Genomic DNA, 60,989 nt, shown 5'->3' with positions numbered 1-60,989 from the left:
ATCCATGTTTCTCCCTCCCTCCATTCCACTCTCTCTGAAAAGCAATGGAAAAATATCCTCCAGTGAGGATTAAAAAAAAAGAAATGGGAACAGACTGGTGGCCTTTGTAACAGCTGCAGGTGTCCCAGGAGCGGGCAGGATCCTGGCAGGGAAGTGCTGGCTAGTCTGGAATTGAGGCAGACTCCTCGCCACTTTTTGTCCAGCATGACAAGGGGAGCAAGGAAAAAGGAAGCCCATGGAACAGCAGGCATCCAGAGGAGGCCACTGACTAGTTTGGGTCAAGGTGCCAGCTTTCCACTTACCATTCTTCCTGCCAGCCTGCTCTGGAGGTCACCTGTGAAGGGGGGAGGTGCAGAGGCTGGACAAAAAAAACACAAGATCATGGGGTGGGAGAAGTTAACAGACAATGAGCACTGGGGATGAACGAGTGAATGAATACCAGGACTTCCGGTTTACATTTATTTTCACACCGGTCTCAGGGTAATTCCAGAAAGATAAAAGGGAGAGGAACCGCCATGGAGGGCACCTGGAGAGGCTGTGGGGAAAATGAATTTCATCACTCTACTGAGAATCTCTGGCTGCGAGTCCACCTGATTCCGCATCTGTCCAGAGGCGGGTGGGCTCAGTGGGCTGCTTTTCTCTCAGGGCCAGAGGTCCATGTGTGCATGTGTGGTGCTTGGAGTGGGAGGCATCGCCTGGCTGGCCCCATTTCACACACCACCCACTCTCTATGCCACGGACTTGCTGGAAGGCCCTGAACAAGGATGTCACCTGTCCAAGATTTAATGCCAACATCTATAAAATGTAGGGATTTGCCCTCCCCATCAAGCAACAGGCCTGTTTCTAGGATTTTGTTCTCCAGAAATACTATCCCAGGGGCCCTGAGATGTACATACAAGATGTTCATTGTTTGTTCACAGCAAAGCACTGGGAACAAACTAAGTGTTCATTAGTAAGGGACCGAGTTGAACATGTTTCAGCATAGCTAGACAACAGAAACACACACGGCCATTAAAAAGAATGTCATGGAAATACACCATTAAAAGAAGTGAAAGAGCAAGCTGCAGAATAACAGGCATTAAAGGATCCCATTTTTGCAAAACAATATTATGTATCTATATATTATATATTTTTGTATCTAAACATTTACATGTGCATGTATATGGCATTTTAGTTTAAATATGTCTTCATTGATTTCAGAGAAAGGAAGGGAGAGGGAGAGGAGAGAGATAGAAACATCAGTGATGAGAGAGAGTCATTGATTGGCTGCCTCCTGCACGCCCCCTATTAGAGATTGAGCCCGCAACCCTGGGCTCAATTAGAGATTGAGCATGTGCCCTGACTGGGAATCGAACTGCGATCTCCTGGATCACAGGTTGATGCTCAACCGCTGAGCCATGCCAGCTGGGCTGTATATGGCATTTTATTTTTTATTTTTTTATTTTTTAAAAATATATCTTTATTGATTTCCGAGAGAGGAAAGGAGAGGGAGAGAGAGGGCTAGAAACATCAATGATGAGAGAGTCACTGATCAGCTGCAGCCCGCAACCTGGGCATGTGCCCTGACCGGGAATTGAACCCTGATTGCCTGGATCCTAGGTCGATGCTCAACCGCTGAGCCACGCCTGGCCAGGCTGTATATGGCATTTTAAATCGTCAGGAAGAAAGGATACCTGCCCAAATGCTGGCAGTAGTTAACTTTGGGGCTGAGACTGGTGGGTACGGCAGACTCACTTTTTACAAGTCACTACAGTCTGAATTTATAAAAACAGATAACTTCTAAAAATAATTCACATACCATAAAATTCACTCTTTTAAAATATACAGTTCAGTGGTTTTTAGTATATTCGCAGAGTTGTGCAACCATTACCACACTTTCATTTAGAACATTTTCATTGCCCCCAAAACTCTATACCCATTAGCACTCATTCCTAATTTCCCTCCCCCCGATCCTGACAATTCTACTTTCTGCTCTGCGTATTTTACTCTAGGTGCCAAAAAGAAGTGGAAACACAGTATCTGTTACTAATTCATCTTTAATCTCTTGCTCTGTCATTCTGTTAACCAGTCACTTGAAAAAAAAAGTCATTTTCACTTTCTCATACCAATACACATTGTTTGTGGTTCAATGTTGCTAGAAGCAAATCAGGCTCTAGGGTTTTTTTGTTGTCTTTTGAGAGAGAGAGAAAAGGAAAGAGAGAGAGAAAAAAATCGACCAGCTGCCTCAGCCCCCTCAAGGGATTGAACCTGCAACCTAGGTATGTGCCCTGACCAGGAATCAAAACCACAACCTTTGGTACACGGGATGATGCTCCACCAACTAAGCAACCCAGCCAGGGCCAGGCTCCAGTCTTAAAATAAACCAGTCCCAATGAACAAGAGGAAATTTGTCCACACAGCACCAGGGCCACGGGCAGTTCATTGCAAGATGAGAATGAGACAGGTGGAGCGAGTATAACTTTATAATGAAATAAAAGACGAGGGAGCAGGACTTTGTGAACTGGGCCATCTGTCCAGTTCAGGCCACCTGGAGCCTCAGGTGCTGAGGTTGTCTAATTCTAGGATTTTGGTTTTTTAAGCTTTCCTGACTGCCAGATTCTAGGATTCTCCAGGTTCCATTTCCATGTGGGTCTGACCACTGTGCCCCAGGATTCGGAGCCTTGTTCAGGCCCTGGCTCTGAGCTGCTCCCTGGGGGGCAGCCTGGCAGAGCTGTGGACAAGAGGAGCATTGTGGGACCTTGGGAGCTGGTGCCTAGGAGCAGCAGGAGGCCTGTGGGAGGCTTGAGTGGCAGAAGTCGCAGCTGCTTTGCCGCTCTCCTCTGTCCTCGCTGGGCCAGAGGCACACCCTGAGCGTGCTAGGACGCCCTGAGCCTCAGCCTGCCTAGATGAGGCCTGGTCCCCTGGAACCCCAGCTATGTCTGAGGATAGTTCAGCTATCCCAAGCCTTTCTCTACAGACCATGCTGCTGCCCACATATACATAGACACATTCTGGAAAATCCATCCGGGACTGGGCAAGTGGGCTTGCTTACCCCAAACCAAACAACCCTTCCACTAACTCCTCCAGAATAGAAAAGACCACATGCTACCCAGGAGGGGAGACTGGAGACCAAGAAGGGGATGTGCTTATCTGAGGTGGTAGAGGCACTTAGAGGGGAAGCTGGGACTAAACCCCATCCCCCTGACCCTCAGTCTCTGTGCTACAGGTTAGGTCTCACTGTCCCTTGCCCCTGAAATGCTTATCGCTACTGTTCCAAATCCTACACAGGCTTCAAGGCCCAGCTCAGCCATCACCTCCTCCCTGAAGCCTTCCCTGATAAGCCAGACAGAAGCCACAATTGCAGGTCTTCTCACAGAATCCCATCCTTAGAATTAGATGGAACCCAGAGGGTGTATCCTCATTGACTTCAGACAGGAATTTCCAGATGCCCACTGTGGAGGAAATGGTAGACCAGTGTGGGAGACAAATATGGAAACAATTGCAACAAACAGTCACAGAAAGATAAGTGATGTGACAGAGAGATGAGCAAAGTACAACAGGGCTTCCAGAAGGAGTCTCGCATCTCCTGCCTGAGGGAACATCCCTGAAGGTGGCACAGAGACAGTGGCACTTGCCCACATTTTGTGGCATTTATTTGTACATGTATGTCTCTCCCCATTGGACTGTGAGATCCTTAATAATACGGACAGCTCACCTTTATGAGCACTAATCATACAGTAGACATCATGTGTGTGTGTGTATGCTATTAATTACACCAACTCCTTGAGTCCTCACAACAACTCCATGAGCTAGGGACTATCACAGTACCCCCATTTACTGATGACGATAAGGCTCTGAGAGGTCAAAGCCTGCTTGAAGCCACACAGCTGTCAAAACATGCAGTCAGGACTCTGTCTGTCTGACTTCACAAAGAACTTCCACTGCTAAGATGTCACTGGTGTGTTGAGGCAGGCACCGTGTCCAGTTCACTGAAACTTAGTTTTCATTGTAAATTCATTCACGGTTATGCACCAAGGAGTCTGGTGAGCAAGAACCCTCCCAGGAACCCCAGCTCCACAGCCCCCAGAGGCCCTGCCCACAATGCTCCCATCACACTTCTAACTGCAATCAACATGCTGGGTTCTGGATTATTCCAGCAGGTTAGCAGGGCTGGTGCTGGGGTGCTAACAGTATTCCAGGCACTAACAGTTGAGCTCCTGCTGCTCCACAGGAGAGGAGACTGGAGAGCCCGACTTGGGGTTGGGTCTGCAAAGCCAGCCCATTATGCTTTGACTCTTTGGGGGTGACTGGGGATAATGGTAGAGATCATGGGGGCTAGAGCCCTCCCACTACCCCTCAGTATCAAGCTGGCCAGTTCCACAAGTCAAGGTGGGCAGAGTAGGACGTGGTTCCTGAGCCTCCCTGACACACCTCTCCTTGGATGACCACAAGGAAGGGCTGTTGGCTGGAGAGATTTCAGGTAGCCAGGTCAGACTACCCGACAGGCTGCCAGACACTAGAAACGGACTGTTTGTGTCCCACTTACCTGCGTGTGCACACGGAACCGTGGGTGAGGCAGCTCTTCCTGTCTGAAACAGAAAGTAAGACTTGTCTAAGCTCTAAGCTTGAGTTGCTTTTTCCTCTAAATAGAACAGAGCTTAGCCCTAGCCAGTTTGGCTCAGTGATCAGAGCACTGGTCCACAGACAGAAGGGTCCCAGGTTTGATTCTGGGCACGGACCTCGGTTTCAGGCTCCATCCCCAGCACCAGTTGGGGAGAGTGCAGGAGGCAGCGAATTGATGTGTCTGTCTCACATCCATGTTTCTCTGTCTCCCCCTTCCACTCTCTCTGAAAAGCAGCGGGAAAAATATCCTCGGGTGATGATTAAAAAAAAAAAGAACAGAGATTAGAGAAGGCACACCTCATCTCCAGGAACAAATACAACCAGGAACAAATACAACCAGATGGGTATGAGTAACATCAAACACTTATATCACGCCCTACAGCTTTATATGCTGAGACTCAGAAGGCCCAGGCACTTGGGGAAAGTTACTGTTGAGGAAGCAGAGGCTCAGGGAAGTTAAGCATCAGGTTGAACCTAAGCTCCCTGCCACTTTCCAACCGAGTCCAGAGCGCAAAGTCCACACACATTCCTCCACTGGCCCCAGGGAAAGGGGTGGGGGTGGGGGCAGAAGGGAGGTACCTTGACTCCGATCAAGTGGCTGGAGAGGAACAGGGTGGGGCCAAAAGTAAAAAAAAAGCTGGGATTTTTCAGGTGCAGGCTTGACAAAAATGTGGAGTCACAGGAACCAGGATGATTTGCTGCTTCCCATACACTCCTCTCTCCGGAAATCTTCAGGAAACTGCCGGTCAGGCTTTGATCTTCACATTGCCACCCCAGCCTCCCTGTCAGCCTCTTCCTGGTGCCCCTCCCCCACACTGGAGGCCGACTGGGGGGGTGCCCACAGCACACCCAGGCCCCTCTTGGGTCTGCAGGGCAGGCTGGGCGCGGGGGGGGGGGGGGGGGGGGGGGGAGATGAAAGGCCACTGTTAGAAAGACCCAGTGACAGCATAGCCGGTTTTCATTTGCCAAAAGCCTGAATTGGACAGTGCATGCATTCATCACCTATTCATTCTCCGCCTCTATGTTCTAGAAAGGATTTAAGGCACACTTCATCACTTATTCATACAATAAGTCCTCACTTAGCCTGTAGAGAGGTTCCAGGAAATGACGACTTGAAGTGAAATGAGGTATAATGAAACCAGTTTTACATACCATCAGGTAACTGACAGAAACTAGAGTTTAGTTCCTACAGCCTATTCCAGGTGACAAAAACATCACCAGACTTCTAAATAAGTCCCCCAAATGCCTCTAATATTAAACATTGAAATAAATGAAAGCTATGCATACATTTAAGAAAGGTTCATAAAAAACAACTAAGAGAATTACTTTCCAACCCACTTATTCCAATTCAGGGTCAGGGGGGCCTCTCCGGGCAGCGCAGGGACCCACCGACCCTGAACAAGACGCCTTCCATCGCAGGGGCACTCACACGCCTCCACTCGCTCAGACTGGGACAACGTAGGCACGCCAGGTCCCCTAACGTGCACATCTTTGGGATGTGGGAGGAAACTCGAGTCCCCTGCACAGACGACCTGCACAGACATGGGAGAATGTGGGAACTCCACAAAGGCAGCGGCCCGCTGGGAATTGATTTTTTTTTCTCATCAACTTTGTAACAAAATAACAGTGAGCAAAACAATGTTATTTAGGACCTGCCGAACACGGATACTGCTTCAGTCAATCCTCGTTCACTCACTTCCTCATCATCAAGTCTTTCTACTGCAAAAACCATCGATCGCCAAGTGCTGCCTCTTTTCTCAGGTGCTCCTGGGGCTCCCGGCCCAGTTCGGGATGTAACCCAGAATTCTAGAACTGCAGGGCTCAGTCCGTGGGCAACAGCTGCCTGATTCTGCAGATGAGAAGGTGGTCAGTAGCCACCTAAGGTCAAGGCCATACTGGAAAGAAAAGCCCCATCTTGGGCTTGTAGTCCAGTGGTATGAGGAAGCCAGAGAGAGACACTGCGAAAGGAAGCCTAGGCCACCAGAGGCTGGTCTTTGTGGCGAGGAACCCGCTCTTAGCTTTGGGATCTGAAGATCAGGGTTCCAGCCCCAGCTGTTCACTGCGTCTGCCCAAATTCTTACGCCTTGGGCATCACCGCCGAGTCGGCCCATGAGCGTCTCAAACTCAGGTGCAAGCCCAGTTCTCTACCCACCTGTACATGCCTCCTGTTCCAAATCTGCTCCCCACCCCATCTCAGACTGGCTCCTCTCTCCAGCTGCAAATGCCAGAGGCTGGGGCATCTCCCCCCCTATCCCCCACTTGGCCAACAGCCAAGTCCTGTCCTCTGTAACCTCCCCATGCCTGCTGCCCCACTGTGAGGCCCAGCTCCTCTGCAGCCGGACTACTGTAGACAAGTGCCTCAGCCTCTCCATGAACAGGCTCTACACTGTCGCTACACGGGCCTGCCTTTGGTCCCTAGAGGAATGGGGTGGGGAAAGCCCCTGGGTGAATCTGGAGGCCGAGTCCCAGCTCCACCACAAAGTAGCCCTGCTGATCCACACATGACCTTTCTGTCTCTATAATCTATGACTGATTTCCAAGGTCGAAGACAACTAATAATGACCTTCACTCCCTAATCACACCCTAAGGCCAGGTGCTGTGCTCATACTTTATGTAACTTACACAGAACAATCCTGAGGCAGGTGCTACCCCAATTTTATAGATGACGAAAGTTAGGCATTGAGAAGCTACATAACTTGACCCCTGCTTACACAGCTAGTATGTGGAGAGTTGGGATTCAAACCCAGGTCTGCCCAAGCCCAACTCCACACTCTGCTATACAACCGTCTCTTGCTGGTGCAGGAACTTTCCTTAATTGACCAAACCCTCACTCCTTTTATGCATGGGAGGGTCATGAACCTACTTCCTCCACTCTGGGCAGCAAGAATAAAAATCCTGCGAGTTGGCTGCAGCTGCTGAATGCCCTGCATTCCTAGAGCAGTACGTACCAGGCGGAGTTCAGCTGTGCCTGTCCCCTCACAAGGGCTGCTGGCTGGCCAGCACTGCCACTGGACCTGGACCAAGCCACTGGGAAATGGCCCCAAACTGGGCACGTAGCACTGTCTGTGACCTTGGGCTCCTGAAATGGCTCACCTTCCAGCAAGGTGAGAGGAGTGCTGAGAGGCTGTGTCAGATGCAGCACACTTTAACCTGGCACAATATTTAAGATGGGGACAGGAGACTCTGATATGAACTAGGAGGCTCTAGTGTTGAATTCAAAACATTAACCCTGGGGACTGCTCAGGTGGGTCTGAATTCCTATGAGCCACTATTGCCCAATGTCAGGACTGGTAGTGGGGACAGCAAGAGATGGTGCTGGGTAGGCCGTCCTTTAGGGGGCCAGGGAACCAGGGAGTAAGGCACTGTGGAGGGTAAGGAGGCCTGGCTGGCACTGGCCTGGCAGGATCCCAACTGTGCACTCATTAGGATCCAGCAAGGTAACGACTAAAGTGCTTGGAGAGCTACCAAGAGCACTCTGAATGTTTGACTTCCTTTTTATTCAGAGGCTGCTTGTGTTTGTCCTTCCTTGGGGACGGGGGCTGAGTTGTAGGATGGTGTCCCAGAGACAGCACAGGCTCTAGAACTGCAGACGCGGTATGGTCCTGGCCCCTCTTTAGCTCTGGGAACTCAGACAAGTTCTGTAGCCTCCCTGGTGAAGAATGGCTCACACCCCCCTCCCCCCGCCCCCCATCAGACTCAGTCTGGTCCTTATAGCCATCTACAGGGCCCTGTATCTAACCAGGAGCGTCACAGGCCTCTGGCCTCTCACTCTCCCTTCCCCTTTGTTCACTCTGCTCCAACTGACCTTTTCACATTTTCTCAACACACAGAACATGGGCCTTTCCACTTGGTTTTCCCAGGTATATGCAATGCTGTCCCCTTGCCCACCGCAGGTCTCCACCCAATCAGTGTGCTGTTCTCTGACTACCCTAGTCAAAATGGTAACTCCTACCCTTGATTTTTCTCTAGTACATGTATCTCCATTCAACATACAAAATATGGTTTATCACCTGTCTCCACCCACTAAAATGTAAGCCCAAGAGGACAGGGACTTTGTTTCTTTTTGTTTTTTAATCCTCACTCGAGAATATGTTTTGATTTTAGAGAGAGGAAGGGGTGGGAAGAGAAAGAAACATCAATCGGCTGCCTCCTGTATGCACCCCAATCGGGATCAAACCCAAGCCTGGGTATGTGCCCTGACCAGTAATTGAACTTGCCACCTTTCGGTGTACGGGATGACATTCCTACCAACTGAGCCACACTGGCCAGAGCTTTTTTTAATTAAAAAAATTTTTTAATTGTCATTTTTAGAGATTTTGTCTTTTGTGCACTTCCATTTTCCCCCTTGCTTCACAGTGCCATGCAGGCTTACTTGGAAGGCAAGGATCCAGCCTCTGCATAAAATACCAAAACATGCCTGATACACAGTGGGCGCTGTTTTAGATTCCTAGGGCTGCTGAAACAATTTACATGAACTTGGTGGCTTAAAACAGGAACTTATTCTCACAGTCCTGTGGGCCAAAGCCTTTTAGTTTTGGTGGTTGCAGGCTGCATAACTCTAATCTCTGCCTCTGTCTTCATGCGGCCTTCTCCTTGTGTTTCTCTAGTGTCTCTTATAATGACACTCGTCACTAGACTGAGGGGCCACCTGGCTAATCCAGGATGATCTTGAGATCCTTAACCTACACCTGTGAAGACCTTTTTCCAAATGTTACTTTGACAGGATCCAGGGGTTAGAATATGGACATATCTTTTCAGGGACAGCACTCAACCCACTGCAGCACTCGATAGTAATTATCACATGAATGGGGAAAAACAGAAAAGCTTACAGGTTCTAGTTGTGGAGTAAATAACTGAGCACGCATTACAGGCCAGGCACCTGTAATTATATGCGGCACCTGAATGGCAGCTCATTTATTCCTCGCAACTAGCCAGTAAGGCAGATTCCACTATTCACGTTTTACATACAAGGGAGAGGACTCACGGCAGGGCTTCCACCCAAAAGCCATATGGGTGCCCACCTCAGGGTGACAGGTACAGCACTAACCCACAGGGTAAGAGGAAGCCATTTTGCCCAGCTCCAGCCACGGCCTGCCATCGAGCTCCCAGGACAAGCACCTGGAGCAGGCCCAGCTCTGGCTGGCAGCAGGCACTAAGAACACTCAGGTAAACTGCACACCAGTGGGCACTAAGGCACATGCACAACCTGGGGAGACATCTTTCATTTTCGGACAAGGCTACCAGCCCAGAGAGGTCACAGAGCAAATCAGTGATACAATTCAGACTTGAATCCAGGTGTCAACCCTTCAAGTCGATGGCTTTCCATGCTCTCAAGCTCCCTCATTACCAGAAAACTCGAGAGAGACCAACCCACACCAGGTAAGCACAAAGCCTAGCTCAGGAATTCACAGCAACCCTGTCACTGGGAGGCAGGGACAGCCTCACCAGCCCAGTCCTTCCAAGTTACAGGAAATACCTTTTCTCTTTAGGGCTAATATACACACCACATAGATTTTTATGGGTTATCTGTTGCCATTTCACCTCTTGTGCAAGCCTTAACATAGAACTTTCTTAAGTAAAAACAAAATTTGAGTAACAAAAGACCTATCTTCACTACCTACTACTTTGACCAAGCTATTTAATTACTCCAAGCCTCACTTTCCTCAACAAAATAAGGATACCAAGTCTGTCTCCAGAGTGAAATAATGCTTAACCTGTGCAGACCTGAGGGCCTGTTCCTGAATACAAAGTTTCTCCAGCTCCAGGAACCTTTCATCTTTGCTGGGCAGGTCAGGTGACATGCCTGGGACAACCAGCTTCAGTCAAGTTTTCAACTGTCTTAGATCTGAAACATCTGTGCCTTGTTAGAAAAGCTTAGAAATTGGCTCTAATAATCGTGTGGGCTGCTAGGTTTTGAGGTGCAGAAGATGCCATCTAGACAAGTCCCAAGATGGCAGATTCCAGACGGGTGCTTAAGCGAGGGATGGCAGTGAGACTGAAAACAGACAAACTTCAGCTATGACTGTCTGTGACGGTGACGGCAGGTAAGTAGTAGTATCAAGCTCACTGAGGGTGCAAGAGGCTGCACACAACATAAATCAGGGTTTCCAGTGTGAGGAATCATGAGACCTGGCTAGAAGACAGTAGAGAAATGTAGTCATTTGGAGCTAACTCTTGGCTTTAGTACAATTACGTGACCTTGATCAAGTCACCTCCATGAGTCTGTTTCCTCAACAAAATGGGGTTACTATTGCTAAACCGGATTTGTAAGGTGTAAGCAATGTACGTGGATTCCTCTTAGCACAGTTCCCGGCAGTAGGAGGTGTTCAGTGGCACTTCCACTAACATGCATGCAAATTATGGCAGGTCATTTAATGCTTACAGGAATCCTGTGAGGTACAGATAAGATACTGAAAGTCAAAACGTCCCGTAAACTGTACGGTGCTTTAAGAATACAGGGATTAAAGAATTCAATTTAAACACCAACAACTGATGTATCAGGAGAAAGCACTGTGACACATGGGAAGTTACCTACTGTTGCCCTCATCCACAGATGCTCCCCATCAATAATGAGATGACAAATCTGGCTTCAAAGATCCTTTACTGAGACCTATTGAAAACATTTCAGTCCTTGATTCAAATAAACTTCAACTTGTTTGACAGGTGATGGCTGAGCTAGGTAAAGGCTTCACAGTGGCAAAAACACTCCCCACTGATGACAATATCAAAATAGGTTCCTGACTAATGCGAGTGTGAATGTACTCAGGGTCTCTGTCCCATCTTCTTCAGGGTTCGATTGAGCTAGAAGAGAAAGAAAAGGAAAGTTAAACCTTTTCCTATGGAGTGTGTGATCATCAGGTCAGACTTCTAGGCCATCCTCTAAGTCAGGGGGGGAGTGTGTGAGCACTTGATGTGAGCATGGGTTACTCTGTTAAATACCCTACATTGCTCTGCCCATTTTATACACAGGAAAGGGATTGAGAGTGGCTAGACTTGCCAGGGCTGTATTACTACCCTGCAGAAGGAGCCTGGCGGCATTTACCACAGCAGAGCAGTGACCTCTGCTGGAGGACTCAAAGCACCAGGATGCAGTGGCTCCAACTATGGCACAAAAAGAGACTCAAATACCCTTGTAGTGTTTGGCCTGACCTACAAGACCTCTCCTAGGGCAAGACACGGAATGTACCAAGTCTGTCAAAACAGAGCTGCACCCTGTCCTCTGCCTGCAGGAACTGGCCAGACCTGTCTAAGTTGTAGAATAACTGCCAGATGGGGAGGGATGGGTGAGAGCAGGCAGTGAATCCACCCATATTAGGAAATACTAGGGAGAGAGAGAAGGATTGCTGGCCACCCGCAGAGGAAGATCTTGGAAAGAGATGCTCCAGAGAAGGCTGACACAGCAACTTCTACAGGCCCAACCCCACTTCCCAAACCCCAAGCAGCCAGCCAGTCTAGCTCAGAAACTTAAGAGTCAGTTTTGGGCTTTCTTGGAAATAAAAATGAATAAAAAGATTTAAAACTCCCACCCAGTTCCTAACCTCTGTTCCCAGTCCACATACCCCCTTCTCTCAGACCTCTCACCTCCTCAAATTTATGAATCTGTCGGATGAAAAAATCCCCATAGCGCCTGGCGACTTTGGTGTCTGCGATGTGGATCATGTCCTGTGGGAAAGGCAGTCAGATAAAAGCAGTGAGGTGGAGCCACTTATAGACTTGCAGATAATCATGATGCTAATTGCTAGGTAAACCCGGAAAGTGCTTTTCCAGTTAATAGCAGCTCTTTCTTGTTAGATGACTGGTTTTTATTTTCTTGTTACCTCATTATTTTTATTTTCTAGTCTTTTTCAATAAACATGAATCTTTGCAATAAAACATTTAAAACAGCATTTTATTCTCATACACAGATTGTAAATTAGCCCAGATTTTACATTTTGTTCTTTAGCTCAAAATATTTTGTTGAACATCACTTTACTTGTAAAATGCCTCATAATCCAGGTTAAGACCCAAGAACTTTCTGAATCTTTGACAGGGTTTTTTTTTCAAGTCAAGGATTAAAACACACACACACACACCTGCCAGGGGGGAAAAAGCAACATTTTGCCAAAGACAAACCTGAACCAGGACGAGAAACAATAATAAAAACAAAAAACGCAATTAAAACCTTTTCCATGTAGGGACTTTGACTCATATTATAGTTATTAATTTAACCTAAATATAATTTCATAGCAAAATTTTATTAATTATAACCAAGTTGCTAATTCTTGGGAGAAGTGTTTTATTAAAAACCATCCAGATATCTAGGACTAGTTCATCTGGGTCACTAAGATATTATAGAGGTATGTAGCAGGTTACTGATATCACCAAAGAATGTGTATATGTAAGCCACTGGGAATAAACTAAAAAGAACTTTAGGTAGTTGAAGTGACAACACAGGGGACAATTTTGATTTTTAAAAGTATGATTTAAAGCACATTGAAAAACTCTGACTACTGATGTGTTTCTTCTGGTGAGTCTGTTCATGTCAAGGACAGATAAATTCTGACAAACACCAAGTCTTCCAAAAGCCATAAACTCTAAACAAGAAGATTAGGGTTAACAAGATGAGCTTTCAAAAACAAACTACCCAAACTGACCTGACAACCAGGTGTGTACCCAAGAGAATATGTTCACACAATAACATGGAAGCAAATATTCATAGTAGCATTATCCACAACAGCCAAAAAGTGAAAACTCAATTAATTATTCATTAAATGAAAAAAAAAAAAGTGATGTAGTCATACATGGATTATTCAGCCATAGAAAGGAATACAGTACTGATACATGCTACAACCTGGATGAAACTTGAAAATATGCTTGATGAAGGAAGTCAAACCCAAAAGGTCATGATTTACAATTCCATTTATATCAAATATCAGGAGTAGACAAATCCACAGAGACAGAAAGCAGATTACTCATCTGCCACAGATTAAGGGAAATCAGGAATTGGGAATGACTGCAGAGTGTTTCTTTTAGGGGTGATGGAAATATTGTGGAATTAGATAGTGGAGATGGTTACACAACCTGTGAATATACTAACAGTAAAAATACTGTCAAAAAAGTAATGATGTTTACATCGACACACTTTCTGGAAACAACCAAAAATGCAGGATAAAAATTTTTAAATTGCCCTATAGCATCAAAGAGTTGAAAAGAAAATAAAGAACTATTGCTAAAAGTAAACCAAAAAGAGAGCTGCCATCCCACTCTTGACACCAAGGAACGCTTGCCAAGTGCAGGGAGGGGAAGAAAAGAAAAGAGGAAGTCCTATCCCTGAGGCATTAGAAATGCAAGGTGATTCTCCTGACAGTCAGTGTGCAGCCTGCTCTTGTCGCCTGGCTGGTCCAGGGAGCTACAGGCTGTAAGCTCAGTCTGTGTTGGTCCCAGACCAATAACATCCCCAGGCACTGAAGAGGAAAAAGCAAATATCCTCTAGAGAAATGAATATCATCCTAGCCTTCAAAGAATGCCAACAAATAGTTTTCAAGGACAATGAACCCTCCGTAACCAAGCACCAAGCACGTAAAGACACACTGCACCATGAATAAATGAAAAATATTAGAGAAAGCAAGAGATAGAGGTGAAGAGATTAATTAGGAATAGAATGATCGATCAAAAGAAAATTAGCCAGAATAAAGGAAACGAAAAGATGAAAGAAGAGTTTAAGAGACATGGAGAACAGAGCAAGGTCTATATACATTAAATAAAAACTCCAAAAAGAGGAAAACAGCAGAAACAGCATCAAAGGAATACTGGCTAAGAATATTTTAGAAGAGATGAAAGACACCAGTCCGCTGATTTTAACGGAGAGTTATAAGTCCTTATCAGGGTTCCTAATATGTCTGAATAGAACATTTTCTTTACAAAAGAAAAAAAAAAACAGACAAAAAGGAAAAATAGGGGGAAAAAGAACATTTTCTTTACTTGTGAGTGTATGTATATGGGGGAAACAAAGGCAGGAGGTGATATTTCACAGAAAAAACAATTCTAGGTGTTTAGCATATTTTAAGTCTTAAAAAAAAACTCAATAAAACAAAAGAACTTACTTTTAAAAAAAAAAACCTCACTAGGACATTAAAATGTCCAACTTGAACTTAAAATACCAACAGTGAAAACCAATACTGTTCCTCAACCCTCCTTTCCTCCAGAGAGGAAACCACCACTATATTGATTGTTCACAAGCATATATATGGCTTAAAAAAAAAATTAAATGGAACATCCATTGATAGCTACCCCATAAAGCCATATGTGTACTTTTTGTAAGAGCAAAACCCACCCAAATATCCATTAGCAGCAAGAATGAAAAAATGGCAGTCAATAATTGCAATAGGCATTGGACTATCACAGAGCAGTGAGCATGAATGAATTTCTGCTACACACAACACTGGATGTGATTCTCTCAAACATAATGTTGAGCAAAAAAGGCTAGACACAAAAAGAGCACATACTGTACAGTTCCATGGTAAGTAGTTCAAAACCAGGCAGCACTAATCTAGGATGGTACAAGCTAGGACAATGGCTTCCCACTTGCTAAGTACTTCCAACAGCCAGTCTACAACAACCCCCCCCCTTTCTTCTTTAACTTCACCTCAGCCACACTGCAGCTGTCCCTCAAACACACTGGGCTCACTCCTGCCCCAGGGCCTTTGCTCTAATTGCTCCCTCTGGAATGCTCTTCAACAAAATACTTGCTTGGCTCATTTCCTCACCTGCTTCAACTCTTACCTTCAATTTCACTTTCTCAACAAAGCCTATACTGAGCCCCTTATTTAATACTGTAACTCATGCTTTTTTTTCTTTTTTAAGAATTTACTTTTTTTATTGATTTGGGGGAGGGGTAAGGGGGAGAGAGGGAGGGAAGGACAGAGAAACATTATTTGTTGTTCCACTTACTTACACATTCATTGGTTGATTCTTATATGTGCCCTGACAGGGGACTGAACCCACAACCTTGGTGGGACGACTCTCTAACTGAACTACGCAAACAGGGCTGCAACCTATGCTTTCCACCACCACTACCCTGACTCCACAGCACTTGGCAACTCCTAACCTGCTACATGGTTTGCTTAATTACAACATTTACTATTTTTTAAAACTAGAATGCCAGCAAAAGGGCAGAAATCTTTGTTGATTTTGTTCACCAATATATCCCAAATGCCCAGAACAGTGACTATAAGACAGTGGGAGCTTAACAAATGTTTATTGCTATGGATGAACAGAGAGTGCCCCAGAGAACCTAGCCCAGGGGGCGGCCATACCTTATCAATGTAGAAGTCAACCTCAGAGGCTGACTGAAATTCGCCGTCTAGAGCGGAGATGCCGCTGGTCCACACCAGGTTCTTCATTTTGTGCTTAAAAACAAGAAGCTGGATACGGAACTCCTGTTCTGTGAGGTCCAGGAAGCCGGCCAGCTTGGCCACAGGCATAGTGGTGTAGAGCTTGAGGAAGCTGCGAATGGTTGAGAGCTGGGCCTGCTGCTGTACTTCATCAGAAAACACCTTCAGCTGCTGCAAGAAGGGTTCCTTGTGGTAGTTGGGGTGCACATTATCATAGTTGGGGACTACAGGAGACAGGAATTTGGGGCAGGAATAGCTGAAAAGTTCCTCGTAGACCTGTGGGTCACCCTTCTGCATGCGTAGCATCTTATCCCCATATTTCTCCCGCAGCTGGAGATGAATGCTCTCGTCGATACGCATGGGGTACATGGTGAGAGCGATGGCCAGCAGTGCATGCATCTGCTCATTCTGCTTGTTAATCTGGGGGTTGGGGGTGAGATTGGAGTAGGGTCAAATGAAATGGACTTTCTGAGGTCCCCACTGCCAACATGGCCCCACAATTCTCCCAAGAACACTGCACAGAAGTCTGACTTCTCCCCTTGTCTTGCACCAGTCATTTAACTTTCCCAATGTCTCTCCCAAGACACCCTCTAACTCTATTCAAGTTCAGCCTAATTCTGGGTCCTCCTTAGTTGTCTCCTGGATTCTTTACTGGTAACTCTTAGTCGCTCCAGTCTGCCACACTCACCACTGGCAGGTCAGGCCTCCCACACTAGTTATAATCAAGTCACCCAGAAACTTTTGATGGCACCTCAATGCCTGCAGAATAAAGACTAAATACTTCAGCTGGGAAATGAAGGTTACCACAGAACCTAATACCCAACTGGACTAATCTCCTGCTCTTCAGCCAAAATGGTTTATTTACTGCTGCATCACCATACACTTCCAAGTCCCCACAGCTTTGCTCTGCCTAAAAGCTCCTCAAATTCTATGCATGTCTTGGACCCATCCTCCCCCATGGAAAACTGCCTAAGCACAATATCCACATCTAACTCATTTTTAAACACCCACAGCCCAGAGAACACTCAGCAAATTGTTGCTGAATAAGTGTAGGCACTGATGGGAAATAAATTGGTATTAAAAGATACAGTCCTTATCATCAAGGTGTTAAGGATCTGAATTAATAGATACAACAAAAAACTCCTAGAGTAGGCTGGCCGTAAAGAAATCATTGTGTTGAAAAAGTATACTAAAAGAGCAAAAACTTGGATGATGTTTACCAAAAACGGTTGAAGCCAAAGGGTCAGGTGGTTAGAGACCCCCTTACCATCTCATACTTGTATGTGGTCCGTTGGAACATGCTCTTGGTTCTCTGGATGTAAAGGAGGATGTTGGCAAAGACTCGGATGGCATCCTGGTAGCGACGCATCATCAGATATGCAAAACCAACATAATAGTATGTGGTGACCTGGCACTCGGGCACACGGGAATACATGCTCTGTGGAAGGAGATGGAAGAAGCATCCATGAGGCCCAAGGCCAATTCACCCCAGAAAGGATCTGAAAGTTGGTGGGGCCTAGTGTTAGCTGGAGTCAGAGGCTCTGAGCACAGATTGTACCATTCACCACTTAAGTTATATGACCTGTGGCCTCCATTTTCTTAGTTGTAACAAAGGGACTAGACCAGGTAACCCTAAAGTCTTTCTGCTCTAAACTCTCTAAAGGAAAAAATAGATAAGAAAACAGGCACATAAGTCAAACAAAAAGGTACCGATTTTTATGTGGCTAGGCAAAACAACCACAGTTAATTACACCACTATTTATACCACCTTAAAACTAAATCTTACCTTAATTAAGACTAGTAAAAATTGCCCTAGCCGGTTTTACTCAGTGGTTAGGGCTTTGGCCCGAGGACTGACGGGTCCTGGGTTCGATTCTGACCAAGGGCACATACCTTGGTTGCAGGCTCCATCCCCGCACATGCAGGAGGCAACCAATCAATGTGTCTCTCTCACATTGATGCACACACCCCCCCCCCCGAAAAAGCAATGGGAAAAATATCCTTGGGTGAGGATTAGAAAGAGAAAAAAAAAAAGACTAGTGAAACCTCAATAGTAAAAATCTGCCATTATCATTCCGTTTTGGAAACAGAATCAAAAGACTACTGAATATTTTAAGTAAGCACCAAAGAGAAACCACCTTGCCCAGGTTCAGATTTTCATTGCAGTTGTTTCCTGGTTCTCAATTTTCAACTGGCCTGGGGAAGGAGTCCTTTTTCACCTCCCTATTTGTCCTAATAGATGCAGACAGACTTTCTGGCTCTGGGAAGATGGGCAGAGGAAACAGGTAATTACCTTCTTATTCAGCTCGATATTCTCCAACACCTTGATGGCCTGGTAGTAATCCCCCAAAAGGGAGTGCAGACGCAGAAGCCCCACCAGGCTGAAGTAGCCAAGCATCTTGTAGAGTGAGTGCCGTCCATACTCCCCAGCCACACTCTCGGGGTCCCCTGTGAGAAAGACATTAACACTGCAGCAGGGAGAGGTGAAGGAAGGCAAGCTTGAGCCTTGAATGTCACTCTGTAAACTCTTCACTCACTGCCAGCCTCTCCAGCTTCTTACCACAGGGAACTCGGCCTTCGGAGGACTACCAAGAAATAGCATGCCTGGCCTTATGCTAATCTCAAATTTACCTACAGTTGGGTGGAGGGTAGCAATTCTTTTATTTCTTGGTCCCAACACACCTGAGAATGAGAGGGTCCCTCTCATCAATAAGTTACTCATCAAGGTCCCTCTTTTCAGGAAGCTCCAGAGGTCAAAGCTACTTTCTTAATAACACTAAGATGTTATTTGCCTTTCCCAATGAGTTGAAATTTGCATCAATGATGCAAAAATAATGCCAGGTAAAATTACTGACAACTTGGCATAAATCAGGCAGGGTCTCCAAGCTATACAAATAGTCACTGGATTCTTTACCAACACACACTTACGGTAAAAGAAACTAGCCACTTTTCCACAAAACACAGTTTTTACTTGAAAAAATAATGGGCACACAAATTATGGTTATTTAGATTTGGGCATTTAGCAGCCACTTTCTCAAAATGAATGAAGCCAGCCTGTCGCACTTCACTGTAAGCAACTGACAGTGTTTGCTGCCAAAGAAAAAACTAAGCTTTTAAGCAAAAATTAGATTTTTACAAAACTTGTATGTGCCACTATGAGCTCAACAGCTTCCAAATAATGACTAATCTGATGAGGTTGACAGCAAAAATAACAAAATGATTTTAAAGAATTGGATAACAAAAAAAAATTATGTAACAAAGTGTGTCAACATTTAAAAAGTCTTTACAACTCAGTGAACCAGTATTTTACAAAATCATGCATGTGTAAAAGACTCATTCAAGCTGCAGGAGAAACCAATAGATTTTAGTACCAAAGTGAAAGTTCAATGATAGGGCTTCAGATTCCTCACTGCAACTAACCTATAAAACACTACCATTTGTCAAGTTTCATTGTGGTACCAAAGAACATCCACACCACCTGAAAAGGCTGTTAAAAACTTCTCCCTTTCCCAACTAAGTATTGTGAGGCCAGACTCCCCTCATATACTTCAACCAAAACAGAGTATTGCAACAAATTGAAAACAGGAATGGAAATGAGAATCCACTCTCTTCTAAAAGCCAGACACTAAAGAGATTTGCAAAAATGCCACTCTTCTCAGTTAAAAAAAAGTGGTTTTGACACCAAAAAGTTAGAAAAGTGCTTAATCTTTTAAGGCCCTGGAGAAACAGGAGTGTTTACAAATGCACATCTCAGAAGTGCTGGTTCAGTCTGTCAGCCCCCAGCTCCGGCACTCGGCAACTGTTTGCGTCCAAACACCAAAGAGGAACAGCCCATTGCCTAGGTGGTGGTGACTCCTCCACACTTCCTGCGGCCTCTATTCACGTGGAACAGATGGTAAGCAGCACTCACCTCCGCTTGTGTACACCTCCAACTGCCGGTTGATGTTGGACTTGTCTACCAAGGAGTGAAGGACATTGAGGACACTGTGAACATTCCAGATTTTGGGATTGGAACGAAGGAACTCAATCTCCTCCTCCGACTTCTTGGCAGTCTTACAGCGGTACTGGCTAAATGACTGAAACTGTTGCAAAAGAAGGGAAAGATGCAGCAGTGGCATAAAATCCAAGGTGAGCGCAAAGTGCACAATGCTGAAGACAAGGCAATGCCCAGGACTCCGGACAGGGGAAAGGTGAGGGTGAGACTACTACTACTCATGCTAAACCTCTCTGTGCACGACTTGCTTTTTCAGAGCCATTTTTTAGTAAGCTGTGAATTTTGTTCATTACTGAGCATTAGTTTTTCCACAGTTAAGTAAAAATCTCTAAGATTAGAGGTAGTTTGTGGAAAAAAACATTCATTTTGGAGTTAAACACAACCTAAAGCCATTTAATGCCTCTGAGCTTCACAATTCAGTTAATCTGGCAACCAGAATCTAGTGGTCTGTAACCACTTCTACTTATGTGGCTCTGCATATGAATGATGATGTGGTCATGAGGTAGGTATCTATGTGTCTTCCCTATCAGAGTTAACCATCAATTCACCTGGAACAGGAATCCAATCTGAGTCCTCTCTGTACCAACCACAGAGCCAAATGTAAGGGACACATAGGGGACATGCCACATATATTTGAGGCAGTGGTTCTATCGGACCAGCATGGGGCTGGCTCCAGCAGTCACCCAGAGAATAGCATAAGAGACCACCTGCTCAATCATAATTTTTAAAAAGCACCCTGGGTTGATGATTCTGATATACACTTAGGTTTGCAAACCAGTGATCTAGAAAGGCTATAAGTCCTAGATGACCTAAGATTGTTCTTTTCTTTTTCAATCATCACCCAAGGATATTTTTTCCATTGCTTTTCAGAGAAAGTGGAAGAGAAAGAGAGATCGATCGATGTGGGAGAGACACATCGGTGCGTTGCCTCCCACATGCGCCCTGACCCGTCGAGACTGCAACCAAGGTATGTGCCCTTGACCGAAATCAAACCTGAGGCCCTTCCGTCCTCGGGCCGACGCTCTCTAACCACTGAGCAAAACCAGCCAGGGCCACCTAAGATTATTCTTCAACTCTAAAGTATTACCTTCCTCTAAGAGTGTAAAAGATTGTCGCCCAGCCGGGCGTGGCTCAGTGGTTGAGCATCGACCTAGGATCCAGGCGACTGGGGTTTGATTTCCGGTCAGGGCACATGACCGGGTTGTGGGCTCGATCCCCAGTCGGGGGCCTGCAGGAGGCGGCCAATCAATGACTCTCATCATTGATGTTTCTATCTCTCTCCCTCTCCTTTCCTCTCTCTGAAATCAATAAAGATATATTTAAAAAAAAAAAAAAGATTGTCAAACTTACAATAAATAGTATCCAGAATATATAAGAAATTCTCATAAATAAAAACAAGGTAATCTAATAGAAAAATAGGCAAAGGATACTGATGATCACTTCAAAGAAAAACAGGATTGGTCTATTAACATGGAAAATACTTAAATCTCTTTAGTTATCAGAGAAATGTAAATTAAAATGAGATTACTATTTCTTTTCCATCAACTTGACAAAAATTAGGCAGATCAATATCATCCAGTATAGAAAGCATGCTCCCAAAAGCTGCTTTGGTAGTATAATTTGATACAGCCTTTTGGGAGGGCAATATTACCATTTACTAAAAAACAGAGTGATTGAAATGTTCTATATCTTGATTGTGGTTGTGTATACTCGTCACGTTTCAATTATATACTTAAAATTTGTACAGCTATTGTATGTAAATTATGCCTCTATAAAGTTGATTTTTAAAAATTTAAAAAACACCCTGGCTGGTGTGGCTCAGTTGGTAGGAGCACTGTCTTGTGCACCAAAAGGCAACCAACCAATGTTTCTCTCTCATATCGATGTTTCTCATGTTTCTCTCTCTCTCTAAAAATCAATGAAAATGTCCTTGGGTGAGGATTTTTTTTAAAATTTAAAAAGCAAATATTTCAACCAACAATTTTACTTCTAGTGATCCCTAGAGATATACCTAACGTATGGCACACACAAGGATACTCACTGACTCACTGTTTATAAGAGCGAAAACCAAAAACCCAGATGTTCCCCATTGGGACTGATATGTTCATGTCTGTACACTCACGAATAACAAGGCAAATCTCTATACAGGCATGTAAAGTGTTCCAAGTCAGCAAAATATACAATATAGGATATCATTTTTTAAAATGACGTATTTTCACATATACACATTTACATAAATGTCTGAGAAACATTACGGTGGGGCCTACCTTGCCAGACAATAATTGATGCCCTTGCAAAAACAAGGAAGACACTTTCATTTTATGTGCAGTTTGGAGGAAAAAAAATAAAAAGATTTTTTTAAATGCAGTATTAACATATTTGTATACTACTTGTAGCAATAAAAATAAAAGAGGGTGGCAGGGAAGAGCCACCCATCCTGTGTGGCATCTACCTGGCTGGCATCTACCTACCAGGCCTTCACTGGCCAGTCTTTGTTAGAAATGAGAGCACCTTAAGCCCCTTAGGAAGAGAACACCAGCTAAATCGAGGGAATTATGATTGTCTTAAGGGGGATGAAGAACTTTAGCACAGATGATCCTGCTTGACTTGCTGCAAGTCAACAGGGCTGCCAACCTTCTAAAAGCATGCCAAATTTAAAAAATACATACGTATATATACACGTGTTTTATATATATATGTGCCAAATTAAAGGCTGACACAAGCCAAGGAGCTAGAGAGGACAAATAAGGCTGGTGTGGTTTGTGGCCTAAAATGCACAAAGGCACCAAAGCCTCACCTTGAGCAGGAAGCCTCTTTCTCGAAGAGCCCTAGAAAGATTTCCTCAGCTCACCAATCACCACTTAGCAGCACTTTGTACTCACAAAGTCTCTTTGGTCCATGGAACTCAAATGACATCTTTATCAAGAAACTGATTCCCCCGATATACCCAGTGTGAGCTATACTATCCCAATAAAACACATGAAAAACAGATATTTTTCCAAATTCAATTATTTTGTTTTTAAATTTATGTTATATGTTAATGAATAGAACTGGGCTAAAAGAAGGTAAAAAATAATGATGATACTGACCACAACCAGACAACATATACTGAGTAATTATTCTGTGACAGGCACCACACTCAGCACTTATACACACATACCCCCACCCACCAGTAATCTTCCCAACAATCCCTGTTTTAGAGAAACCAAGGCATAGTGTGGCTAGTAATTTGCCCAAGGTCCAGGGCTACTGAACAGCGAAGTTGAACTTTTATCCCTGGGCCTCACTGCTACAGTACTTTACATCAGACACAGTTCTCAGGGGAACCTCAACAATAGCACTCAGAGGTGGGTAAGACTTCCGCTTTGATGATAATATTCTATTTTATTCTGATCTAGCATACACTTAAGTAACCACTACCATAATCAGAATACAGAACATTTCTGTTTTGTAGGAAAGGAAAGTGAGGCTTGGAAAGCTTAAATACCATGTCACTGTTACAAAGATACCAGGTGGCACCCTGGAATAGAACCCATTTTTACCTAGCCACAAAGCCTGTAAGATCTGCGTTCTTCCTGCCACACCACCTCTCAAGGTCAGGTTAGAACTTGGTAAAAGCTCAACTCTCTTGACTTTCAAGTTCCTACCTGGAGCTCTTAGGCCTCAGTGACTCTTCAGAAAACCATGACATGCCCTGGCCGGGTGGCTCAGTTGACTGCAGCATTGTTCCATACACCAAAAGGTTCCAAGTTCAATCCCTGGTCGGGGCAAGTACGGGAGGCAACTGATCAATGTTTCTCTCTCTCTCTCTCTAAAATCAATAAAAACAAATCCTCCGGTGAAGATTAAAAAAAAAAAAGAGAAAACCACACAGAGGAGTCCACCACCACTATGATGGGCCTATTTTTATACTATGTACCTTTTAAACACAAGCAATGGTAATAGCTACTTCTTGCTTGGACAAGTTATTTCAAACTAGGCCAAGGACTGACCAGATACCTGGTAGATGAACTCATCAATGATATCCCAGAGCCACTGGTTGGGTAGTTCAAGGGGAGCAGGACCATCAGCATCTGCAGAAGATCACAGAAAAGTCAGACTAGAAGCAAGGACTATCCCACTCGGTAAGGCTGCAGAACACATTTTGCAAATTCTCTCTTAAAAAGATTAAACTGTGCCCTGACCATGTGGCTTAGTTGGTTGGGCGTCATTCCATATACCAAAAGGTTTTGGCCTTCATCCCCAGTAGGAGGAGTGCAGGAGGCAGCCGATCAATGTTTCCCTCTCACACAGATATTTCACCCCCTTCCTTCCTCTGTCCAAAAATCAATAAAAATATTTTTTTTAAAAAAGGACTGTAAATCACACGGCATAACTTCCTTCCCACCTACACATTAAATCCTGTTAAAAAGAGCTGAAGGCCAATACTAGGCCTCATCATACCCACCTCTGCTTGGCCAAACCCCATACTCACTAAGGATGTAGTTGAAGAGATTGCAGTAGTTATAATAGGATTCAAACCTCTGCTCCAAGGAAGGTCCCCCCTGTAAAAGAAAGCAGAGACATCAGGACATAGATAATCAATTTAAGTATGTTACTTACTCATGGCCTATTATGACAGCTGAAAACAAGTACAGGAGAACTGATGTCTGCTCTCTCCTTCTTAGTATGCAAAGAGCACGCAAGCAAGAGGGAAGACTGTAAGTGCTACAGCAGTTCAAAGGGGCACTGAGTATCAGACTATAACAGTCAGGTTTCATGGCAACCGCCTTAACCAAATGTCAGGGAACAGGCATACACATCTGGCAAAGCAGAGGAGGAAAGGTGTTTCTGCAAACACATACTAACAAAGGCAGAGGTAAAACTGTGGGGATTGAAGGTAAGAACAGACTGGGCTACACTGGACTACACTGGACTACACTGAGTCAGGAACGAAGAGGTCTTTAAGATCCAAACAAGAATCTAGGCCAGAAGGTCAGCAAATCCACCATCACCTGTTTTCATAAATAAAAAGTTTTATTGGAACACAGCCATGACCACTGATTGTCTATGGCTGCTAGAAAGGAAGAGTTGAATAAATTCGACAGAGCCCATTGTGGCCCTTAAAGTCTAAAATATACTATCTGGTGCTTTACACAGAGGGCTGTTGACCCTCAATCTAGACTTTCTGTTGCAGGCATCTGAGAACCAATGAAGGTTTCTGAGCCGAGGAAAAGCACAATGAATGATGTATTTATAACAGAGTAGAATGAACACGGTCTTGCAGTCTTGGCCCTACCATTTATTAACTGCTGCGTTCTAACAAGGTGTTTCATCTTTGTAAAATGAGATTATGTAGTGCCCAATATAGTAAATGCTCTTTCCATGAAAAACTTCCGTTTGAAACTGGTCATGTACGTGAAAGTGTCCCATTTGGTACTTAGCAAAGAGGTTATGCGGTCAATAAACTTCTGCTGAATCTTCATCTACAGACCAGAGGGAAGGTTAGAGATGGTAAAACCAGCTATACTATGTGATCTGATGCCATGGTCTTCCCAAAACAGCCATATTATACAGGCTGGCTAGATTCTCAGCCAAGCCCAAAGAGGACCTGACCCACGACATCAATGGTAGAAAGGACTCCACTTTTTCTCAGATAAGGTACTCAGAAATCTCATTGGGATGCCACAAACACGAGGCACCCAGTATTACTTTGGAAACAGGAACTCCTCCAGCTACCACCGCTGATGGCAGCTCCCGTCAGGTCAAGTGGTCCTCGGTGGATGAGAAGTTGAGTAGCTGGGACATCCTTGGGTGGAAACTTTCTAAGGAGAGATTGTGGTACCAGTTTCCTTCATTTACATACCCATACATGTACTCCAACTTAACGTGTCACCCTCAAGGATTGGGCACCGGATTAGATCAGTGAACAAGACAAAGTCCATGCCCTGGTGGAGCTTACCCTTTAGTGTTGGAAGCAAACAAAAACCAAATAAACAAATTAAACAGCGTCAGCTAGTGAGTGATATGTGCTCTGAAGTGCCAGAGTATGGCTACCCTGGGGAAAGTTGCAGGAAATGAGACTAGCAAGTGAGTCAGGGGTGAGTACAAGCAGGTCCCTGACTAAGACTTGGAATTTTAAGTATGATAGGAAGTCATGGTAGGACTGAGGAATGGAGTGTCTGATGACACTATGACTCAAAAGGATCCTGCTGGTTACTAGGCTGAAAATAAACTTAAGTGGGCAAGAGTGGAAACTGACACCAGCTGAGCGGCTACTCAGTAGTTCAGGTATGAGATGATAATTAATGCCTTGAACTAGGATCCTAGCAGTGGTGACAGGGGTTGGTTTCAAGAAGTATGCTGAAGGTACAGCTGAACAGGATTTGCTGCAAGGTTAATGTCAAATGAGAGAAAAGTCAAGAACAATACCAAGATGTTCAGTCCAAGTAACTGCGTGCCTGGTGGTATCATTTACTGAGATAATGAACATGAGATAAACAAGTTTAGAGAGAAAATAAAAAGTCAATTTGGGGCATGTTAAATTTGGGATAACTATCAGATAGCCAAGTGGAGGTGTTGAGCAGCTGAATAAACAAGTCTGGATCTAAAGAGACTGGGGCTTAAGATATTTTTAAGTTACTGGTGTATGCAAATAGTGCAGATGGTATTTTAAGAGGCTTCAGGCACTCTAAAATTTAGAAATTAGGAAGAAAGAATTAAACAAGTGCCCAAAGTTGAAGAAGTGTGGTAAAAAGAAAACTGGTGTCACAGTAAGATAGGGCTGGAGCCCAGCCGGGCGTAGCTCAGCGGTTAAGCATCGACCTAGGATCCAGGAGATCTTGGTTCGATTCCCGGTCAGGGCCCATGCCCAGGTTTTGGGCTCAATCCCCAGTAGGGAGCATGCAGGAGGCAGCCGACCAAGGACGACTTTCTCATCATTGACGTTTCTATCTCTCTCTCCCTCTCCCTTCCTCTCTCTAAAATCAATAAAGACGTATTAAAAGCAAACAAACAAAAAACTTTGTAAAAAAAAAAAAAAGATAGGGCTGGATTCAAGTTTTATCACTTAACTGTGGGAATCTGAGAAAAAGCAACCTCTTTAAAAGCCTACTTTGCAGGATCACTGTGAGGACTAGAGATGTATGGATGTGTGCCAGGGCCCAGCATTGTGCCTGGCAAACAGTGACAGTTTTATCTATCTTTCAGAGAGAAGGAGGCTCAGTGGCAATGCACTGAGGGGAAAGGGCATCCCAAGCAGAGGCAGCACAAGGTGCTTGGAACACACTATTAGGACGGTGGCCTATAACCCAGTGCACAGTGATGAGTGCCCAGCCAAGGAGAACCGGGGATGGAAAAGTTAAAAATGATGTATAGGCCATGCAGTGTCATAGTTGGTCTGAAACAGATGCCTGGCTTTCTAGGCTCAATCATCCTACTGCCCCTTCTTAAAAAAACATGCCAACCACTCTTGGACACTGAACCATATATAAACTAGTGGCTGTGTTCCGGGGACAAAATGGCAGAGAGTTTAAAAAACTGCCAGCAACGTTTAGATACTCACACTGACTTTGGCATATATGTGCCTGTAGTATAATTCTTTGTACAAAATCAGGAAGACAGCATCTGAAAGAGATGACAGAGGGGTACTTTAGTAAGCCACAAAACAACTAGGGAATTTTGGCAGTTTTAGTCCCTTGGGGGCAGTAAAGGGACAAACGTGATTTCAAAGACTAAACAGTTAAACTCTAACACACCTAAAAATACATACAACAAGAAAATTTGTTTCTCGAGGGAAAGAGACTAGCCTTCAGGTGGTGCCCACACAATAGACTATACAGGTGTCATATTATAAAGCCATACACCTGAAATTTATGTTACTAACCAATGTTACCCCAATAAATTTAATTAAAAAAAAATTCATTTCTCATTTTACTCTTTCAACCTCATCTTAATCTAATTCAGGCCCATTTCCGTTCATCATTTACAGACTTTTACCATACAGTTGCTTTAATGAACAAGCATATAAATAAATGGTAACAACTCCATGAAAAGCAGTATGATGCTACCTACCAAAATGCAAATACATGATTGGGTATCACTGACTTAGTTGAAGCTTAGCTGGCATCTGGAAACCTACATTTCAGGAGAGCTCCCATCACCCTGATAAGGGTGCTCTCTCTGCTGTGCCTAAACTGTGCCAACAATATGATTTATTCTGAACACCTACTTTTCCTTCTGGGAGTCTGGAATTTTGGTACATGCTAGGCAGAGTGTTTGCCTATATGGCCAGCCCCGATAAAATCCCTGGTCACCAAGTCTGTAATAAGTTTCTCTGGTTAGACAACTTTTTACACGTCATTACAATTCTTCGCTTGGGGAATTAAGTGCTCCTGTGTGACTACATGGGAGTGGACTGTTGGAAGCTTGCGCCTGGTTTCCTTTGGACTTCAGCATATGCACCTCCTCCCTTCACTGATTTTGGCTCTGTATCCTTTTGCTGTAAATCCTGATAGCTGTGGGGACAACTACAGACCGTGAGTCCTCCCAGCAAATCATCAACTATACTGAGTCTTCCTAGAAGTGGTCTTAGGAATGCTGAAGATGCAGAATACTCTCCAAAAATATCATAAATTTTTTTAAAAATGGAAAGGGACATTTAGTCTATGTAAAAAAGGAACAAAGAGCTACAGTTAAGCTTTGAACAACAGGTTTGAACTGTGCAAGTCCACTTATACATGGAACTTTTTCAGTAAATACCTGTACTGTTTTTTACTGCAGTTGGAAGTCCACAAATTCAAAGGATTGACTATATGCATTGACTTATGCCATTTGATATATAGGGGACTTGAGCATCCATGGACTTTAGTATTTGCAAGGGGTCCTAGAACCAACCCCCTGCAGATACTGAGGGACAACTTAAGTTTCTGGGGAATCAAGTTATATGCAGATTTGACTGGGGGGGGTCAACACCCCTAAACCCGACATTGTTCAAAGGTTAACTATATTCCTATTTGCATGTATACGTATAGGGTATCATGGGAAGGATAAACAAAAAAATGATACACTAGATGGCACCAGAGAGAGAAACCGAAGACTTGAGGACACAAGTAGGAGGGGGATTTTTATACCAAATCTCCTTTTGTACTCTAGAGTACTGTGAATCCTTACCACCTATTTAAAAATACAATGAGACTCCCAATGTTCGTAATATACATATTACATTCTTTATAGGCAAACAGGCTATATAATATAGGCTCTATATTAAATAGAAGATAAGGTCTGAACAACACAGAAATAACATTTCTTTCAGAGTGAGTGCTAAACTGGCGTAATGATGATGACACTAATAGTAAGTGTTCCAAAAAAAAAGGTTAGGTATAAAAAAAATGCAAGATGTGTACACTGAAAACTACAAAACATTGCTAAAAAGAAATTAAAGTGTCCACAGACTAGAGGCCTTAGTATTAAAATGGAAATACTCTAAAGAGAGAAAAAATAAAAATAAAAAATAGAAATAAAATTTAAAAAGCAATACTCTCTCAAATTGGTCTTCAAACTCAATGCAATCCCAGCAAAATCCCAGCTGGCTCTTTTGAAGACATTGATAAGTTGATCCTAAAATTCATACAGAAATACAAGAACCAAAACAATCTTAAAAAAGAATGCCTTTTGATTTCAAAACTAACTACAAAGCTACAGTAATCAAGACAGTGTAGTACAAGTACAAGCCTAAGGCTAGGTATATAATGTACATCAATGGAATCAAATTCAAAGTCCAGAAATAAACCTTTACATTTACACAATAACCAATTTCGACAATTGTGCCAAGACAATTCAGTGGTGAAAGATTGGTCTTTTCTAAACTGATGCTGAAACAGCAGGATAGCCACAAGCAAAAGAATGAAGCTGAAACCGCCTACTTCACACTGCATATAAAAGACACTATCAGAAAGTGAAATGTGGGAGGCTGGAGAGTCCATCCCAAAGTCACTGTAGTGACGCCCAAAATTACAAAGGGAAATGGAAACAAGTCAAGACAAAAGATCTCAATTTCAGCTTTTCATCACTTTGTGAGAGATCTCTGCCCTCTTCATTTATTCAGCCTTCATTCAACAAGTTGTTTACTAAGGGTCTACTATGTACCAAGCTCTGAGGAAATAAAATGGTGAGCAAAATAGACACAGATCATCCTGAGCTTCTAATGAGCCCCCGTCACAGGATCCCATCCAGCACACAGGACAAAGAGCTCACACCTACCGTTGCCAACCTGTGGAGCAATGGCTTCAGCCTCAGGCCAAGGTGTATTCTTGAAGAATCTTTCTGTCAGCTTTGTCCAGCTGAAAACCAAGCAGAATAATTCTAGAACTCGAAAACAAAAAGGACCTAAGAGGTAGCCCTCACATTTTATAGATAAGGACCTTGGCTGGCACCTTAGGAAGTATATTTTGCGGGAGGGCAAAGAAAGAGGAAACAGCAAAGAAGACAGCAGGAAGAAAACTAGATAGTAAGTGAGCAGAGAAGTGTCGGGAAAGTAGGTAGTAAATCAGAAAGAAGTACAACAGAAATAGAGCCAGGGCCACAGCCTTCCAAGTCTACAACTTTCCTCAACTCAACTCTGTACCTCAATCTTTCTTTCTTTTTTTTTGCCCTCAATCTTTCTTAATTAACTTGCTGACTGGTTATTTTCAGCCAGAACTTGCCCGAGCGGTCAGCTACTTTTCCATCGTGACCAGTCAGCAAGGTGTTTAAAATTACTTAAATTAACGTAAGTGCAGACATGAGTTATCTCGTGACCAGTCAGCAGGTGTTTTAGTACAGTAAAACACTCCTTTTATGTCAGTTAGGCGCCCACCAAGCTCTTCAGGATCATCTCCTGCTTCTGTATCATGAACTCTAGCTGCTTGCAATTCCCTGATTTGAGAACTACTTTTCAGATTCTCCCACCCCTCTCCCTTAGCAGTACTATTTTCACTTCCTAGAGCACTATCCCTCCTCCCTCTCTCCAAATGTGGAAGCAAATCAGTTGAAGTCTGATGCCACAACTGACCTAGAGCATCCAACCCACACATTGCTGTCCAAGATGCTTCACAGCCCTACAAGAGGTTTCTGTTCATTTTCTTTCTCCTGATCACTTCAGCAGCTGCTTCAACTTTCCCTGACTCTTTTTCTCCACTCTCAGTTCAGCACAGAAACATGCTCAAGTAGCCCTTCAAAACACACAACAAAACAGAAAAGTGTCTCCATAACCCTATTAAGTCCTCTATACTTACAAATTCCCTTTCTCAATCCCCATTTCTCACCCCACTGTTATCTGGCTTCTGCTTCCACTGAAACTGACTTTGCTAAGATTACCAAGTACCTTCTAAGTTGTCAAATTCAACTGGCTCCTTTCTCATTTCAATCTTGCCGGAGCACTTAACATCTGTTAATCATGCCTGCTTCAAAATCTCTTCTCTCCTTGGTTCCTCTGACACTTCTGATTTACAACCTACTTTTCTGACACTTCTCTGCTCACTTACTATCTAGTTTTCTTTCTGCTGTCTCCTTTGCTGTTTTCTCTTTCTTTGCCCTCCCCTCAAAACATATTTCCCAAGATGCCAGCCATTATTCTCACTACACATTCTCCTAGGGGAATATCGACCAGTAGCTTGGCTAAACTACTGTCTATATCTGCCTGTACTGTCCAGTAGAGTAGCCATTGGCCACATGTGACTAAAGAACTGAATTTTTTAGTTCATTTTAATTATTTTTCTTAAAAAAACACAACACTTATCTCAATTATTGGAAAACTCATTTTTGGAATATATTTTATATTTGAAACAACCTGGGTATGTGAATTTGTTTTTCTAATTGTGAATATTATGAAATCTAAACAGAGATCAAGTATTTCCATTGCACACAAATTGAAATGTGCTATAAGTGTAAAATATGGGATATAAAAGACTTAGCACAAAGAAAAATATATCTTAATAGTTTAATACTGATTATATGTTGAAATATTTTAGCTATGTTAAATTACTAAGATTAATTTCATCTAATTTTTTTTAATTTTTTTAATGTAGCTGATAAAAAAGTTTCAAATTACACATGTGGTGAGCATTGTATTTCTATTGGACAGCACTGGTCTATACATTTCTACCAGAAAAACCCAGGGGATGAAGGAAAGACAGGTCAGGAGATGACCCCTATTCACTGACCCAATAGGCCTTTGGCTACTTGCTTTCTACCCATCCTTACAGAAACTGCTTAAATTCTATTCCCTTGGTGAAGCTTTCACTGACTATCCCAACCCTGACTGACCTGTCTCATCTCTAATGCCCATTACATAAGAGCAGTCCCCTCAAAACCAGAAACCACCAACCACTCCAACTCGGCTAACCCTGTTATGCACTAAGAAGATACATAGCACAGTTTAGAAATTTGGCTCTGGAGCCAGATGGTGCAGGTTCAAATCTCAGTACATCCACTTAACTCTGCAACTTACCTTTTCTGTGTTTTATTTCCTCATCTGTAAAATGAAGAAAGCAATAGTACCTACTTCATGGAGTTACTGTGAACGGTATATGAGTAAATACTGGAAAAGCACTCTGAACATTGCTTGATCTATATAATGATCATACATACTATAGCTATTATAATTATTGATAGTTATGTTATTTTTGGCCTAGTACAAATTCTAGGGTGCCTGGCCGGGCATGGCTCAGCGGTTGAGTCCAACAAAATAACATGTCCCTAGACCTAAGGAGTCACAGATAGTATTCTCTTTATAGAAAAATGACTAAACTGCACCCCCTTTTTGGGGATTGCAACACTAAGCCAGTCCCACCCAGAAAGAGATCATTTTGGCCAGCAGCCCATACCTGTTCTCATAGATGTCCTGGATCTCATACACTTTCTGGTCAATGACATCGCTGGAGACACGACTTGCCTGTAGCTCATACACCTTCTGGTCAATCAAATCTGAGACGGTTTTGTGGAAATACTGGATGAAGTTTTTGATCACTTCGGGGATCACCTGATAGGTCTGCTGCTCATACTGACGTTCATAAGCCAGGTCCTGTTTTGGATCTCCTAGAGGTCGGATACAATACTTACTTTACAAAGTGATTCCAAACACACATATATAACAAAAGAGCAAGACTATCCCCCAAACTAAACTATAACTTATAAAATAGGATACAATTCCCCTTTTAAAAACTGATATAATCCTCCCGAAGGCACTACCAATCCCACTGCTCGTTTCTTCAAAACATTTACCACTAAAGTTATTTATTATCTGTTTCTCCCACTAGAACCTAATGCTTACAAGGGAAAGAACCTTGTCTGTCTTGTACCCAGATGTACCCTCAGCACCTAGAAGAGTTCTATGTGTTGCAGGAGGGAAGACTGTGGAAAGGGAGAATAAGTAGTAAGAACTTAACATTATTTGAATGAATAAATTACTGCCACTTTCTACCTATACAACTTGGTTTAAAACTAAATTTCTCTGTGCTCAGTTTTCTCATCTGTAAAATAGAGACATTAATTTACATGCTTTACAGAACTGTTGTTAGGTCTAAATGAAATACTTCACACAAAGTACCCACAATAAGCATGGCACTTATTAAGTCAAACCAAGTCACTATGACACTTAGAAACCTCAAAAACCTTCCAAAAAGGTTTCATTTGGGCCTGGTTTGAATCACTTTAATTTTTAATAACAAGATTTTCTTTAGCTAATAGTTTAAACAACACCGCCCCCCCCCCGGAGGGGGGGGAATTACAGCCAGGATAGTAATTCTTCCCTTCTGAGATTTTTAGGTGGACCATGCAAAAGGCTTGGTTTATTAGGCTCTACACCACCCTCCTACTGAAAGCTAATAACTGACTCCAACCCTAGACCATCAAAAAGCAGTTTTAAACAGGTTCCCCGACAGCCGTGTTCTAAGACACTAATAAAGGGGCCAATCACTATAAGTACCCGGGTAACCAAACTCGTAGTCTCACCTGTGTGCATATCATAGTCACCTGGATACGCATACGGATCATATGCAGTCTGTTAACGAAAAAGACAGCACCAGTCAACCAATTCGTGAATCGAAAATGTTCATTCTAGGGCTTATGTGCCAAGCAGGGTACTAAGGATACAAAGTTGGATAAAACCCAGTCCCTGTCTTTGAGAAACTCGCGTGCTTGTGACAAAAGAGACTAAACAGACAATGACAACACAACGTTACGGTGTTGTGAGGTAGAGCGAAGCACAGAGACCGTGGGAATCAGCGGGGTTTGACAAGACTGAGCCCCGTGGCAGAAACACAGAACCCAAGGGGAGCACGAGGGGACCGGACACGGGAAATGGGCGGACAGCCACAGGGCCGATGAGGAGCCGGGAGGGGTGGGCCGCGCAGGCCGGGCGGCAGCCTGGAACTGGTGGCGATCCGCCGAGGCTCCCAGATACGGCCGAACACCGTTTCACCGCGGGGCCCACCACCCAGAAAACCCACCCCGCGTCGCGGAGCCCAGCACCCGCTTAGGGCCAGGTTACCTCAGACTCGTAATCATCCGCGGGGTAAGACATGCCTGCGAGGCTCGCGAGCACTGCCGGAGAGGGCTAAAAGAGGGCCCGCGCCTGCGCGTGCGCCTGCGTCGTGAGACCGGAAGTCCAGCCCTGCTCGGGCGCGCAGGGAAACCGGAAGCCTTGCTCGGACCACCGGCAACCGGAAACAGCCACGTTAGGAAGGGCGGAAGTGGCAAACACCTAAACTTTCTTTAAATGGAGGCCTTACAAGGAAGGTGACTCTGAAGTACTTGCGTAAATTCATAAATAAGGACATGAAATAGTTCGGCATAATAAACTGGGCAAAGAAACCCAAAGTAATGCCACACAAAAGATGGCTGACAGCCTCGTCGGCCGATTTCTCGCGTGAACGGAGATCCCGATACCAGAGGACTTGATGTTGGATTTAGGAGTGAACGGTTTGCCTGCGGCGACAATTCTCTTCAAACGTTCCGGCCTGAAAAGATTCAACTTCCTGGGTGTAAAAGCTGAGCCTTGGTCCCATGCAGTGGGAGGATGTGGAGAGAAGGCGTCTCCCAATGTTGGGCGGTAAGGCTGCAGCAGGCAGCGAAGAGGCCAGCCCCGGTGTGAGGGCCCCGAGCGAGTCCCGGGACTCGTGCTGCCGTGAACCTCGGCGGTTCCTTTTCCCTCTCTCCCTCTCTCTAAAAATCAATAAGAATATTTTTTTTAAAGAAGCTATCCAAGCGTATTCGTCTTAAAATAGAAAAAATACTACGGAGGTGTTTAATAAAATTAACTTAATAGTTTTCTAGATTGTGTGATGTTTACACTACTCGTCAGTTTTTTAAAGTTGCAGCTTGTGGGGGCCAGGAGGCCCGTGGCTGCGCCCCCAGCCCACGCCAGACCTGAGACCTCCCTCACGGGAAGCTGGGAGTCCCACCCCACCCTGAAAATAAGAACAATAAAGCAAAATAAAACTGCAATTTGTAATTGCATGATTTCTCCCATGACTTGTGTTGTAATTCCTTGTTCTAAATATTCTCTTTCCTACCAAGTTTTGATTTTAAATTTTTCTGTTCTTTATTTTTCATGAAAGCTTCAGTCACCAGAAAGTTGAATCCCTTCTTTATAACAGACATTTTATTTATTTATGACTTTCTACCTCTCCCAGGATGTACACTAACTTAGAGAATAGTGAAGGCTCTGAGAAGACCTTCCTCACTGGCTGCTCCTCGCTTTCCTCTGTTGATTCCTCCTGATCCCTCCAATCACTGAGTAGCGGGCTCCCTCTTCACCTGGGCTTGGGCTCTTCTCCATCTACCTTCACTCCGAGGGTGGCTTATCCAGTCCACTAGGTTTCAATATCATCCATATGCTGTTGACTCCCCACATATCTCCATCCCAGACTCTATCCCAGAAGTGGGCTCAGTGGCCCAAGCGAATAGCTGGATGCCTAATAGGGATCCCAAACTTAACGTCCAAATGGAGCTTGTGATTTTCTGCCTCAGCCTTGTTCCTCCCACAGGTTTCCCTATCTTAGTTAAGGGCAACTTCATCCTTTCAGTTGCTCAGGCCAAAGCCTTCAGAACCACCCTTGACTTGACTCTCTTACACCACATATTTATTTGATGCATCTGCATTTTGTTGGCTCTACCTTCAAAATCTTCCCAGGCTCAATTCTCACCACCATGTCTCTATCATTGTTGTCCCAACCTCCATTATCTCATTTGCATTGTAATAGCTCCCTCACATTACTGCTTTCAATTTTCAATCCATAGTTGTAGAATTACAATTGAATTGAAACGCACCATTGCTTGGCAGCACATGAAGTCTGCTTAGAAATGCAACTTTGATCTGAAAACAGCTGGAACTCCATGACAGACTATGAAATTTCTGATCACAGGGTGATTTTGCAAGGTTCCCTGGCTAATGGAAAAACAATACTTCAAAGAGAAACTGCAGACAAACCAAAGCTCCTGGAATTTTACCTGGGAGAGTTGTTGAGAGAATTTAGCAGCTGAAAAACTGCCTGATTCTCTTCTTTTGCCTGGGATTTGAGGCAGGAACTTCTCTGACTCAGAAAAGCCTTTAGTTATAATTTACAGTTGGCCTGGGCTCTTCAGCTGGATTCCTTTCAAGCTTCACTTCCAAGAACCTCCTATTTGTTTTTCACTTACTGTCCTGTTTGTTTCACCCTCCTGAGCATGATCTATCTCACAAGCCCCTGCACACACCCCTTTACTGCAATAATATGTAGGCCCTGGGAGAGCAGTAGCTCAGTCTTTATAAATCAGAACTAGAAGCATCCTTAAGGATCTTCTGGTATAGGAGTCCATTAGATTGGGGGGGAAAAAAGTGAACTAGCAGGCTTTTTGCTGACCACATGTTAGGTTGTATTCTTTCTTTTCTTTTTTAAATCCTCACCCAAGGATATGCTTACTGATTTTAAAGAGTGGGGGGAGAGAGAGAGAGAAACATTGATTGGCTGACGCCCACACTCACCCCGACCAGGAATCTAACCCACAATCCAGGTATGTGCCCTGATGGGGAATTGAACCCTCAACCATACCGTGCACAGGGGACACCAACCAACCAAGGCCTGCCTCCAGCACGCCCCCTACTGGGGGTCCAGAGCACATGTACCTCATACTGTTGGATCCCTTCTTTCACCATACACATTGAAGACTATTGTGCTTGCCCACAAATAAATATTCACTTACTTTTCTGAAAACAGGGCTGGCTCTCTGTAGCCTAAAATAACAATTCTCAAATTGTTAAAAATATAGTTGTCATGTTTGTATCTTGATTGGGTCGGTTGTTACTGTTAGGGGGATTTGCCTAACAGCTACATGAGTAACAGCTACATGAGTGTATACATTTGTCAAAAATCATCATCCTTGCCCTGGCCGGTGTGGCTCGGTTGACCAGCGTCACATGCACCAAAAGGTGGCTAGTTTGATTCCTCTTCAGAGCACATGCCTGGGATCCCCAATATGGGGTGTGTATGTGCCCTGGATCCCCAGTAGAGGGCGTGCTGGAGGCAGCCCATGATGTATTCTATCCCTCTCCTCTCAAATCAATTTAAAAAAACATATATTTTTAAAAACATGGTTTTTAAAAATCATCAGCCTTGTACACTAAAAATGTGGGAATTCTGCTGTAATTTCTACCTCAGTAAATTTGATTTTAAAATTATGAGTAAAATTATGTCCGGCCTGCATGGTTCAGTGGTTGAGCGTTGACCCATGAAGAAGGTTGCTGTTCGATTCCCAGTCAGGGCACATGCCCAGGTTGCAGGCTTGGTCTCCAGTGGGGGGGGGAGGCATGCAGGAGGCAGCCAATTGATGACTCTCATCATTTATGTTTCTATCTCTTCCTCTCCCTTCCTCTCTCTGAAATCAATAAAATAAAAAATAAATAAATTATAAAATTATAAGTAAAATTAATAAAAAATACTAACCAAAAATTATTTGTAACTACATTATGACAAGAGATTAATATCCTTAAGGGATTATAAACATAATTCTCATACCAATAGTCATCTTATTTAATAATTAATGAAAGAACCAACAGTCTGACAATTCTTTGAAAACAATTTGAGAATGGTTAATGGGCAAAGGGATGCTGAAATATGATTGCTAAGTTAGAACCAAACTTCTTTCATGTCCTACAGGGTAATAAAATAGTAACCTTTGGGGTTGGTTATCTTTTCCATTAGACATGCAATTGCACCTTATCAGTTCCCTACAAGTTGTCCTCTAACTTTACAGAGTTATAAAACATCATTGCATCCTAATCAGTTGTTCATCAAAGTTAAATTTCCCCAAAAAGTCAGATGTCCCTTATGTGGGTGTTTTAGAAATTCTCCAGCATGATTAAAAAGCCACATAATCACCACATCACATTTTCAGATATTAGATAATTTCCCTCCACACATTTTCATTATTCCACATTTGATAAAGACAAGGAATAACTAATTTCTTTTTAACTCTACCTAGGAAAACAATAGCACAAGTATGACAGTAAATGGCAACTGCCTTTAGGGCTCAAGGTGGAGGTAACAGAGAGCAGAGGGGACTGTGGCAAACCAGAACATCATTCCCTTCCCCATCTGAAGGGGAAAGTGGCTGTGCAGCTCCAGCCAACTGTTGCCATGTGGGAGAGCTGGTCCTGTATTGCCATCCTTTCCCATTTTGAAGAGAATCTGGAAATACAAAATTTTATGTGAAACCTCTCAATTTTTAAATGTTGGCAACCAGTTAAAACTGCTCTCAAATTCTGTAAAAGCAGACAGGATGAAGGAAAGAATGAAAGGAAAGCCAACCTGCTGAATCTGGCCTCAGCCAGTGTCATTATCAGACCTAGAACAAAACCTTCTTACAGGAAGATTGAGGCCCAAAGAAACACCCCCAAATCACGAGGTAAGTTTGGGCTAGGCAGGACTTAGAACCCAAGTCCCTGGATTTCCAGGCAGAAGCTTTTCCCACAAGACAAAGAGAGGTATTTTCTTTGCCTCCCACCAAGTGCTTCATGTTTTATTTACTGATTGACCAAATTTAAATGACTTGTATATAAAGCTTATAGTAGCCTTAGGTCAAGTTCAAGTCAGTGTGATATGTCCACTGTTGTGTAGGATTACCCTTATTTATAACAATAGCTCCTTTTTTTTTTTTTTTTTTTTTTTAGCAATCTTTGTTCCAACCTCAATTCTAGGTGCTTTACTCATATCATATAATTTGGTCCTGTAATAACCACATGATTTAGGTACCACTATTACCTCCATTTTACAGATGGGGCAACTGAGGCTTAGAAAGGTAAAGTCACTTGCTCAAAGCCATAGCCCCACATATTTATGGTTCCAAAGTTGATGGTCTTAACCACTGGGCTAGACTATCTTTACTCGTTCATTCGTTCATTCAGTCAGTCAAGTAGCTACAATGTGTTGGTGCCAGTTGCTGAGCCAGGAATTATGGGGGAGAACAACTTCATAGACCCAAGTTCTAGTCTAAAGCCCTCAGGCTGAGCCTAACTGAGTCCATATTCAGCCCACATCCTACTCTTCTAATCCAAACTAACAAGTGGTTCTTGAAATGTACAAAAGACTGGGCTGTGTAATTTATACCTCAGCAAAGTTGATTTAAAAATTAGTAGAAGTAGCAGCCACCTCTAGATGTTTAGGGGTCCTGATCAAATGAAAAGATTTGTGATAATGCAAACACATTAGTAGACTAGGTTTCTTGAAGACCAGACCCTCTTGGTGTAGGAGGAAGAAAATGGTGTTGAGCTTGGATAGGGTTTGGATGTCAGCTGAGCTCAATGAGCAGGCAGGTCCTAGAGACAGGAAGAGAACTGTGCTTTAGGCAGCACGTGCACCTTGGATGCTGCAAAGAGAGAATGGAGGGACGAAGACTACTTTGGAGGTTATTACATGGGAAAAAAGGAGGGATGAATAATAGAGTTATTTCAGGGTACATTCAGCAGGCATGAGGTATAAATATCCAGATGTCACTTAAACTCTCTGGTTTAAGCAAGTTTCCAGCAGGCTCTTCATTAAAAAAAAAAAAAAAAAAGCAGTGTGATGGAAAGAGAGGATTTTCAAGGTCTAAATCCCAGTTCTTCAACTTTCTAGCCTTGTACCCTTGGAAAATTCATACATCTCAGGGCCTCAGTTTACTGATTTGCAAAGGGACCTAATAATATCTACCTTCTAAGGCCTTTGAGAGGGCAACCTAAATGGTACATGTGAAGCACTTGGTAAGTGGTACAGGCTTAATGTTTATTTCTTTCCTTTGTTTCCTTCTAGCTACAAGTCGAGTTGGGACATGTTCTTATCGGTTATGGAGCAGAGGAGTTCAAAAAATGTCCTTTACATAGTACAGTGGGAAGCCTCACAATTGGTGTTCTGAGAGCACTGTGAATTCTGAAAGGGCTTTTCAACTGTCAGAGAAAAATTACATTTTAATTGGTTGAATAAGATAGAAGAGCTTTTGTCTGGACACAAGCCCTAGTCCCAAGAAAGCTGGGCATCCATGAACAGGTCCTTATCTCCCTGGTCTCAGCTCCGCATCTATAAAATAGGGATGGTCCCCCTTGTCCACCTTATCGAAGGGTTTGCGGGGTATGTCGAACGAATTTGAAAAGTCTGGAGGCTTTGGCTGGAAATAAATGATAAAGATTTATTCAAGGGTCTTCAAATATACAAACTGGGAACAGAGCTAGGCAAAAACACATAAGTGTTCCAAAAACGGAAGAAAAGTTCTTACAGTGAAAAGTACATTCTTGAGGATTCTCAGTCCTGCATTCTTAGCCCTGGGACTGGCCCAGGGTAGTTATCAGTCAGAGGTCAGGAAGCCGGACGTGGGAGTCCCGGGGGAGGGGCAATCAGAGGCCCGGTGTCTGCCCAGATGTGTGGCCGGGCATTGACACAGGACTGGAAAGTGGAAAGAGTAAGTTACCAGGCTCGTTAGAACACTAGGGGTCTTTCCTCACGCCTCGACCTTCATAATGTTAATAATTTTAGCAGCTTGGTTAAAGTGCCTCCATTTTATAGATTCCTTATCTTCACTCTTTCCTCGGGTGCAGGGTTGTGAAAATTCTTTCGCAACCGTGCACCCAGATGCACCGATGCTAAGCTCATCGTTACCTGCCCGCGGAATACGTCCGTTTCCAGCTCTGACTCCTCCCCCGGGAGCGTGTCGGCGGAACGAAGTCTGATCCCGCGTCCGGCACCTAACGGAGGTTTACCCGGCTCGGTGGCCGGCGCTCCGACCCAAGCGTCGCTCTGGTGTAACGAAGTGGAATTAAAATTCTCCGTGAATCAGTGATCACCGCTGCGGTTACAGAGAGAACCCCGAATAAAGGAATCGATCGCATTTAGAAACTTACTCCTCGCTCACGGCGATAGCCCAAAGCTTTAGCATATGCTCATTTTCCCACTTACACTGAGCTCTTGTGGGAAATTCCTTTTTTCACGTTCTTTGACTTAAAATGTATCTCTATTTACCTCTCCCTAAAGTTTGGCTTCTTGACTTTCCTTTGCAACTGGCTGCAGAGCATCTTAATATGATTGGTTAAAGCCTCCGCGCGTTACCTTTCCCGTGATCCGACGGAGGAAATAGAAAAAAAAAAAAAGTGTGTCTTAAATCTGTTTTATTGGCCCCGGTGTAGCGACGCACCGCAAGGGCTTTGGCACTTCAAAAATGTGATTGGTTTTTATGTCTGTCAGTCACGCTGCCGGAAACCAATTCTATCGCCCGGTCGGAGGGAGGGGCTTAGGCTGGAAGGGTTTCCATTGGTTCGGAGCGCTCCGGCTCGCGACACCAGCCCGCACCGCTCGGTTGCCGTGGTTGCAGGTCGGGCCCGCCCGCTCGCGCGCTGACAGCGAGGCTTAGGGAGGAGGGGAGCGGGTCGGTTCCTCGGTCGGGAACGAGGCTCCGGCGGCCAGGCCCGCGCAGAGCTGTTGCCATGGCAGCCGCCGCCGGGGGCGCGGACCACGAGCCGCGCTCGGGACGCTCCAGCTCGGATGGCGAGTGCGCGGTGGCGCCCGAGCCCCTGACGGGCCCCGAGGGCCTCTTCTCCTTCGCCGACTTCGGGTCGGCGCTGGGCCGCGGCGCGGGCCTCCCGGGCCGGGCGTCGGGCGGGGCCCACTCTCCGCTGCGCTACCTCCACGTCCTGTGGCAGCAGGACTCGGAGCCCCGCGAGGAGCTGCTCTGCAAGATCCCCGCCGGCCGGCTGAGGCGCGCCGCCAGGCCCCACCGCCGCTTCGGGCCGCTGGGCAAGGAGGTGCACGGTGAGGAGCGCGGGAGGCGGGGCGCCCTCCGCCGGGACCGGCCCCCGGGCTCTCCCCGGGCCCGACCGGCTGGAGCCCTCGGACGTCCGATCTGAGGGCCCAGAGTGACCCCCGAATCTCCTTTCGGTAGTAATAATTATTACGTATGTCTGCTAAGGACCATGGATGTGAAGAAAAAATACTCTTCCTGCTCAGAGCCAGTCATCCTAGGCTTTTCACACTTGATAATTCCTGAATAGAAACTTTCCATGACTCCAGGTGTTTATTAGTAGATAAGAAAGTGGGGTACTGCGGAATACTTTTACTATCAGAGAGGGGCGGCCAGAGCCTATAGCCAAGTCCTACCAGCTTGTTTCAGTGCGCAGGCCTGGCTTGGGTTCCTCTGCCTCATTCAGCCTTAGTTTTCTCATCTGTAAAATGAGTACAGTACCTGCTTTACAGAGATTTGGGGAAAGTTAAGTAAGGTAATGCATGTATAGCTATTAATCTGCTTTTGTTGTGTGCCAAACACTGTTGTGATCATTTCTTTCTTTTTTTTTTTTTTAACACATCTCTATTGATTTCAGAGAGAGGAAAGGAGGGGGAGAGAGAGAGATAGAAACATCAATGATGAGAGAGTCATTGATTGGCTACCTAGCCCGCAACCCAGGCAAGTGCCCTGACCGGGAATCGAACCCCTACCTCCTGGATCCTAGGTCTATGCTCAACTGCTGAGCCACGCCCGGCCCGGCTGTTGTGATCATTTCTAATCCTCACGGTAATAACTCATTGAGATTCAGATACTGATCCCATTTTATGGAAGAGGAAACAGGCTCGGAGAAAGTACATTGCTCCAAGTCACGTAGCTAGAGCTCTACCAGACAAACTCCTGCTCTGATAGGTCTGCCATATGGTCTTTACAATTTGTGGGTGACATGGAAACCAACGCCCTGAAAGATACAAGAATGGAGACTTTTAGGGTTCCTTCTAGTACTGTCCGTGTGATCCCACTTATGTCCAGTGATGTTATAAAGATTAAATGAGAATTTGAGAGTAGTATATAATCCACAAAGTACTCTATGAATATAAGGAATTATTATGTATCTGAGTTGCAATTTTTGAGTTGGCATTGCTTCTTATTAGCCTCTTATATAGAGGTAGTTTCATTGAAGAAGATGCTTCTGCTGAGGAATTACCAGATTTAAGTAAGTCATTTGGGAATGGCCTATTTTGAAGGAGAATATAAGACTCTCTGTGTAACCTGTTCACAGAGAGCTTCCATGTAAACATCTCATTTTGTCTTTGCAACAACTCAGGGCTGTCAGGACAGGGCTCGACCTTGTTTTGTGAATGATAGACCTGAGCTGGGTTAACTAACCCGCTTAAGTCACCCAGCTACTACAAGTGGCAGATTCAAGATCTGGCTCTGGCTCCAAAGGCCTTGGAGGATTTGCAACAGAATGTGACTTTTGCACTAGTTGTGCCACATTTCAAGTTTCTCCTTGTTCCGGGTAGTGGCTCTTGTATCCTGGCACCTTTCTTTCCCTCTAGGTGCTACTGTGGCTGAATGATGGGTTAACTAGGAAGCCGTCCACTTTCTGCTTCCTCATGGCTGCTGCTGTTGTGTGTTTTTTTAACCTGCACTCTTGCTCTCTTCACAGCTCTGAAGAGGCTGAGGGACTCGGCCAATGCCAACGATGTGGAAACAGGTGAGTGTGCAAAGCTGATCCAGCTCCGTGGGATGGTTAGGGAAGGAGAAATCCAGGTAACCAATACCTGGGAAGATGGTGCTTGAATTCATTCAGTCTGACAGCTCACCCGTGGACCATGCTTACTGTAGTTATTGTATTACTTGCAGTCATCTTGCAGAAGATTTGTCTGGCGAAGGTGCTCACTGTTCCCATGCTTCCCTGTCACCGTAAACTTCCTGATGTCTAAGGGTTTATCACCCTGTGGACTCCTTGATGGTGGGGACCACGCCTGCTTTTGTATCCCTGACACCCAACAGATTAGACTTTTGGGAACGAACAGTCAATTTTAGCTGCCAGGAGAGCGACCATCTGCACAGAGCAACCACCTTCAGCTGTTCACTACACCTTTGTGGTAGCTGGGTCACTGGTTCTCAAACTTATTTTTTGGCAGGACATCTAGACAGCATGGGAGGGGCTTCTAGCAGGACACCACCCTGGTTTTTTTGTCATTGCTCTCTAGCATTCACTAGCTGATAGGGCAGTAGCAGTATCAAAGGTACAAGGACAAGTTAGAGGAAAAAAGTTAATTTTATCCAATTAATTCTTTCTGGGAATTAGGGGAAAGTGGTCCGTTCGTTCCTATGGCTGCTGCAGCAAATTACCACAAACATAGTGGTATAAACAACACAAATGTATAAGGGCATGTCATCTTTGGGAGCCCTTCTTCTGCTTACCTCAAGTGGGCAGCAATTTCTACATTTTAGTTGGACTTGTGCATGTAACACATAATGCCTCACATTTTGTAATGGCTCCGTACTTTTCAGAGAAGGAATTTCACATTCATTATTCTCACCACAGCAGCTCTGGAGCTTGGCAGGGAAGAGATTACTCCCATTTGGTGGTTCATTGGGGCTCAAATCTTACTCCCAGCCCAGCTCTTTCCACTGCCCCATGCTACTGGCAATGTACTTCATTCTTTTTAGCTTAGCTTAACCTGGGATTTAGTCTGTGTGGCTCCAGAACCTGTGCTCTGTCCACTCTAAAGGGCTGCCTCCTGGGCGCAAAGTAAGCATTGACCAACAGCTTGGGCAGCTGTGTCCAGCTGGAGTGGGTGTGTATCAAAATTCAGGTAGTGGTTTGGGGCCAGTCTGTGCTGGGGATTTCTGTGACTCTAGAATTCCTGACTTTAAGGGCCAGGATCCTTCTACGATGTCCTGTCCCTAGACAAATAGTTTGAGCACCCAGAATCTGTGGCTATCAGTGTGCTCTCAGGAGAACAAGCCCCTATCATGGCAGTCCCCGTGGGGCAAGTATCCAGGAGGAACAGGCTCTCCTGTGCATCACCATGGCTTGCCTGGAAGGGCCCCGAGCATCCCTCTCCGTCCCCTGGGACTGCAGCATAGCTAACACTGCCACTCTTTCCCCCGCTGCCCTCTGTCTTGGTGGTACCAGTGCAGCAGCTGCTGGAAGATGGGGCAGATCCCTGTGCGGCAGATGACAAGGGCCGCACAGCTCTACACTTCGCCTCCTGCAACGGCAACGATCAAATCGGTGAGTCCTATAGTGGGAGAAGAGGGCGCGGCTGGACAAGTAGCATCTCTGCAGAAGATCTGCTGTCTGTACAGCCAGGGGAGGTGCCCACTCCTCTCACTCCCTGAGCCTGTGGGTCTGGCACTGCCAGACTGGGGGAAGGGTTAACCTGGGGAAAGACTATGATTGCCTCCGAGGCTGGGGCCAGTCCTTGAAGACATTCAGGCCACATTTACTCAGAGCCAAGAGCAGCAGTGGGGCAGTCCTTTTTTTAGGAGCCTTTTTTGGGTGTGGTGTAACTTATAAACAGTGAACTTTCTGTATGTCTACACTGGTGTAACCACTGCCAGGATCGAGACATAGAATCTTTTTTCTTCACCCTAAAATATGTTTTTCAGTAATTCTAGAGAAAGAAGAAGGGAGAGGAAGAGAGAGAGAAAACATTGATGTGAGAGACATATCAATCGGTTGCTTTCCACATGTGCCCCCACCAGGGATCGAAACCACAACCCTTCGGTGCACAGACGGCACTCCAACCAACTGAGCCACACCAGCCAGGGTGACTTAGAATATTTCACATCGAATATTTTCAGAACCCCACAGCCTGACTGCCCCACCCAGTTCTTAACCCCATATGGACCTGTTAGTTTTGCCTGTTTTTGAATTTCACATAAATGGAGGCATAGAGTATGTACTCTTTTGTGTCTTGACTTTTTTCACTCAAAATTATATCCTTTCCCTGACCGGGTGGCTCATTTGGAGCATTGTCCTATACACCAAAAGGTTGTGGGTTCACTTCCCAGTCAGGGCATGTACAGGAAACAACAAATTGATCTCTCTCTCTCTCTCTCCTTCCTCTCTTTCTAAAATCAATAAAAACATATCCTCAGGGAGGATTTTAAAAATTTATATCCTTGAGAATCATTTCTAAGTGTTGTATGTTCTTTCTTATTGCTGGGTAGTATTTCATTGTGTGATGTATGACAGTTCACCCACTCTACTATTGATGGGCGTTTGTGTTCTTCTCAGTTTTGGGCTATTATGAATAAAGCTGCTATGAACATTCTTATACATGTGGCTTGGTGGATGTAAACACTTATCTACATTAGATACAAACCCAGGAATGAAACTGTTGGGTCACGGGTATGCATACATTTAGCTTTAGTAGGTACTACCAAACTTCTTCCAAGGTGGTGGTGCCAATACACACTACCACCAGCATTGCAAGAGAGTTCCAGATATTCGCACATTCTTGCCAGTACTTGGTATTGTCTCTTTTTAATTTTGATACAGTGGTATCTCATTGTGGTTTAGTTTGCATTTCTTTGACAGCCAGTAATGTCAAGCACATCTTCATGTATTTACTGGACATTTTTATGTCCTCTTTTGTGGAGTATCTGTTCAAGTCTTGTCTATTCTTTTTTTAGCAAGTTGCCTATCTTTTATTGATTTGTAGAAATTCTTTATATATCCTTTAAAAAAAAAAATTTGATTGATTTTAGAGAGAGACAGAGAGAAACATTTGTTTTTCCACTTCTTTATGCATTCATTGGTTGCTTCTTATTTGTGCCCTGACTGGATGCAGCCTTGGTGCCGTGTCTGGATGAAGCTCTTACCAACTGAGCTACCAGGCCAATGTATTCTGGTTATAAGTCATTTATCAAGTACAAATGACTTACCTTTCCTGATCTTGCCTTTTATTTTCTAAATGGTGTCCTTTGATGACTACAAGTTCTTATAAATTTTAATTTATCAATCTTTTTCTTTTATATGGTTAGTATTTTTATGACCTATCTAAGAAATCTTTGCCTATCCCAAGATCATGAAGATAGTTTCCTGTTTTCTTTTACAAGCCTGGCTGAGCGTTCATTTTTAGGTCTGTGGCCCCTCTTGAATTAGTTTCTGTATATGATGTGACACTCAGCCTGGCCCCCACTATGAGTCAGTTTGCCTGCACATTTGTCTGGATAGTTGAGCCCTGCTGATCCCACAGCCCACCCTTGAGGTGGCCTAGAGACCCTCAAGGAAGGGGTACTCAGCATCATCCATTTGTCTAATTCCCACTGTGGTACTTGGCTGTGAAAGGAGCAGAACATGCTCCTGAGAATCTTCCCTAGTAGCCACTACTGTTGGAAGAGCTTTCTTTAACTCTTAAACTCTCAGTTCTGTAACACCTGCATAGGCCAGGAGACCCTCCTGGCACCCTCAGTTCCGGGCCCTCAGAGTCCCGCATGTGAACTGTGTGAGTGAGTGAGTGAGTGAGTGAGTGAGTGAGTGAGTGAGTGAGTGAATGAAACAATGTAAGGGACTGTGTTTCCTTTCCGTGTCCACACTTTGAGTGAGCCTCTTTAGCTAGATTAGGGGTCAGGGTCCAGTCCATAGAAGCCTCTGACAGCTCCTCTTGGGTTTTTCCCATTTCCAGTGCAGCTGCTTCTGGACCATGGGGCCGATCCCAATCAGCGAGATGGGCTGGGGAACACGCCACTGCACCTGGGTAAGTGCCTGAAAAGCTGCCAAGACACCCTTTTCTGCAGCACAGACAGGCTCCTTTGATGAAGAGCCTGGGGTCCTGCAGGCTCCAGGCAGGATCTCCTATCATCTAGGGAGAGCCTTAGCCCCCAGTGTGTGCACCAGGGATTTCCCTATCCACCACTAGTTGGCTGTGCCCTGAGCAGAGCTGATGTAGCAACCTAAATTGGCTCAGCGGCAGCTCTGCTAGGAGAGGTGAGACCAGCTGGTTCCTGCCCTGTGGCTGACTCACACCGTAGCTCACGTGAGGCAGGTACCATCTCCAAGCCTCAGTTTCCCCAGTGGTACAGGGAGGGAGCCAGACTTGATTGCTGAGTCCCACTGAGTTGCCGCCTTGGTGATGCCTTCTCAGGCGGCATGACCTGACCAGGCACACTCAGAGGCACAGCCCTGCTCCCTCCAGCAGGCGTACAGGGCTCAGCCCTGGCACTCCTGCACTTTTAAATCCCTGTTCTTCCGCAGCGGCCTGCACCAACCATGTTCCTGTCATCACCACACTGCTCCGAGGAGGTATGTAGTACCTTCCCCTTCTCCCTCCTCTCTCTCACCCTCACCCTCAGCATGCTCACCTCTGCCTCCTCCCACAGGGGCCCGTGTGGATGCCCTGGACCGCGCTGGCCGCACGCCCCTGCACTTGGCCAAGTCAAAGCTGAGCATCCTGCAGGAAGGCCACTCCCAGTGCCTGGAGGCTGTGCGGCTGGAGGTGAAGCAGGTAAGGGCCCCTCTCATGCTGAGCCCATGGCACCGAGCAAGCACTAGACAGGTGCTGCCCTCACCACAGACACCCTCACCTCCAGCACCAGGGCTCCCAGGTCGCTTCACACTGACCCCAGTTGGCGCCTGCTGTACTCTGCCTCTTGGCGGCAGCAGCAGGCCTCTCTGTGCCTCCTAGCTGGGACCCCACAGCCCAGCCCACGCTCTCTTTTCAGATCATCCAGATGCTAAGGGAGTACCTGGAGCGCCTAGGGCGGCATGAGCAGCGGGAACGGCTGGATGACCTGTGCACCCGCCTCCAGATGACTAGCACCAGAGAGCAGGTGAGCTGCTGTGCACCTCAAAGCCTCTGCCCACTTCCTTTGAAGCTGCTGGTGGCCCTTCTCTCTGGGGTGGTCTGATACCACCTGCTTTTGAGGATTAACCCTTGGGCAGCTGTTCCATAGTCACAGCAAAGCCACCACATGCCTTGGGAAGCCTGCCCGCCAGGCCTGTGGTATTGGGAAGGAGACCAGGCTTATCCTGGGACCTGTGACAGAGCCTCATCTTGTCCCGCAGGTGGATGAGGTGACCGACCTCCTGGCCAGCTTCACCTCCCTCAGCTTGCAGATGCAGAACATGGAGAAAAGGTAGCAAGAGGGGCTGGCTCCCTGCCTTCCCACCCTGCCCCTGCCCAACCTGCCCACGTGCTCTCATTACAAAGAAAAGACTGACACCTGGGACTTTGGAGCTGCACTTGTCTGGGAGGCCCTCATCCTCACCCCCAGATGCTGTGGGCCAGAGATGCTCTCTCACCGACCTCAGAGCCTCTCCCAGCCATGGTCTCCATCATCTCTGTGGGCTGGGACCACAGCCCCCAGCTTCTGCAGCCACACCTCAGCTCCAGCCGACGTGCACCGTCCTAGCAGGGCTCACTCATCCCGTGGTCTCCCTGGAACCCTCAGCAGGCCCCACACCCTTCTCTGTGTCCCTTCCCAGTCATGGTTACCAGTGGACCCACACATGGACTTGTTGCAGCCAGCAGGGTACGGGCTTAGGGCAGGTGGTCTTGGGCATAGGGGGCTTCTTGGCTGGCCCTGCCCCTCTCACCAGCACTTAGATTTAGACTTGGCACCTGACTTTCAAGGGAACACTACTGTGAGTTTCTCTGGTTGAAATGAGAGGGTTGGTAAAGCCTAGACCCTAGAAATACAAGGTTAGGAAGGGCCCTGCTGAACCCAGAGCAGAAAACCCCAACCCTTTTTCTCCCAATCACTGAAGCACCAGGAGGGCATAGCAATTCTGTCGCCTAGTTGGAGTACGCTGAATAGTGGCCCCCAAGATGTCCATGTTCTAATCCCAGGAATCTGTGAGCGTGACCTCTTATGGCAAAAGGGACTGTGCAGATGCTGTAAGTCAAGGATCTTTAGACAGGCGCTTATCCTGATAGTCCAGGTGGGCCTGATGTGATCACAGGGACCCTGAGAGGGAGGTGGTCAGAGGGGAAGTAGGGAATACGGTAATGGAAGCAAAAGCTGGAGTCATGTGAGGAGGGGTCACAAGCCAAGGAATGCAGGTGGCCTCCCAAAGCTAGAAAAGGCAAGGAAGGCGTTCTCCCCTCACAACTGCCAGAAGGAACCAGTCCTGTCGGCACCTTGGCTTTAGCCCAGTCAGACTATTTTAGAATTATGACCATCCGAACTGTAAGAATAAATTTGTGTTGTTTTAAGCCACTAAGTTTGTGGTAATTTGTTGCAACAGGAAACTAATATACTAGAAAAAGCTCAAAACTCACTGGAAAGGAGGTTCCCACTCCCACTGCAGCAGGAGCAGACATTTCCTTTGTTGTGGGCCATGGACACTCAAAAGACAGCGCCCCCTCGTGGCAGGGATCTGCCACAGAGGAAGGCCGAAGGGATGCGAGGCATTTGACTACAGTGTAAAGGCAGGTTTGTTCCGGGTCATCAGTCATGTCCACTCTGGCTCTGCCCCATGTTCCCTCCCACCAAATTGGAATTCTGGCTCCTTTTCAGAGGACAGGAGCTTGTTCCCCAAATCCCAGCTTGCTCAGGTCTGAATTAAACTCATGGAACCCCGCTTACACCCCAGACCCTGAAGAAAAAAGTGTCTCTCTGTGGGTATGAGATACAGGGGCCCGGGCTGCCTCCAGTACCCTGTGAGAGGGGAAGCCGAAAGCTCCACCAGGTGGCAGGGTTGAGGAGGGGAAAGTGTGGTGGCCCTGAGACAGGGTGGGAGGCAGAGGAAGCAGTAAGCTGTTTCCATGGACCTCAGGTTGCTGCTGCTGTGAGTGGTGGCTGCCAGCTGACTGGGTGAGTGAAGTGAGCGAGGAGAGGTGCAGGGGGCGGGGCGGCTTTTCTCCCTTTCTGTCCATGTTATTAGTTCCCTCCAAGTGAGCCTGCCCACTCAGGCCCAGTGGCCTCAGTTGAGCTTCCGTTTCTACAGGGACTCTGCTGGGGCCTGTGCCTGGACACAGCCTTCCTTGACCATGGCCCCAGCAGGAGCCGGACAGGGAAGAGTCCTGGCAGTGGAGAGGCAGGGGCAGGTGGGAGTGGACTTCAAACAGGTGGGCCCCTTTTCTCGGGACCTGTTTCTCTGGGCCTCCCCCCACCACACCCCCAGGGTCAATCACCCTGGAGAGAGTGGAGGCAAGGTTTCTCAACTCAGGTCTACGGGGTTCAATTAACGGGCCCTTAGAGACGTACAAACCCTCTGACACTATGCAAGATTTTGTGTACAGTGTGTTTCTGATAAAAGGGTCCATAGATTTCATTCTCAACAGGGTCCACACTCAGAAGAGGTTAGGGGCTCCTGCTGTAGACTCTGGGAACAGATAGGTGAGGGACCTGCCTAGGACATCCTGAGGACTATCTGGGCCCTTCTGGGGCCCGTTATCCCCTAGGGCAGGCTGCTTTGTGCTGGCAGAGCTGAGGGGTGGGGCATGCTGAGATGTGACGCTGCCCTGAGATGACTATGTGTGTTTCCAGGGCAGCTTGACACAGAATCACTGGCTGACTCCCAACAAGTCCCTGGCCTGGACCAAACCATCTGCACCTGGAAATCGACATTCTCCATCCCAGTGGTGCCCAGCCATCCACCCCAGCCCTGCAGCCAAGTAACCATGAGAACAGGCTGCTAGGGCAAGCGAAAGGGTCATTGTCAACTCCCTCCCTGGCCATGGAGACAGTGAACAGAGATGAAGGTGGCTTATAGGCCAATCATCAGATACTTGCCAGACAGTGAGGCAGCGAGACAATCTGCCTCGCCTTATTTCCTACCAGGGTTTACCCTGCAACCCCAATTCTGCAAAGAGCCAGCCAGTTCAGTTCAGTGCCAGACATTGGAGTGAGTCAGAAAGCACACAGTGGACCCTGAGCTGTCTGGGCTGGGCAGGGGGCAGGAGGGGGAACTCCACAGAGGTTGCCCACACAGGAGTTAGTTCTGTTACTAGCTGTTCCAGGAATTACTGAATTTGGGGGGGGACGCAGGGAGGGGGTGAGGAGTGGGGGCAGGAAGAAGAAATCCATCTTTGTTGATTTCACCCTCTGGGAGGGTCCTTTGCTTCATACCTCACATTTGTTCATGTTAGAAATACTGAGCACTTGCTGTGCACCAGGCATTGCTCTGGGTGGGAACATAGTGGACCAAAGGACAAAATCTCTGCCGGACATGGCTCCTGGCGAACTGTGGGAAGTGCTCGGAGGAGAAGATTCACAGGTTCTCTCGGCCATCCTGTGAGATAACTGGCCTTGCTGCTGCCTTTGGTGGGTGAGAAAGTGCAAGACTGCTAGGGCCACCCAACCAGGCAGCTAGGCTGGACCCTGGATCCACTCCAGGCTCATACGGTTTCCACCAGGCCTGAAATTAAGCTGCCTCTGAAGCAGTGTCCTAAAATGCAGGGCGGCCACATTCATTGAGCTCCTACTGTGTGCTGGCAGGCCCTTCATACAAGTTCGTTGATTTAGTATTTGCAATAAAATGTGAGGTAGCCAACAGTATTGCTCCCACTATTTTACAGACACAGAAAATCAAGGCTAGGAGAAAGAAAGAAATTTGCTTGAGGTCAGATAGCTGGTGCGTGGGGCTCAGCCCAGGTCTAGCATAATCTCTGCCAACGTTTCCAAAGTGCCAATGTCTCCAGTCTCTGGGACCCAGTCAGTAGGAATCCATAGGCCTTACTGAGTGAGTCTCCGTCTCCGTGACCAGCCTCAGGCACAGGAGGGTCCGGCCCTTTCCTCACTTAGCACAGGTTATAGTGTGCTTGGTGGACAAGGCATGTGCCTGGTCACTGGGGAGAAGAGAAAGGACAGCAGGAGACAGTGGGGGGGCTGAGCTGAGCCTGGAGTGATCCGTGCTGCTCTTTGGTGGCTGCCTCCACTATTAACAGGCCTCCAGAGGTAGTCTGAGAGCTGGCTGAGGGTGACTGGCTGGCCAGAGAGGAGGTGAGACCAGGCAACAGAAGTCCTGAGGTCTGACGGTAACAGAAACCAGCTGAGGCTGTCACCTCCAAGTGGAGGTCATATGTGCCCTCACCCAGAGCAGGCACCATGAGCTCTGGGGAAAAGCCCCTCTGGGAGAAAGTCCCTGTCCCCACCAGGGATGCCTGCTCCCTAGACTGCTTCAGATGCTGAGCCCAAGCCAGGGGTAGGAGATCAGGAAGCTGGACTGATGCCTGAGTCACCCCAACAAAGACCGTGGCTCTCCACCAGCTATGGGGCCCAAAGGGCATTCCAGCCCAACGCCCTGATGCTAGCTCGCCAGCTGACACCAAGGCCTCAGTGCCTGCAGGAAGAGGTGGCCAGCTCACTTTACAGATGAGGAAACATGCTCAGGGAAGCAAGAGTCCTGCCTGAAACCCCAGACCAGTGTTCTCTTGTCCCTATGACTGGCCTATGCCAGCCTGGTAACTCTCCCACTTTGGAAGCCCAGGAGGATGCCATGTGCTACAGAAGCACTTGCCAGTCAGCACATCCAGGGGGGCAGAGGCAGGTGAATCCTGCCTCCTCAGCTGGACACCAGGATCTGCCTGCGGAGCCCTTGAAACCTCACATATGGTTGGCAGCAGCGTGAGCAGTGTGCCTCCGATGGGGTCCAGCTTGGACAGAGAGCTCAGGTCTGCAGGCCACTGAGGCTCAGGGGGGTCAGAGCCGGGAAGTGCAGGAGCCAGGATTCCAACCCAACAGTGTGGCTCAAAGTCCACCTTGACCCCTGCACTATGCCAACTCTCTGAGTTGACCTGGCAGGTACACCCAATGCCCAGGCCAACGCCCTCCCCAGCACCGCCGTCCAGAGCATCCCCAGGTACTCAGCCCTTCCTCACCACCCCACCTCCTGCTTCAGTCTCACACCTCCACTGAGCCTGCGCCACTGGAACGGCATGGCACCAAGCAGATACCTCAGTAAATCAGTCTCATCCGTACCCCAGAAACCACTGCAGCCTGCATCGCCTGGCCCTCTGGCCACAGGCCATCTTGGATCCAGCTGGCAGCTCGCAAATGAGCCCTGCATCGGGGCTGAGGAACTGATGTTCATTAATAGGAAGCCTTGGGTACTTAATTGGTATTGATGTCCGCAGGTACACACCTCGAAGTTGATAGATGCTGCTGTGCCTGCCAGCCTTGGGCACGGAGAGGGGTTGATTAACATCGCTGTGCCAGGGCCCTCACATCGCCCACCTTCCCCAGGCCTGAGTTTTCGCCCTGACTGCAGTTGCTATACAGGGGTGGGAGGGCTCACCTTTGCACATCCAAGTTCCTCCCTTCCCCTCAACCGACTCCTTCCTGCCTCTTCTCTTCCCTAAAGACCATGAAACGGAAATCAGACAAACTTGAACTAAGGCCTCCCGCTCTGTTTCTGGCAAGCTCTGTGATCTTGGGCAAGTTACTTAACCTCTCTGGGCCTCAGTGTTTTCATCTTCAAACTCTAAAGCAGACGAGACACACGTTCTAGGCCAAGCACAAGACCTGAAGGGTAGTAGGTGTCCAGCACCAGTGCCCTGTGGACACCCCTCACAACGTCCCACAGGCCCCACAGTCTCAGCATGTTCCCACTGAGCTCAGCATCTTCCCTCTCAAACCTGACCCTCGTCATCCCCACTGCCACCCCCAGTAGCCAGAGGCAGAAGTCTGGGGTGTCCTCTGGGATACCTCTCTCCTCCCCCATGTTCAATCACCAAATCCGGAAAAGTGTACCCCCTAAGGGGCTGTCTCATCTATCCCATCTCCCCACGTCTCCCCACCCACTGACAGCATCTTAGATATCTTCATCTCTGGGCCCTCACTCCGGCCTCCTAACTCCCCTCCCTGCTGTCCCTCCCCAGGAAAGCCTGCCTTGCAGCCGAAGTCTCTAAAGAGTAGATCTGATAGGGTCATTCTTTTATTTAAAACCTTTCAGTGGCTTACCCTGGCCGGGTGGCTCAGTTAGTTGGAGAGTCATCCCATGCACCAAAAAGTTGTGGGTTTGGTTCCCAGTCAGGGCACAAACCTAGGTTGGGGATTCGGTCCCCGGTTGGGGTGCATACGGGAGACAACTGATCGATGTTTCTCTCTCACATCTCTCTCTCCCCCTCCCTTCCTCGATCTCTAAAAATGATAAAAAAGAGTTAAAAATCCTTTCAGTGGCTCACCATTGTCCTCAAGACAAAGTACAGTCTCAGTTTCAGAGGAGAATTCACAGAATCCTTCGTGACTGCCCCCTCCCTCTTCTTGCTGGGGCTCCCATGTGCCCTGTTCCAGGCCCTCAGCAAGCCGAGCTGTGCCTGACTGCAGGCAGCCATGCCCGTGCTCTATCTCCCCCTCCCCCGGCTGCCCTGATTAACTCCCACTTCAGGACTGGCTCTGGCAACAGCTACTCGGGGAAGTCGTCTCTGCCTCTCCATGCTGGCTTAGGGCCTTCCCCTGGGCTCCCACAATCCCACGTGCCTCTGTCTTTCTTTCCTGCAAAGAACCCTGTACCTACTAGGTGCTCAGACATGAATGCAACAGGCCCATCCCTAGGAGGTTTACACAAATAGGGTGAAAGGAATTCAGAATTTAAACCTCCGTCCAACTAATAGGGATTCCTTCCCAGGATCCCCGAGCCACCCCAGGCCCAGCCTGAGACCATGAAGGGGGCTCAGGTCAGATGGCTTCTCCTGGGCCCTGGGGGCAGCAGCCAGGGCTCACTTAGCCTTTACTCCGGCCCCTGTTGCCTGCCTCTGGCCCTGCAGGACTCACAGCTCTCTCCTAACCAAAGTACAGCAAGTTCTCACTTAACATTGTCCATAGGCTCTGTGACTTTAAGCGAAATGACATACAATGAAACACATTTTATTACAGAGTAATTGATATAGACTAGAGTTAAGTTTCCATGGCATCTCATCAATGTTATAATGAAACGACATTGAACAAAATGACGTTATTTGAGGACCTGCTGTATTGAGACCATCTGCTCTTCCAAGCATTTCATTAGCCCCCTAAGCAGACCTGGCCATCTCTGGGGCCAAGCCCAAGCAATCCCAGCAGCAGGCCATCAATCTTCCTGCCAAATCTATAGCAAAAATCATCTCCCATCCCAGGCCAGGCCCTTAGCAGCAGCTTTCCTGGCCAAGGGCTCACAGAGCAGCCTCTGGATTGGGCTCCTCGCTGCCAGCCTGACACGTGCCACCCAGTCTCTCCACTGCAACTGTGGGGGCTTTCTGACCACACATCTGATAGGACCCCTCCGCTCCTGCAAACCGTCAGTGATATCGCCACCTGCCTGAAGGAGAAAGTTCCTGCGCTCCAGCTGGCCTGGGAGGCCCCTGTGATCTCACTGCACCCACCCTCCCGGCCTCCCTGGACCCCACGCAGCCAGCTTCAGTGGCATGAGCCCACTTATTGCTCCCACTTGTACCCTTCCTTGGCACAGGCTGTTGCTCCACCTTGCAGGCCTTTCCCACCTTTTTCTAGGAAAATGCATATTAATTGCTACCTTCTCTGGAACTCCTGCTTGGATTGTCTGGGAAGGCAGGAGTGTCCTCTGTGCCCTTTCAGAACCGTGTGTTCTCTTACGGCCCCATCACACGGTGCTGTCCTATCTTCTTTTGGGTTTTGGCTCCTGGAAGGGAGAGACCAGGTTAAACTCATGCTATCTGTCTTCCCCAGAAGGCCTAGCTTAGGGCAGGCACTCAAATGTTTGGGGGATAAAGGAAGGAAGGAAGGAACGGGTGGGTCATGTCTTTCCTTCCCTGGCACCTCTGACCTCATGTAGCAAATGCCTGCTGTGTGCCTACCCTGGGCCTGGCTGTGCTGCCCTCCATTAATCAGGGCCCCTGGCTTCTTTATTTGGCTCTGATGGTCCAAAAAGACCTACTTCAGAAGTAGGAGGCCTTGCCTCGGCTGGTGTGGCTCAGTTGGTTGGAGGGTCGTCCTGTACACCAAAAGGTGGCAGGTTTGCTTCCCGTTCAGGGCACATACCCAGGTTTCTGGTTCGATCCCAGTCAGGGAATGCACAGGAGGCAACCAATTGATATTTCTCTCCCACATCTGTTTCAATCTCTCCACCCCCCCCCCCTTTTCTCTCTAAATATCAATTTAACAAAATTAAAAGTAGGAGGTGTCAAAGTCCAGCCCGAAGCCTAAGCTGTAGAACTGTCCGCTGTTGAGCAGAGACCCAGGCCAATGTGGAGGGTTTCCACTGACCAACCCCTCCCCGGGCCTGGGGTTTCATGGCTGGGTGAGCGTGTCTCTTGCCTGTCCTAGATGGAACCTTACCCAGCCGGTCACCTGTCCGTGCCTACAGATGTGACTGTGGAAGAGCAGCAGCGCAGCTGGGAGATTTTGTTCCCTCTTCCTTTGCAGGCACTCACCATTGTCATGCAGCGAACTTCGTCAGATGCTGGTAGAGGTTTTCCCCACGCTGCCTGGGCTCTGTGGGAGCCATCCCTGGGCCCGTTAGGATACCAGCTCTGCCTTGAATTTGCTACTTGGCTCTGGTAGCTCCTCCTTGAGCCTCAGCTTATGCATTCTGAGAATGGAAGTAACATTCCTTGCCTGCCAGGGTTGTCATGAGGCCAGAGTGAGCCAGTGGAGGTGTGAGTGAGGCCACAGGGAGGAAGATGCCATGCTGGGTGCTGTGGAAACCGGCAGCATCGCACCTGCTGCCCTCCAGGAAGCACTCCCGCTGCTGTGGCCTGCGGCAGCGTGGAAACTGGCAGCGTGGGAGGAAGAACACTGGACCAGGTGTCAGGCCCCTGTGCTGGGCCAGCTGGGTCTTTGCCTCCCCCTGTGAAGGATGACTGCCACTCTGAGCCCTGGGTCTGTGGCAGGTGGCAGGCAGTGACCAGGACTCAGCAGCTGCCTACTGTCAGGGAGTGGCCCTCCCGGGGTGCCTAGCAGCCAGAAGGCGCGTTGGGGAGACAGGAGGCCAGAGGCCAAAAGGTCCGGGCTGGGCTCAGAGGCTGATCAACGTTATTGGCGAGTGGTGAGGGAGGGGGGGAAGTGGTCAGCTCTGCAACCACCGAAACTGATTTATTGGTTAATTAGGAGGTTTCCACAGCCACAAACTAACCCAGCTGTGTGCAGAGAAAGGGAAGGAGGGGTCCACAGGGCAGCCAGTGCTGCTGGGAGGCCAGCTGGGACCCGAGTGTGGTTCAGTGTCTCTCCAGAGCCAGGAGCACCAAATGGCTAAGGAGTGACGCCCAGGGCTTGGGTCACGCAACGGGCCTAGGACTTGAAGCCCATCAGGACCTGCTGGCCTGAGTATCTAAACAGACTTGCCCAAGGAAAGGGACTGGGAGCTCTCTGAGGTTTCCAAGGCATTCGATTAGGATGTGGGGAGCTGTGGGTTTGGGAAAGAGGGCTGATGCAAAACCAGAAAGCGGAAAAAAACCTTGGAAACCATGGAAACTGAGAGCAGAGGCCTCAGAGGTGGAGGAGGAGGGTCCACTGGGAAGTTTAACTGCAGTGGGTTTGAACCCAACCTCTGCCAAACACTAGCTGTGTGATTTTAGGCAAATCACCAAACCTCTCTGATTGATTTCTTCATCTGTAAGATGGAACAAATGATATTGATCCTGCGAAGCTGTTTTGATAATTAGGTTGAAGAATGTAACTCCACATAGTAAATGCTTAATAAATATTTGCCATATTAGCTGCTAGTATTAGGTAACCCAGGAGGGGACTTGGAAGGGAGAAGAGGCTTGGTGAAGGGTTGTGGAGAAAGCAGGGCTCAGAAGCTGCTGCTGGAGTCCGAGGGATGGGCGGGGACCCGCCCTCCTGCCAGAGCCGGTGTGGGGGCTGCCGTCCGGGGGGCTGCTCTGAGCGGCACCCACCCATTTTCCCTGCCAGGGGCGTTCCCTGGCCTGGAGCCCCAGCTCGGCCGTTGCTCCTCGCAAGGCTTCCGGCTGGGCCGCGTCCCCTGGCAGCGCCGGGCCCTGGGGGAAGGGGAACGAGACGAGACGACACCCAGCAGAGCGGAGGCCGACACGGTTTATTTCTGTCCCGCGGCCCACGGGGCGGGCCCGGCCTCCCCGCCGCGGGCCGCCTCCCCTCGGGGCTCCCCGCCCCAGCCGCCACCCGCCGGCAGCCTCCCGCGAGGCCGGGCGTCCCCGGAACCGCCGACGGGCCCCGAGGCCGCGGGGCGGACGCGACGGAGGGCGCGGCGGGAGCCCGGCGGGCGGCAGGCGCGGCGGCGGCGGCCGCAGGGCCACAGGCGGCGGAGGCGCGCGCGGAAGTGGCGCGAGGCGAGCGCGTAGACCAGCGGGTTGAGGCAGGAGTTGGCGTAGGCGAGGCAGTGCGAGGCCAGGCGGCAGGCGTAGGTGGCCGGGCTGAAGGCGAAGCGGCCGTACCAGAAGCAGAGGATGAGCGCGTGGTGCGGGCCCCAGCAGAGCGCGTAGAGCGCCGCCACCGCCAGCATGGCGCGCCCCGCGCGCGCCGTGGCCCTGCGCCGGGCCTCCGCCGCCGCGCCCGCGGGGCCCACGGCCGCCCACAGGAAGCGCAGCGTGCGCGCGTAGGCCAGGCTCACCACGGCCACGGGCAGCAGGTAGCCGGCCGCGAAGGTGGCCACGTCGAGGGCGCGCCGGCGCCCGTCCTCCCAGGCGGGCACGCAGAGCTCGAGCGCGCCGTAGCGCACGGTGCCGTAGTAGCTGAGGTAGGGCGCCGAGAAGAGCGCCGCCAGCAGCCAGACCAGGCCCACGGCGGCGCGCGCGTGGCGCGGGGTGCGCAGGGCCCGCGAGCGCAGCGGGTGCCGCACGGCCAGGTACCTGCGGGCGGGCGCCGGGTCAGCGCGGCGGGCGGGCGGGCGGCGCCCCGCGTCCGCGCCCCCGCGGGAACGCTGCGGCGGGCCCTGGGGGCTGGGGGTGCGCTGGGTGTCGCCGCTCGACCTGCCTCCCGGGTGGGGGTGAGTAAGGGGGTTTAGGGCACCGCACTCAGAGCCGCGCCTGCAGGCGCAGAGAAACGTGGCTTGGCCAAGGTCATCTGCTAGTGAGCGAGCCTGAATTTGACCCCAAGTTTCAAGCCGCGAAAGCAGGTATGACCACAAGCTGGGCCAGGCGTGGGTGGTAATAAAATATCTGAATTCTGGGCCCGCGTGGCATCCACCCGTGAACCAGGAGGTCACGGCTGGATTCCCGCTCAGCGCGCATGCCCAGGTTGCAGGCTGGATCCCCGGTAGGGGGCGTGCAGGAGGCAGCCAGGTGGTGAATCTCATCATTGATGTTTCTGTCTCCCTCTCCCTCCCTCTCTCTCAAATCAATTAAAAAGACAAAAAAAATAAATAAGTTAACTCCTAAAAGAAATTAAAATACCTGAATTCATCTGTGTACTCATTTTGCCATTCATTTCACACTCACAGAGCTCCTACTGTGTGCCAGGCCCTGTGCCGACACTTGAAACACACACGTTTGGGGGGAGCTCACTATGGCATATGGGGCAAGGCAGGATGGTCCCCTCAAGCACACCCTGCAGGTGCCCAGAGCCTGGGTGGTGGCCGCCAGAGAGCCGTTCCCTTCCTCTCGCCCGTCTCCCTTTCTGATCGCCCGTTCTCTCTTCCTAAGGCCCACAGGCATCTGCTCCAGTCTCCCTCCCCAGCCCAGCCCCAGCCCGGTCCCAGCCAGCGCACCTGTCCACGGAGACCGCGGCCAGCGTGAAGCTGCTGGCGTACATGGTGAGGTAGATGAGCAGGTGCACAGCCTTACAGACAAGCGCCCCGAAGAACCAGGCGTCCAGCGTGTAGATGGCAGCCTGGAAAGGCACGCAGCACAGGATGAAGCAGAGGTCAGCCACCGCCAGGTTGAGAATGAACAGGTCGGTCGTGCTGCCTGGCTCCTGCCACGCACTTGAGCCTGGCTGCAGCA

General features: G+C 47.3%; 3 protein-coding genes across 5 annotated transcripts in view; 1 reads left to right on the top strand and 2 right to left on the bottom strand.

Moving 5' to 3' along the window:
• Window positions 1-11,184: 11,184 nt before the first annotated feature.
• On the bottom strand, window positions 11,185-34,574 carry EIF3L (eukaryotic translation initiation factor 3 subunit L). Its single transcript, XM_081129553.1, has 13 exons — window positions 34,475-34,574; window positions 33,937-33,985; window positions 32,811-33,021; window positions 30,208-30,287; window positions 27,512-27,573; window positions 24,443-24,512; window positions 23,968-24,041; window positions 19,885-20,056; window positions 18,268-18,422; window positions 17,242-17,412; window positions 15,897-16,394; window positions 12,184-12,264; window positions 11,185-11,403 (listed from the first exon to the last, which is right to left on the bottom strand). Exons 1-13 carry the CDS (start codon window positions 34,505-34,507, stop codon window positions 11,365-11,367), a joined length of 1,695 nt encoding a protein of 564 aa, XP_080985679.1. The 5' UTR covers window positions 34,508-34,574; the 3' UTR covers window positions 11,185-11,364.
• A 7,220-nt stretch (window positions 34,575-41,794) lies between these two features.
• Window positions 41,795-52,669, top strand: ANKRD54 (ankyrin repeat domain 54). 3 transcript variants are annotated; one of them, XM_081131005.1, is made up of 9 exons: window positions 41,795-42,236; window positions 43,877-43,924; window positions 45,359-45,457; window positions 47,859-47,930; window positions 48,428-48,475; window positions 48,553-48,677; window positions 48,895-49,002; window positions 49,238-49,308; window positions 51,664-52,669. In XM_081131005.1, exons 1-9 carry the CDS (start codon window positions 41,912-41,914, stop codon window positions 51,671-51,673), a joined length of 906 nt encoding a protein of 301 aa, XP_080987131.1. In that variant the 5' UTR covers window positions 41,795-41,911; the 3' UTR covers window positions 51,674-52,669. The 3 variants fall into 3 exon arrangements, with proteins under 3 accessions (XP_080987131.1, XP_080987130.1, XP_080987129.1); XM_081131004.1 differs by lacking the exon at window positions 51,664-52,669 and adding an exon at window positions 50,420-50,450; XM_081131003.1 differs by lacking the exon at window positions 51,664-52,669 and adding an exon at window positions 49,447-50,391.
• Window positions 52,670-59,125: 6,456 nt separating this feature from the next.
• GALR3 (galanin receptor 3) overlaps window positions 59,126-60,989 on the bottom strand; it is a gene marked incomplete at its 3' end in the record, with an annotated part of 2,002 nt that continues 138 nt past the window's right edge. Inside the window, exons 1-2 of the mRNA XM_081127834.1 lie at window positions 60,755-60,989; window positions 59,126-59,897 (exon numbers count right to left, since the gene is read on the bottom strand). The exon at window positions 60,755-60,989 is cut by the window's right edge and continues 138 nt beyond it. Of these exons, the coding sequence (XP_080983960.1) occupies window positions 59,126-59,897; window positions 60,755-60,989 (1,007 nt within the window). The remainder of the gene's footprint in view (window positions 59,898-60,754) is intronic.

Source organism: Miniopterus schreibersii, assembly GCF_964146895.1.
Source record: "Miniopterus schreibersii genome assembly, chromosome: 2".
Lineage (NCBI taxonomy): Eukaryota > Metazoa > Chordata > Mammalia > Chiroptera > Miniopteridae > Miniopterus > Miniopterus schreibersii.
The sequence above is the reverse complement of the archived record's forward strand: the minus strand, read 5'-3'. Positions and strand labels throughout refer to the sequence as shown.

Excerpts from the sequence above, each read along its gene's own strand:
- EIF3L (XM_081129553.1), bottom strand. The coding sequence starts at position 34,507 with ATGTCTTACCCCGCGGATGATTACGAGTCTGAG. Across the intron at positions 24,513-27,511 it reads ACATATATGCCAAAGTCAGT|GGGGGACCTTCCTTGGAGCA; the intron begins GTGAGTATCTAA and ends TTTCTTTTACAG. Across the intron at positions 16,395-17,241 it reads CCACATACAAGTATGAGATG|ATTAACAAGCAGAATGAGCA; the intron begins GTAAGGGGGTCT and ends CCCAACCCCCAG.
- ANKRD54 (XM_081131003.1), top strand. The coding sequence starts at position 41,912 with ATGGCAGCCGCCGCCGGGGGCGCGGACCACGAGCCGCGCTCGGGACGC. Across the intron at positions 45,458-47,858 it reads CAACGGCAACGATCAAATCG|TGCAGCTGCTTCTGGACCAT; the intron begins GTGAGTCCTATA and ends TCCCATTTCCAG. Across the intron at positions 49,309-49,446 it reads ATGCAGAACATGGAGAAAAG|ATGCTGTGGGCCAGAGATGC; the intron begins GTAGCAAGAGGG and ends CCTCACCCCCAG.